General features: G+C 38.7%; 1 long non-coding RNA gene across 1 annotated transcript; it reads right to left on the bottom strand.

Annotated features, from left to right (window-relative positions):
- Window positions 1–14,982: 14,982 nt before the first annotated feature.
- LOC128104423 (uncharacterized) lies at window positions 14,983–47,555 on the bottom strand. The gene is made up of 5 exons (XR_008215997.1): window positions 47,458–47,555; window positions 44,498–45,031; window positions 39,192–39,338; window positions 16,787–16,902; window positions 14,983–15,443 (listed from the first exon to the last, which is right to left on the bottom strand). It is a non-coding gene; the product is annotated as an uncharacterized LOC128104423 (long non-coding RNA).
- Window positions 47,556–72,089: the final 24,534 nt, after the last annotated feature.

Raw genomic sequence — 72,089 nt, 5'->3', positions numbered from 1 at the left:
AATCCACACACCTATGAACATATAATTTTTGACAAAAAAGCCAAAAGTGTACAATGGAAAAAAGAAAGCATCTTCAACAAATGGTGCCAGCATAACTGGATATCAACGTGTAGAAGGCTGCAAATTGATCCATTTCTGTCACCGTGCACAAAACTTAAGTCCAAGTGGATCAAAGACCTCAACATAAATCCAGCTACTCTGAACCTGCTAGAAGAGAAATGAGGAAGTAGTCTTGAATGCATTGGCATAGGAGATCACTTCCTAAATATAACACCAGTAGCACAGACACTGAGAGAAACAATCAATCAATGGGACCTCTTGAAACTGAGAAGCTTTTGTAGAGCAAAGGATAAGGTCAACAAGGCAAAGCGACAGCCTACAGAATGGGAAAAGGTCTTCACCAACCCGACATCTGACAAAGGACTGATATCCAGAATATATAAGGAACTCAAGAAATTAGACATCAAAATGCCCAACAGTCCAATTAAGAAATAGGCTATAGAACTAAACAGAGAATTCTCAACAGAGGAAACTCAAATGGCTGAAAGACATTTAAGGAATTGCTCAACATCCCTAATTATCAGGGAAATGCAAATCAAAACAACTCTGAGAAACCTTTTGGAGTCTTGCAGGGTAGACAGAGACAGATGGCAGCCTGGACAGTCACCTAATGTTCCTTTGTAAAGTTGGGGCATCTGTCTTCAGCCCACAGGTCTAGAGTCTCTCAGTCATTTCTCTCTGAATATACAAATATTCAGCCTCCACTGACATATCTTGGACAACTGTTCTCTTCTTAGCATCACTTTATGCTTGGGACCCAAGTTCTTCTCTTCTACATCTTCATAAAGCATAACATAGATTTCTGTAAAATTGAGTCCCTCTAGTGTGCTACCAAACATTAGAACCTACCCATCCCTCCAATCTAGTTATGTTTTGCCCTGTTATCTAGCCCCCCCCCAACCTTACTGACCTCTAATAACCACTATCTACATTGAGATCACCTTTTTTCCATGCTGGGTATCCATTCCAAAGTCCTGTTCATGCTAGTCAAGTGCCCCACCACGAGCCACATCTCAAGCCTTTCAGATCAGCATTTAAACTGTGTGCTTTAACTATTGAAATGGGTTATTTTATAGGAAATACAAATCGCTTAGTATTTCCTCAAAATGGTTGATTACCAAATAAGCTGTAGCTTAAGGACACCCACCCATCCCTCCCTCTCCACTGTTACAGCCAAGGGCAAGACAGTGCTTATATATTCAGTACTGGGTCCTGCAATGGCATAGAGATCTAAACTCTGAAGACAAGAGTGAATGCCAGGACTAGAGTTTCCACTGTCATTTATTTGAAAAGTGTGGACATCATTTAATTTCTAACGCCTTAGCTTCTTCCACTATAACATGGAATCACTAATACTACTTAGTCCCCATTTTAGCATAATGATCTTAATGATCCTCAGCACAATTAAGGACAGTGTGGATGTTTATTAAGGGAAAATGCTTTGGGCAGCTTTAAGAATGTGTCCTCTCTGTTAAGGGTATGTTGTGTCTTCATGGACTAAAGCATTTACCTTAGCTGTACAACAACAATAAGAACATCACTACTCTGTATTTCACATTAGTCCAAATACATCTATTAAAATAATTAGCCAGGGATGCTAGATAACTTGCTCACCAGGTAAAGGTGTGTGTCATCAAGTCTAATGGCATGAGGTGGCCTTCAGGACCGACATGGTGGAAGGAAATAGACATTTACTTCTGTACTCTGGGAGACAATGCAATAGTGAGGTAATTCCTATTACTAGGAAGTCTTTTGCACTTTTTTTAAGCACTTTAGTGTTTAAAAAAATCCATGTTTTTAAAAGGTGTTTAAAAAATAATAAGCAGAAGTTGAACTTACCCATCAAACCTATTTTGTGATGTATTTTCTTTTCTTCTTACCTGCAGTTTAGAGTGCTCATTTTTGTTACTTGTTGGAAGAATGAAGTCATTATAATAAAAGAAAACATCCAACCTAATTTTATTTTTGTGCTAATTTATTAAATACCCTTCAGGTTGTATATGAAATATCCCAAGATAATTAAGTAAGTAATTTAAAAATCTAGCAACCACTCAAGATAATGTTAGTAATTCTAGATTAAGTGGTGTCTGGAATATGCTAAGTGTCATAGTAAAGCACTGTTGAAATTCCAGCACTATTGGAATAATCACAATGAGGAAGTTGGAATGTGGGAATCAGAGTCAATGTGATGAATTTGTCATGGATATGGGGGTCAGGCAATGAAATAACCTACAGCAGAGGGGCTAGGTCTCCCAAGGATGTGCATTTCCCAGAGAGATTGGAGAGAGTGAAGAGAAGTACTCATGTGGGCAGAAGCTACAACCCCAGAGAAAGATGGCCAGCCCATGGCTTCTGATCACAATGAGCCATCAACTAAGAGCTGTTGAGGACAGATTGCAACTAATTAGTCCTGGACAACACACTTAATCCTGATAAATGGTAACTTCCTATGTCAGAAGCAACAAGGAAAAGAAGTCTTCCAACTTTGAGGGACACAAGAAAATGTCCCACACAGAGGTATTATACAGCATTGAGTGACTGAGGACTCTTTTAGGCTAAAGTAGACATTGAGTCTGAGGAAGCCAATGCCTATAATACAGTCCAGTCAAGTTTCTTTCTCAAATGGAACTAAGGATACATTTTTGGAGAGCCTTTGCTCATTGTTTTTCAATGAATTCTCTGATGCTGGAGAACACCCATGCTTTAGGCAATGGAGAACCACACTTCCATTCTGCCTTTTGACTGACATATCTCCACAGATCTTTTCTATCCCACTCTAATCTGAATGTGGAAGATCAGGAAGCAAGCTGAGCAAGCAAGAGCAGAGTAGGGAGCACCTAAGGGAGTCTGAAGATGTGTCCTAGGCACAGCTTCATTTGTGTTTGTAGCAATGGAAAGGAATGGGAAGAGAGGAATGACAAGCTTCCAGTCAGACCTAGACATAGTAGAGCCTGAGTCCACACCATCCTGGATCAGATGCATTGATGCATCTCCTGCAATGTTTTCACGGCACTAGTAACTGCAGACAGACAGACAGACAGACAGACACACACACACACACACACACACACACACACACACACACACACACACACAGAGAGAGAGAGAGACAGAGAGACAAAGAGACAGAAGGACAGAGAGACAGAGAGAAACAGAGACAGAGACAGACACAGAGAGAGAGAGAGAGAGAGAGAGAGAGAGAGAGAGAGAGAGAGAGAGAGAGAGAGAGAGAGAGAGAGAAGAGACAGAGACAGACGAGAGATGGAGAAAAAGAAAAGAAAATTCAAAAATTTAAAATAGTCCCAATGGACGTGGACTTTTAATCTTTCCACTACAGGTAAACCAGATGGCCAACTTTAGGTTACAAGAAGGATGGTTATGACCTTGTAGCACACAGCTTCACTTGACTATTGGACCATTCTTACATCTTTCAAGTATGGACTCTAAGTATGTGTACACATAGAAATTATCTAGCCGCAGACTCAGTAAGTGATTTTGGTGTAGATAAATAACTATTGAATGTATTTCTGCATAGAAGATGATTATTTATTCATGTTTAAATAATTAAACAATTAAACACAGCAAGGTAGCACAGCTCCTCCTAATCAGAGAGGTATCCTGGGTATTCTGGATGACTTTGAGTTGCACCAGCTCAAGGATCAGATGGTAGGATAAATTTGATGTTCTGTAAGCTCAGCTCCAGCTCTACCACTGTGTAAGTAAAATATTTACATATCAGACAACTTGGGTGGGTACCAAAGTTTTGTACTGCACATCTGCTAGGATTATTATAAGAACAAACTTTTCTTAATTCAAGAACAAAATCACCAGTATCATCTTTGATCCCCTTAATATAGTAAATTAATTTATAAATCTAGCCAATTAGCAATGATAACGTTAAAGTTTTGTAGGATTACTCCAAAAACTTGAGTGAAATTCTGCAGAGCTGGCAGTCTTCCCTTTCATATAATCAGCTTTGGCAAAGATTATATACTTTATGATCCATTATAAACAACCCAATTAGAAGAAATACCTTGAGGTTTGACATTTGTATTTATGAACCTCAAGCAGGGGCTTTGAACTCAAAATGTGGTCTATGAAGAAGGAAGAACTAATAGAAACCTCTAAACAGAAACTGTTATCCACCAATAAGGTCTTAAATTTGACAATTAGGCCAGGGGGGTGCTTAACAGGCTGAACAGCCATAGTTAAGACAAAAGTTGGGAATTTTGGACAAATATTTAGATGCTATATTTAAATATTTGAAGGTGAGAGAAATGATATAATTAACTAGACATAAATGCCAAGTTGGTTTTTGTTTGAGCTAATTATTGACTTTTTAGTATATACTTATATGAATTTATATTTTGCACAATAGTCTTGGCATATTAGCAATTATAAAAATTAATTTGTAAATGTAACTTTTCTGTTCCTGTCAGCTATATTTTGTTACTCTGTAAAGGAAATAATCCCAGGACTTAGGATAAGTACTGATATTTCTAAGCGAAAAGCACAGAAAAAAGTGAATAAAAATAATCTGTTATTTATGATTATATTATTTTTAAAAATCATGTTTCAAAAGAAGCATTAGAATCAAAGAATTCCTATAAAAATCTTCAACCAATAGAGGGTAGAATGTTGTAGCTTGTGCCCCATGTTTCAAGACCAGGCAATACAGTTTCATATGAAATGGGGAATTTTCAGTCAGAAATACCAGTACTTAATGAATGAGCTATGCTATTTATTGTGAATTATACTTAATTCTCTAGGCCTTGTTTTCCACATCCATAAATGGCTTAGTATTTATAGAGTTGTTAGAAATGTATAAAACAATACATGAATGCACATGAAACACTCTGACACATACAGAAAGGAGCTCTGTGGAGAGAGAGGTGTCTTGATTAGAGGTGTCAACTATTAGTCTATACCAATAGGTTATCAGCGGTGAGTTACTTTTAATAAAAATATTTATTTGACATACTTTGAGAGGGAGGGAGCGAAGGAGGGAGGGAGGGAGGGAGGGAGAGAGAGAGAGAGAGAGAGAGAGAGAGAGAGAGAGAGAGAATAGGTATTTGTGTGCCACAGCCAGCATGTGGAGGCCTGAGAATACTATCTAGGAGTCAGTTTTTGCCTGTCCCATTGTTTTGGGGATCCCAACTCAGGTCCTCAAACTCTCGTGGCAAGGGTCTTTCCCACTGAGTCCGCTCTCTAGTCCCTGATGGTAAGTTTTATAGCAATGACTGGAAGCCGTTATTTATACTAGTTGAAAAGCATGCATAGATGTAGAATTAGATTTAATCTGTTTTATCTTACAATTAATTCTCCCCCCACCTCTCTTGTATGTGTGTGTTCTATGCACATGTGTTACTACTCATGCCATGCTTAGTGTCCAGGAAGGATGTGGAATGCCCTATCACTCTCTGCCTTATTCCCGTGAGAAAAAGTCCATCATTGAACCAGGATCTTAACATTTTGGCTAGACTGGCCAACAAGTCATTCTCCATAGCCCTCAGGCCTTCTTAAAATGTTTAACCCTTGGGCTTCATCTCCCTTGGTAGCTTTACACTCTTGTGTTTCACTGAACTTTGCACAGTCCTCCTAAAGTCAGCTCTGGACACATGGGAATCTTAGTTGTTGTTGTTTTGTTTTTATTTTTTATTTTTTTAACATAAAAGGTAATGATAGTAGTTTAGGAAGATAGTCACCAACAAATAGCACGGAAATGCTACTTTCCATTCCCTCTGAGAACATTCACAGTGCTTCTGCCAGAGATTTTTGAAATAAAATCCAGAATCCACTAAGTCAAAACCCTTCCATAGCAGTTCACATTACATATTCATCTTCTAGCAATGAACAAAAAGTCAATTTTGAGATTGGTAAAGCAGGTATGACTGTATCAAACAATTGACGAATGATTTATGAATGCACCCTTGCTTACTGGCTTTGTGGCTGCCTTGGTGCTTGTGTTATTTCAAGGTTTCTGACGTATGGTGTATGACCTGTGTGCACCAGTTACCTAAGATCATTGATAGCTTTCAGGCTGGTGCTTTCCATTGTGGAATGGGAACACACTCTCCTTCAGGCCAGCCATGCTAGAGTACGGAAGCTGCTTCGGGATGAGTCACATTCGACTTGTTGATAGGGTGTTGACAAGGCTGCTGGAGATGCACCCCACACACCTCATCAGTGTGCTCAGGGGTCCCCCTTCTTCTGTGCCTTTTCTTCTTCTTTCTTGTCAATTGCTGTGATCTGAAGCAAGGGTACATTTGGATTGCCGTGGGTTTTACAAGGGCAGACTGAAAAAACATATACTGCCTGGAAATAAGAGAAAGTTTCTTCTTAGGTGGGATTCATTCTCTGTTCTTTTTAAGTCAAAAATGAGTTAATGGAGGCCATAAAAGAAAGCCTTGGTCCTTGCTAAGGTTATAATTCCTCAGGGTGCAACTTTCAATTTTGATTAACAATAATGGCTCAAAAGTAAATGAGAGCAAAACCTAAAATGTTATGATGGAAGGAATATTTTTAATCTTTAAAAATTATAAGTTGTTGTTCCACTGAAAACACAATGCATCACATAAATTGTGGATGAAGAATAGGATTCAACCACTTTCCTAATATCTGCCTTTCTCTTTTCTGGCTTTAAACTGATGCCTTAAAATGGTTTACTTTTGACTTTGGTAATTAAACATCCTTGGTAATGAAGGGGCCATGGCCATTTTGAAAAACAGAAGGTAATACAAGAGGTATTACCTTTAGGAGTTTATGAGTCTAAAAGTCAGCATAATAAAACATCACAGTCTCCAAGGGAGCCCATGTAAATGTGTTACCTTAGCAGTTAAGTGGATAAATGACTTCCCTGCCTATATAGACTTCTGCACAGCTCCTACATACATCATGTAAATATATATTTACTAAAGAGACCTCAAAACTTTGCTTATTTAAAAAAACATATTAAATAAATTATCTTGGTTCAGAAAATTACATTGGCACTGCCAGATTAGCCTGTGGTATATTATTTAAATAGATAGTCTATGCTTCCATGAGGAATGAATGTGCTACTTCCATAATTTTAAAAAACGAGTAGGAAGAAAATAAAAATATCCGTGCCCCTAAATTATGCAAACAGGAACTCAGATGCCTTTATGTCATACTAAATGGTTCTCCCCACCACGTGCAAGCCTCCTTGTGGGGGAAGAGGCTACATTCTATTTTAAAAGAATTGTTTAAAAGGAAAATGAATTTATTTCCTCAATATGACCCAGGAAATTCTGCTTTAAAATCGTCTAAAAATATCTAAATCACTATCATAATGAGTTGTGGAAGACAGCACAGCCAATCACAAACCTCCTCTTCCATTTGCAGCATGGGTGGACAACATTCCCATTCCCACTTTAAAGTGAGGTGGAGTACCATGTCCTGCTCACCTGCACACTGTCTTCTCTTAGTTCCTTTAAACTCGAGGACAAACAGCAACTCGAAGGAGCTCAAGGAACCTGTGCGTAGAGGTGTACTCGAGTGTTAAGTTAACCCCCTTCATTCGGAGCGATGCGATCCGTTAATAGCCTTGAGTGTGTGAATGGGGAAGACAGAATGATGAGGTGAGGATCAGACCAAATTCATTCAGAATCAAATCTCGCAAATACACGAATTGCTTCGAAACCCGCCCTCTCCTCTTTCCTCTCCCTTCTGTTCCTGTGCTCACAAGTGACCCAGTTTACTAACATGTGAGCTGCTAGCCTCTGGTTTACGTTCCTCTTCAGCAAAGGGAGATCACAACGGCATCGGCACAGAGAAGCCGCTGTAATCAGTCAAGCTGGAAGCTGACACACTTCTTAGAGTTCTGCTTGCCAAAAATAGGATTTCATCTGTTCTGGATTTTTTTTTTTTTCCCCACCTGAACCAGTTAATGTAGTAAAATGCCAGGCTTTGAGAATTCTGGACTGGGGAACCTGAGGTTTCGGTAGGTGGCGCTTCAACACAGCCCACCTGCCTTGGCTTCCGCTGGACTCTGATTGCTAATACCTGTAGTGCATCAAAGAGGCTTGGCCCAGTTTGCCTGAACTGCAGCTAGGCCATGATCCCAGGCAAGAGATGTCAAATGCAGGGGGGGGGGGGAAAATCTATTCAGAAAAAGCAAAACAAAATAAAAAAATCCTCGTGTTTGGTCATTGTCTTTACACCTGTGCACATATGTGAACACACGTTCATACCAGTATTGGCTCTGCTTCTTAAGCTGAACGCCAGTGTAAATGGATTTTAAAATATCAATGATTTATAAGCTTTATTTTAAGGGGGGTAAATCTGTGAGGTTTCAGTAATTTTAGCTTCTGTTTTTTATCTTTGATTGGGTTTTAGAGTCATGTTATGTTTATTGTGTTATTTTCCCCCTTAAAAAGCCACCCTGAAATATTTTAATGCTTAGTAGGTTTTCTCCTTGGATATTTAACTATTTAGATAAATGACTGTGGGAAAGTGCCAGTATTTCTGTGTCTAAGAAATAAAAATCAGCAGAAGGGACTATCCCCAGCAATGTTCCCTAACACAGCTATAAGCTGACATAAGCCAGGATGATTAAGTGGACAATAAGCTACGTGTCATTGGCGAACAGGAATAGGGATGCCTGGAGAGAGAGACACTCTAAAGGGATTCACTGTGCTAGGAAAGATCCCTATGGTCCATTGACCTAAAGATATCTGCGAACTTCAGCCTGGAGAGGCTGTGAGGGGACGGGGAGCTGGCTGCAGCACCAAGAAGCCCCTGTGTGTCAGGAAGACCAGAGGCTGGCAGCAAGTCCTTTACCACCGACACCTTTTCCAGAAGTTCTACAGAGCCCTGTCTCTGCTACTTCTGACTACTGTGTAATGAAGTCATGCCATACCAATCACTTCTAAACGTACGATTTAGAAGGAGATTGTTTTTTCATTTGAAAATCCCGTGAAATGGGGAAACTCTCCGAGCCCTCTTTTTGATACAGTCTTTGCCTTTCAGTCTACTGCTTTGGATTAAGTTAATTTAAAATATATACTTTAAAGTTATTAGATAGAAAAAAACAAACAAATGGAAGTCACTTGCATGACTATTTTTTTGACACATTTGACTATATTGGTATGAACAGTTGTATATGAAAGTCTAGGTTTGTAACTGCTGAGAAAATAAAATCATCAAAAGTATAAATGAAAGAATTAAAGATGGGTTTGTTGCTTCTAGGTTATATGCTGTCTGTTTTGTAATTCATAGAACTTTAAAATGTTAGCAGAAAGGTACATTTGGGGTTATGTTCTATTTCTAAAAACTTTCAAAGAACGAAGCATAGTGAATTTTAGAATAATCAGTGATTCCAACATTGAACATGATTTTCCCTCTTGAACAGAATAATAACACAAAGAAACTAAATGTCAGCTGTATCCTCGCACTTCGTCTGGATTTCTTGTTAGAGTTATCACATATTTGAAATAAAGGGACTCATGTGATTTGTGAAACTTCTCTTTTGTCTGTGAGATGTTGCTTGGCTTTTCTCTCTGAGAAACCCGCCTTTCTTTGGCCCACGCCTCTTCTGCAGGTGTTAATGTTCCATTTCTCCTCTGGATGTTTTCGTGCGTCTTTCTTGTAAGAGAGAAGGAAAATGTGTCCCCAAATTTCACAACTCTGTTACTTGAATATATCGAACAGCCATTGCTTCGTTGACTTTTCATAACATTCTCGAGGTTAAAAGGCAGTCACAACCGGCAAGTCAGCTCTTTGCTGATCCCTCCTCTAAATTCTTTTTCTGCTTTCGGCTTCCCACGTCCCACCCCAAACAAATCCATTTTATTTTCAGCAGTAGTCAGGTTTAAAATGCATTTGAAGCCCTCAGGATTTTTGCTTCCTCCTTACCCTGAAGGTTTCGGGCCACAGAATGCCAGCAGAAAGGATGGGATGGCATGAGGCCCCTTTGGTGTCTGTCATCCAGGAGCTCCCATCCGGACCCCTGCTGCGCTCAGAGTCTGGCCTCCTCCCCAGCAAAGGGCCACACAGCTCGGGAGCCCAGACACGGGAGCATCTGATGCGAGACTGGCCTAATGAAAGTCCAGCATGGGGCTAAATGAGTTTCCACCAGTGCGGGGTGAGGGGCTAATGACGACGCGCTCCCTGGGCTGCACAGCGCTGGGTTCTTTGTCAGGGCATATGGCAGTTGGCCCTGTGCCTCGCTAAGTGGTTTCCTGTTAGATTTATGCCCAGAACGTTCTCTTCCTGGCCTCCCTCCTCTGCTCTTTTGGCCTCTCCTCTTCCCTTCCTCGGCAATCCAATGGTCTCTTGGTTGGATTCTTGCACCACCAATACTTAGTGCTGTGTCTTAAAATGTGGGCCCAAGGGCCGAGAAAGAGAAGAGAGAGCATTGGCAGTGAGACCCACTGGGGTTTTCTTTCACTTGCAGCTTCTAGCTAAAGCATACATTTCTCAGAACCAGGGGGCCATCACCTCGAAATTCGTTGAACACAGTAATGTGGACAAAAGTCTTCCTTTCTCCTGTGGCTTTCCTTCCCTCCATCTTCATAATTCCTTTGCTTACAAGTTTTAGATTAATTTAATTCTGATCTATACTCAAGTCCAAGGCAGAATAAGAATAACCTTGACTTTTTTTTTTTTAAAACTAGGCTTGTCTTCAGTGTATCATAAGTGACAACAAATTTGGAGAGATTCTCCTCTCTAGGCAAATTTGCAAGGACATGTGGTGGTATATTGTGTACCCTAATAAACTTGCCTGAGGATCAGACGACAGAGCCAGCCACTAAATTAGACACAGAGGTCAGGCAGTGGTGGCACACACCTTGAGATCTCATGCCCTTGCTTGGGAAGCACACAGGTCTTTAATCCCAGGAAGTGATATGGCAGGACAGAGGAAGGCATATAAGGGGTGAGGAAACAGGAACTCACTCTCTTTAGGGTGAGAATTTCATAGAGGTAAGAACTAGTGGCTGGCTGTTCTGCTTCTCTGATCTTTCAGCTTTCACTGTAATATCTGCTTTATTTATTATTATTATTATTATTATTATTATTATTATTATTATTATAAGACCATCTAAGATTCGAACAACAAGGACAAGTTTGGGTTTTGGGGAGCGAGCTTTGCTTTGATACAGGTAGCTGAACATCATTGTTTGAATTGTTCTCGGGGGGAAATTCCTACCATAAATATTATAGCAATATCCAAATCCTATATATGTTTCTTAAATATACATTTTACTTTTCTAAATTATATAAACTTACTAAATATAGATAAAACCAATGCCAGCTTGGGTATTTTAATATTGCCTACATGGACTAGTAGTTAAATGTGGTTTCTTTAAGTATGTAATGTGTTCCTACACCAATTTGTGTCCTGCTTGTTAAATTATAGAGGAGTTGAAGGCTAAAGAACATGATTATGAGAAGTCTGGTCGTGTGTTTCGCCCTCTACATTAGTAAAAGCTCACACATCTGAGAGCAATGGGATTAGGCAGAAGATCCTAAAGCTGAGAAATCTTGATACTTCAATATGATGGTTTAGTTCTAAGCTCTCCTCTCTCTCTCTCTCTCTCTCTCTCTCTCTCTCTCTCTCTCTCTCTCTCTCTCTCACTGTCATTAAACTTACACTTCTGACAGAAAACTTCAAGACTTAAATACAATGTGAAATATGCACAGCTGCAAGAAATTGCCCATTCTAACCCAAATACAAGTCGTCCTTTCATAAACTCACTCTGAAGGATTCTAAATGGAGTCTCTTAACAGTCACATGCTCTCCACTGAATGAACCCATTCGCTGCAAGGCTACAAGTTTCCACGGGCTCCAAGAGCTCCCCCGTGTCAGCCAGGAGGTCACTGATAGGATCTAGCTGAGATTGTTTTCTTGTAATTTGCATAGTGCAGAAATACCACTTCGTTCCATATGCCGTATGCCCCATTTTAATTTATTCCCATGACAGGAACTCCATTAATATAATTTTGGAACAAAGTGAGTGATAGGAATTTTCTGTGTCACTGAAAACTAAGCCCGCTTTCTTCTTAAGCAAATATTGCTTTAAATGTTCAGGAGAGGAGCTAGGAAATGGCTCAGTGGTAAAGGGCTTGCTGCACAGGCATGAGGAGCTGGGTTTGAATCCCCAGCACTCCAGTAAAGCCAGGAATTAGAAATACATGCCCATTCCTATTTTGGGGTAGAGAAGAGGTAGGTGGATCCAGGGGCATATTAGTCAGACTGTTTAGCATAAATGCCAAACTCCAAGTTCATTGAGACACCTTCTCAAAAGCAAGGTTAAGAGTGACAGAGAAAGATGCCTTTATATACATATAAAGGGGGAGTCCATCAGTAAGTGCACACACACACACACACACACACACACACACACACACACACACACACACACACACGAGAGAGAGAGAGAGAGAGAGAGAGAGAGAGAGAGAGAGAGTAAGAGAGAGAAAAATAAATTCTAGTTATATATTTACATTTATTCTCATTGCAAACTATTTACAAAGTATTTTTAATTCTGTGATATTAAAATAAATACTAATAATTTCCCTGTATTGTGTTTTTGTATAGTGTAAATATTTTTCTTAAAACTGTGTTCTTTTTTGTTTTCATATGATTTTGAGCCTTGGTTTACATCAAGAATATAACTTCTGGTGGCATGTGCCTTTAATCCCAGCGCTGAGGAGGAAGAAACAGATGGATCTCTGCGAGTTTGAGGCCATCCTGGTCTATATAGAGACTTCTAGGATCAGGGCTACATATAGAGACCCTGCCTCAAAAAACAAAAAGAACGAAGAAAGAAAGAAAGAAAGAAAGAAAGAAAGAAAGAAAGAAAGAAAGAAAGAAAGAAAGAAAAGAAAAGAAAGGCCGCCTTTCATTCTATTACTATTGTTCCTTTCAATTTTTTTTTAATTTCCAGAGAAGTGAGGTAATGCAGAATAACAAATATAAAATAAACTGAAAAGATGTTGAATCACCATGACGATAATGTCAAGTTTTGTCACCTCAAAGGAATACAGCATTATCCAAAATTCTAATAACCATCAGTTTTTGGTCTAGTTTGTGACAGACATGACTTTCCATCTTCTGTTTTCATTATCATAACGTTACTGATATTTACACAGTGCTGGGCACAGGTACGAAGCATCACGAAGAGGAAAGACACACAGACACGGAATCTTCTTGGCTTGGGATCCTGAGGTCTTTGGACTGTGCACTCATTCTGTCTTTGATGGCTAATCTCTCTGAACCACAGTTTTAGACTAGACAAATTTGGGGTCTGGAGAGGAAATTTTCTGTTTTATCTCAGGTGTTAGCACCTGGATCAACTATCATTTGCAGGGGTCACCTGGTTGACGGAAAGGCAGTGAGTGCTTCTGTCAGTAGGTAGATAATGTAAGTCACATGGGGCCAGGCCACCTACACAGCCCCTACCAGGATGGTCTTAGCGATTAACCATTAAATTAGCTAGCATTTTGGTTGTGTAATTTGGACCTCTTTAGCTACTGATACTCTTCCCAATTTTTGGATGATTAAGATCTTGTGATGGTTAATTCATATTGCTAACTTTATTGGATGTAGATTTACCTAGGAGGCCAAGACACATCTCTCTATGTGACTGTGAGGGTAACTCAGAGTGGATTAACTAAGAGAGAATGCCAGACTGGTCGTGGAAGGCAGTATCCCATGAGTTGGGGTTTGGATGGAATACAATATGGAATAAGATAGGTTTTTATCTTTCTGCTTCCTGATCCACCAAGATGTCAGCAAGCTTTCTGGAGCCACCTGCCACCAGTCCTTCCCGGGTATGACTGCATCTCCTCAAAGAATGATCCAAAACAAACCTTCATACACATTAATTCCTGCTGAGTGTCTGACAGCAACAGTGAGGAAAGTAATTGAAATTGTCGTCCAAGAAAAAAAGCAATGCAGAGCAAAGCCCAGTGTCCGCTAAGTCACACCTGCTTGCCATCTGACCACATATATACAAATCATTAGCATACTAAATGTAAAGAGCACTTATTCAATTATTATAGGAAAAGCAGATCTGTGGTTTTAAAAGTAAGCGGGAATTTTCTTTTTAGTGAAAGCATTTTTCTTCTCTGTGTGCACATGCGCATGAATGTGTACTTGTGGAGAACAGAGGTGGGCTTCAGGTGCCTTCCTTGATCACCTTTCTCTTCATTTTTTTTGATACACAGTCCCTCACTGAATCTGGAGCATGCTGTCTCATCTAGGCTGACTGGCTGTCAAGTCCTAGGGAATCTTCCTGTTTCTGTTCTTTATATGGGTGGTTGGGATCTGAAACCTGGTCTTCATATTTGTGTGGCAAGAACTTTACATACAGAACCATCTTCCTAGACCTTTAAAGCATATTCGCATGTAAGCCATGTAGTTTCTGAAGCTATCTGTAGGAAATCTGATAGACCATTTCTAGTTCATCTTTTTCTACCATAACCCACATGCCTAGTTACTTAGCACTCTATTAGCCAAGAGACCTAAAATGTGTGTTAGCATTCTCAATAGCTAGCATGAAAAAAACAAAAAAACAAAAAACAAAACGTTTATGCATATATACTGCCTCTTATTTGAAATTTATAGAAATACATATACTTAATAAACTTCTAATACTTTGAATAAGTAATACAATATGTCAGATTAATATCCTGGCAAAGTCTTTGTCCCTCAACTATATATGTAATATAATTATACATTAATATATAAAGATACATAACAAGAGTTGAAGTTGATTTTGTTTTTGAACTTTTGCTTTGTAGAGACATAATATTTACTCTAAAGTAAGCTCACATCCCATAGTATACTATAAATAAATATACAAATAAAACCTTTGAATATATTTATACATATATTTATATTGACTTCTATTTCTAAAGAAATAATACCTCAGTTATGATGACCTAGTGATTGTCCTTACACTAGGCTTAAATTCTTAACATTGATAACCCAATTAGAGAGGAATTATTACACATTTTGAAACTGTACTTTTAAGAACTTGATATATGATAATCAAGGAAACATGAATTTTAAAAAATTTATCTGTCTGAATGTCTATTTGTACCTGAGGTTTTTTTTTTAATTGAAATTAGATTCTTTCTCATATATATATTCTGATTATAGCTTCCCTTCACACCACTCCCCCTGGTTCCTCTCCACCTTCCCTCCTCTCTGGATCCACTCCTTTTCTGTTTCTCATTAGGAAAGAACAGGCTTCTAAGAGATAACAACCAAACATGACAAAATAAAATATTATAAGATGAAGTAAAATCTTTCATATTGAAGAGGTATTTTCATGTTAGTGGCCAGTTGCTTTAAATTCTCCAGCTCAGTCAAGTTGTAATCCTTTCTTCTCTATGAGAACAAACTCCTAGATGTCCTAAAAAAAAAAAATTCATATAATTGGAAGATCGTGAGCAATTCAAAATGCAGGAAAATTGTTGGCAAAACACAGGAGACAAAAACTGAGTCTGCACAAGTGGAGAAAGTGTGAAGAAAAGGTTGCTCTGTGCCCCGTAGCTGCTGATGGAAGCAAAACTCATTTTCCCTGTTGAAAATGCACAGGTGCTCACATCAAAGTACAGTTTTAATTGCTAGCAATATAGAAATACATTGATCTGCTACATGTGGATTTATAACAATTAATTTAAGATCGATAACACTAAGTGATATCAATAATTCATGCTAAAGTGATTTTAGACTAGTTACATGATTTGCTTCTCAGGTGACAGAAAACTCTTACCAATATAGTGTGCCAAGGCAGGTGGGAACAGGGAGAGACAGAGAAGGCATGGGAAATTCCCAAACCACAGTCATCGAACAAAGGACTCTGAGAGCACACTTCCATGGTGTGGAAATGTATCTGATGTTCATGCCTCAGAACTCCATATTTGGACTGAGGTATCTTTAATAACTAACTTTTATAAGGTACATTTTTCTTACTATTTTTATCTTCTGAAATTATGTTTTTTTGCTGCCCTGGCAGGTTGAGGTGATCTCATCCACTACAACACTACCATATATTAATTGCTGGTTACAAATTGCCTGTCCTTTAAGAATCTCTAAGAAAGATCTAAATGTGTCTTTTTTTAAGGTAAATTATTTTCTACCATTGACCATAATATTTACAAAGTTCATTTCAAGTTTTGTTTTTAAGCATGTTTTTCATATAGACCACACTTTTTTCCATGTAGGAAAATCCACATATTGCTTTATGAATGGAATACCATTATCTGCTTTCAGCCTGGAAGTTCTATATTTGGGATAAGCATAGCTGGTAGTAAATATCTTGTTAACCTGAGTCCTGGAAATATGACATTTGCTGTTTATAAGTTGAAAGATTACATAATTTATATGTATTGATGGAGGATATTTCATGGCAAAATATCCTGAGACTTCATTACCTCTCATCTGGGGCTTCTGTGTACTTGAAATATTAAAGTCATTCTCGTGACAGGTTTTATGCTCATGCGTTGAATGTAAGCATGTTGTAGTAGCACAAGTGCCATAACCCACATACCTATTGGTGAATTCTTTGAAAACAAGGCTAACATGGCCACATTACATCTCCATGCTCACAACTGTAGCATTCTGCCCGGGGGGCATGTGAATGAACACTATTATTCAAAACTATGAAGGACACCCTTGCTTTCATGTTCCAGGTATAACAGCAAACTTTTGACATTGACACGGCAGCTGAGTTTGGGTTTATGTAGTACTCACTGGCTTATATATAACATGTCTTTAGAAGCTGCATAATGTAGCCCCATCTCCCATTTTCTTGAAGAAGCAGCTCTGTCAGTATTCGGTTCCTGGGCTGTTTGCAGCTGGTATTCATTCTAAGACAGAGAGTTCAGTATTAGGGAAAGGCTTACAGAAATTATCAGTAAAGGAACAAGACACAAAATGTGCAGTAGTCTATGTTTAGGGAATTCATACTCTTCCCTGCTGTGACAGTTTGAATGGGGCTCTTCTCGTGGAATAGGTGCTTTTCTAAAGTGTGTTTGCTTTCTGTTCTCATTACTGCTGTCACTCATTGTTCAACAGCAAAAAATTGTTAAGCATAAAAATAAAGTCTGAGACCAAGAAAATGCTCCTGAAGAACTCCAGAGTCAAAGTCACTTCTCTACTAGATTACAGTTTAATTTACTGATTTCACCCTGTGGGAGCTGGCTTGTTTTCCCAGTCTAAAGCGCTGCTTTTGTAACATGTTTTCAGTTTTCTGAGACTGTCGAAATGAGCACACAGGACAGGATTGTTTCATGTTGTGGAGAAAACTCACTCCAAATGAGCTGTGCAGTGTACTACAGAGATGCAGACACTCTGTATGGGTAGGTCTCAGCTCAGATGCAGAACACATTCTCCTGTTGTTTCTTTTTAGTATTTACACAAGTTTAGTCCAGATATTAAGATGGCAATGTGATCTAGATTCTCCATGACTCCAGACTCTGACCATGTCCTCAGTCAAGCATGAGACTGACACAAAATCTGTTTTATTTATTTATTTAAAACAAGAAAACCAAACTTTGGCTAACCATAGGCGGTTCTTCTTTTTTAATTCATTCAATTAAATTTGCTTTCTTCTATGAGCCCGATGGAACAGGTTCAGGATACATATAGAGTAAACAGCAGTCATGACTGTGTGATGGTTAACTTTCATGGTCAACTTGACTGGATGCAGAATCATTATGGAAACAAACCTTTGGTATATCTAAGAAGAAGTTTCCTGAAAGACTATCAAAAACAACAGGGAAAAAAAAAGGAAGCCCCATCATGAATGTGAGCAGCACATTTTCTTTTGGCGCAGGTCTTTCAGTAACTTGGAGAAAGTGAGCTGAGCACCAACCACAGTATTTCTCTGTAATCCCTGACTAAAGACATGGTGTGACTGGTTGCCTCATGTGACTGGCTGCCTTGCATTCCTGCAGTGTGGTGCCTTCCCTACCATGACATATCATCTAACTGTGAGCCACGATTAATCCTTCATGCCCTAATTTGCTTCCGTGGGGTGTTTTGTCACAATATGAGGAAGTAACTGTTACTAGGGGTTTAACACCCTCAATTTAAGATTAGACAATATGTTGTGACAAGTAAAATGCTGATGAGGACTTAAAGATAATTTTACAAGTTTTATGCACACTGAAAAGACTGTTAAAGTCTCAGCTGAGTAGTAAGGTGCATTTTGAGAATCAGGTTTTTGTATCTCATAGAATTTTATTTAGAACTTATAGTTATCCACTTTTATGAATAGAGAGAGGGTATCAAATACAGAATGTGTGACTTCATTGCATCATTTTAGTGCAAGCATAAATATTCTAGAAAATTGATTTTCATTTAAAAGAAATCAAAGCTGAATGATTTTCTGATTTATAAAGAATTACAAATCAAGCTGGAGTGGCTGGTCTAGAGGGCAAGTTCCAGGACTCATGACTACACAGGGCAGCCTGGTCTAAAGGGCAAGTTCCAGGACTCATGACAACACAGGGCAGCCTGGTCTAAAGGGCAAGTTCCAGGACTCATGACAATACAGGGCAGCCTGGTCTAAAGGGCAAGTTCCAGGACTCATGACGACAAAGGGCAGCCTGGTCTAAAAGGCAAGTTCCAGGACTCATGATGACACAGGGCAGCCTGGTCTAAAGGGCAAGTTCCAGGACTCATGACTACACAGGGCAGCCTGGTCTAAAGGGCAAGTTCCAGGACTCATGACAACACAGGGCAGCCTGGTCTAAAGGGCAAGTTCCAGGACTCATGACTACACAGGGCAGCCTGGTCTAAAGGGCAAGTTCCAGGACTCATGACTACACAGGGCAGCCTGGTCTAAAGGGTAAGTTCCAGTACTCATGACTCCACATGGCAGCCTGGTCTAAAGGGCAAGTTCCAGGACTCATGACTACACAGGGCAACCTGGTCTAAAGGGCAAGTTCCAGGACTCATGACTACACAGGGCAGCCTGGTCTAAAGGGCAAGTTCCAGGACTCATGACTATACAGAGAAACCCTGTTTCAGGGTAAAAAAAAATAATAGTCAATAACTTTGATAAATATAGATCAAATCTTTGACACAGTATCAGATAAAAAAATTCCACACCAAAGTGAAAAATATACAACATTAATAAGTAGGATTTATTCCTGACATGCAAGGACAGCTCAACATAGGCAAGAATAAAGATTCTGTGTCATCCAAGTGAAAGGTAAATTTATAACAGAGTCTCAATAGATGCAAATAATTGATGAAATTCAACATCTTTTCATGAAGAAAACATATCAATAAACTTAATGAAGGAATGTCCCTCAGCATAATAAAAACCAAAGGTGCCTCACACTCATCTTCTCAAGAACATCACTAATTGAACTCAGGGAGGTTTCAACAACAAAAAATGGGGACATGAAGTTGAGAGAGACAGATAGGCGGAGAGGCACAAAAGTGTGTTGGAAGGAGTTGGTGGTAGATGGACATGATCAAAATACATTGTTTAAACACATATAATTTTCAAAGGATAAATATAAAATATAATTTAAAAATACTAATAAAAGAAATTGAAGAAGATCCAAACAATAGAAATAGATGCAAGTTCATAAAGCTGATGAATTATTTTTGCTAAAATGTGAACACTGCCCAAAGCAATCGGATTCAGTGACACAGCTATCAAAATTCCCATGTCACTTTTCTAGCATAGGGTCTTTAAATCTGTGTGAAATGTGCAAACAAACAAAAAACAAATACGAATAACTAAAATGATTGTAAGCAAAGCAAAAAAAACACAAGAAAAACAATCTAATGCTGGGGGTATTAGACAACCTGGTTTAAAAATATATCACAAAGTCACAGTCATCAAATATGCATGGTGTTAACACAAAAGCAACCTACAGAGTTCACTACAGAGTGAACAGAACAGAAAGCAGAAATAAGTTCACTTGCTATTTGACAGAGGTACCAAGAACACAGAAAGGGGAAGGGTCTTTTTAATAAATTGCATTGGCAAGACTAGATATCTGTGTGTAGTAGAATTAAATTGGAAATTTACCTCACACCATATATAAAAATCAATTCAAAATGGATAAAAGACTACAGAAACTCTAACAAGAAAAAAACAAAACTTCAAGCCCTAGGGCTTGATGATAACTTTGGTGATAATACTTCAGGAGTATAGTCAACTGAAGCAACAGGAAGTGAAAAAATGCATAAAACAACAATCCAACAAAGACAACCACAGTGGAAAGGATACATTGAGGATGAGAGTAAAGGTTGAGACATCTGTAAAGGGCTTGTCTGATAGGGGATGAATAACCACAATATGTAAGCAAGAACTTAATAGGTCAACAAACAAAGACAAAGTGTGTAAAAATATTTAATTTCAGCTCTCCCCCATACATGTATCTCTCTCTCTCTCTCTCTCTCTCTCTCTCTCTCTCTCTCTCTCTCTCTCTCTCTCTCTCTCTCTGTGTGTGTGTGTGTGTGTATGTGTGTGTGTGCATGTTTTGTTAAGTTTTGTTTTGTTATGCTTGGTTTTTGTTGTACATAGTTCTGTTTTGCTTGAGATTTAGTCTACTATGTATCTCAGAATGGTTTCAAGCTTGAAGGGCTCCTGCACCTGCCTCCTGAGTGCAGGAATTACACACACGCAGTGACACACCTCACCTAATAGGTATTTCTCAAAACAAAACACGCATTGGCAAATACATGTTTGAGTTGTTCCCATGGTGTTAATCACTAGAGAAATGCAACTTCAAACCAAAACCAGAGGTGTTGCTTATTTGTCTCCTTGTTATTACAAATCTGACAGGAGCAACTTCAGGAAGTGACTGTTTACTTTTCCTCCCAGTTTGAGAATACAGTTCATCATGACAGGAAAGTCATATGACCGGGATTATGAGGATGCTAAACTCCTGTATCCACATGCAGGAAGTAGAGGGATATGAATGTGAATGCTCAGGTGCTTTGTCCTTTTTATTTAGTCTAGTGCTTCAGTTGACAGAATGATACCATCCAAGTTAAGGTAGGATTTCCCACCTCAGCTATCCTAATCTGCATTATCCCTCATGAGTGTGCCTGGAGCCTTGTCTGCTAGGTGGTTTTAGATCTTATCATTGTGACGATCAACATTAACCCACTTGAAATATCACTTCTCATCCATTGAAATATCTATTAGCAAAAAAATAATAACAATGTTAGTGAAGATGTGGAGAAAAGGGAACCCTTCCTTGTACTCTGATGGCAGAGATAAAGCTAATAGAGCCATTCTGGAAAAGGTATGAATAATCTTCAAAGATTAAAAAAGGATCTACTGTGTAATATAAGCAGCCTCACTCCTTTATACAAAAGAAATGAAATCAGTATGTCAAGAGATATCTACAATCCCCAGGTACATTATAGAAATACAATAGATTAAAAAAGAGAGAGAAAGAATCAAATTAAGTTGACTGGTAAATCCATTAAAAACGTAAAAAGAAAAAGGTCCATCTACACAAAGTAATACTTTACATGCCTTGAAGAGAGATATTTTGTCATCTGAGACAAACTAGATGAATCCAAGGGCTTCAGAAAAGGCCCAGTGGTTAAGAGTGCTTTCTGCAGTTTACAGAACACGTATAGATGGCTCACAACTGACTGTAACTCCAGCTGTAGGGGATCTGACACCCTCTTTCTGACCTTCCTGGGTGTTCACACAGGTGTGCATACTCATGCACAGACACACATACTGTCTTAGTTATTTTTCTATTGCTGTGATAAAACACTATGACCAACTTATAAAGGAAAACATTTAGTTTGGGGCTTATGGCTTCAGAGGGTTAGTGTCCATGGTGGTAGAGCAAAGAAATGGTGGCAGGAGCCGCTGAGACACACCAGGAATTGTGATGATCTTTTGAAACCTCAGAGTGTGCCTATAGTGACACATACATAACTGTTTTACTAGGTTAAAGTTAAAATCTTCCTTTTGTTTAGAAATAAATGGGGAAGTGATGCAGGAATGTCTCTGTGTGTTGTGAAAATATGTTTCTCTGATTGGTTGATAAATAAAACTGTTTGGCCTATGGCAAGGCAACTTAGATATAGGTGGAAAATCCAAACAGAGAGAGAGGAAGGAGAAAGGCAGAACAGAGGAGACACTGCCCAGCTGCTGCCATGAGAAGCAAGATGTAAGCCACGAGTCATATGGCAAAGTATAGATTTATAGAAATGGGTTAATTTAAGATATAAGAACTAGATAACAAGAAACCTGCCATGGCCATAGTTTAAAAATAGTATAAGCCTCTGTGGGTTTACTTGGGTCCAAGTGGCTGAGGGATGGTGGGTGAGAGAGATTAGTCCTGACCATGAGTCAGCGGGACACAGAAAAATGTTCAGCTACACACACACACACACACACACCCCTCCTCCAGCAAGGTCACACCTTCTAATCCTTCCACTAGATTTCTACCACCTAGGACCAAGTAGTGGAACATATGGACCCCTGAGGGCCATTCTCATTCAAGCCACTACACACCAGAGAACCTCACACTAAGGGACATAACAGCCTCAGAAAGGAAAGTGCTGTGCAACCTCACTTTATATGTAGAATCTACAGGGAAAGAGGGAGATGAGGAAACAGTGAGACACTGCTCAGAGGTTGTAACGTTTTATTCAGACAAGAAAAATGAATTATGCAGATCTATGTGGAGGGCAGTGACTATAGTAAATAATAATATATTGTGTACTTAAAAGCTACTCAGTGTAGGTCTTACGTGTCTTCTATACATACACATGCATGTGCATGTACATGCATACTGTACATATACATGCACATAAATGTACACACATGCTGTGAGATATTCTGTAACACATTTGATGGCAAATGTGTTAATAAAACACTGATTGGCCACTAGCCAGACAGGAAGTATAGGCAAGACTAACAGAGAGGAGAATTGAAGGAACAGGAAGGGAAGGGGAGATTGCCTGCAGCCGCCACCAGGACAAAGAAGATGTAAGGTACCAGTAAGCCACAAGCCATGTGGCAAAGTATAGATTAATAGAAATGGGCTGAATATAAGAGTAAAAGCTAGACAATGATAGGCCTGAGCTAATGGCCAAGCAGTTTAAATTATATAAGCATCTGTATGTTTATTTTATAAGTGGGCTAAGGGACTGCCGGGAATTGGCAGAACATGGAGAGAAAACTCTCCAGCTGCACACACATGTTAACAAGAACATACACATAAACACTCAAATATAGCAGACACACATGCACATATATGTGCACATACCACACAGATAAGAAATGTTGATTTGATTGCTTATGGTATTCATTTAATAATATATACTTATACAAAAATGTCACATTAGATAACATGTTTCTAAACTTGGGCACAGTGGCTGTGCCTTCATCTACTACTATCTCAACCAGCAATTGCAACTCTACAGTTACTGGCTTGCTTCTAAGCAGCAGCCTGCCTGCTCAGGGCGTGTAGTCTGGCAAGAATTCTGCTCCTATAGGCACTGTCCCTGTCACTACCATTAAAGTTACCTCTAACTAAATCTCTATTGTTCTAATTATGAATAAAAGACTTGAGATCCAAAGGCTAAGGTGAAACCCTGTGAGCTCAGAGGGTCTGAATAGCAAGTAGCTAACTCTCTCTTCTTGCTGACATACACAGAAGACCCATACCTCCTCAGCTTTGTCAAATCAGAAATACCTGTGCTACTCTAAACCCCACCCTACTCTTCCTGGGTCTCTTCTCTACCTCTCCTGGATGCCCTCTGAGGCTATGATAACTTTCTGTCAACTAGTTGCTAATGCAGCCTCCTGACTCAAGGTTTATTTTATTTAATTAGCGCAAATGCAAACTCAGGGTTCACAGTGTGATCGAATACCCCCCAACATTAACATATAATTTTAGTTTTGAATCAATTCTATATCAGTAAAACTGGAGAGAAGTTTATAATATAACACATTTACCCTGTAACTTACATGAGTATTCAAACTTTGCTTCCATTTTAAGTGGAATACATTACATTTTGTAGCACCTGAACACCAGCAGAGTTGAGCTGGCATTCAGCAAGAACTGCATATACATGTTAAATTTTATGGCGTCTTTCTTTGGACAGAGTATCATTTCTGCATGTGGATCACACTTCACTCTGACTTCATCTCTAGTCCTGCTTTCAGTTCATGTCCCCCTTCATCCTAGAAAAGCTACAGTTTGGGAAATATTCTAATGTGTCAAGAACTGTGATTAAGGGATATCAAATCCATCACTTTGTCAGTTCCACAAGTACAGGATGTAGTAGTTATCATGTCCACTTCAGAAAGATGGAGCTATGAAAACAGTAACTGCTCCACTTACCGTCATGTTTAAGAAGCAGGAGATCCCATTTGATCTTAAATTAAATAGAAAAATGTATGCTTTAACCATTACTTTGTTCTTAGTTAAACTTGTCTTGGTAAATTTTAATCTGAAGACAAGGTTAGGGCTGGGGATATAGCTCAGTGGAAGATTGCTTGCCTAGGCCTTTGTACTATGCCCTATACTTATACATGCACACATACGTTAACAAGAACATACACATAAACACTCAAATATAGACCAGACACATATGCACATAAATGTGCACATACTACACACACACACACACACACACACACACACACACACACACACACACACGAGGAGGGGGTTAAAAATACAGCTAAGGGGTTAAAACTAGATTCTTAACTAATTTTAAAAATGCAAATAAGCAATCCTGGAATAGTGGCATATGCTTTTAGTCTCAGAACTGAAGGGGCAAAGGCAGGTACAGAGCGAGTTCCAGGACAGCCAGGACTAGACAGAGAGACTCTATCTCAAAACAAAACAAAACAAAACAAAACAAAACAAAGGCAAATAACCACACAAGAACTTGTGAGTCTGAGCACATTATTAGGAATGTTCTGGCACCTGTTAAGCAAATGATTGTCAAACTTAAAATCCATTACAAAAGCTTTTAATTGCTTATTCAGTGAATGCTGATGTTTGCCCATGAAAATTATGAATGAGGAAGACAGAGGAGAAATATTTTCTTAATACTGCATTTTGGAAAAGGTCAAATAATCCAGTGTCCTCAGGTTGATTTTAAATTATGAGTAGTTCTACAGAGAATATGTGGCAGACATTCTGTATGAAGTGTTCTGATTCAACTGAGACTAAGTATGTGCCGGCTGGTACTGTAAGGACAGGGATCCTAGACAGAGAACATAAATGCTGTGTTTTACATTTAATAGTCACACAAATTTGACATCCAAGTTTCTTTCAAAGTAATGTTTTATGATCAAAATTATTTAAAATATTACTCTTCACATGCCTGCTCTCCAGTGCTTGGGAGGTAGAGGCAAGAGGATCAGGAATTCAAAGACATCCTTGTCTACATTGCAAGTATTATGACAGCCTGGGCTACAGAAGAATGTCTCTCAAAAACAAAACAAATTAGTAAAATTCCCCTGTTAGATATTGGATAATTACTGATGACTCAGCAAGCTAAACATCCTTATTCTGTGGAAACTAGCATGCCTCCTTATGCTGTGAGAAAGAAAATACCTTCAGAAGGTATTGTCAAACCCGGGTACAGCCAGGAGTAAGCATCTACTCTTCTATAAAAATCATGTTTAGAAAGTCACAGGTTTTATTTGAATAGGAATAGATGTGTTTTTTTTTTCTTTTTTCATCACAGTAGCAAAATACACAAGGTAATCCAGTTAAAAAGTAAGAAAGAATTATTTTGGTTTGGGAGGTTTCAGCTTTAGTCCAACAGGAGGCAAACACATTCTGATGTGGAGTAGACGGCAGAGCAATGCTGCCTACCTCATGGTGTTCAGGAAGTGAAGAGAAAGGAAGAGTCCAGTATCCATGATTCCCTTCAAGGTCACTTCCAGTGACCCAGCTTCCTCCCACTGGGTCCCCTTCCCTAAGGGACCCCCTTCTCAAAGGTCCCTCTACATTCCAAGAGCACCAAAGCTTATGGACCCTTCAATTCATGCGCCTTCAGGGGACATTTTCAATTCAAACCATAGTGATGGGTTTATTCATTTGCTTGCAAGATGTTCATAACTAAGACTAATCCATTCTTGAATTGATAAAATATTCTTGATTTCCAAAGAAATAGGAATATATGACTCATCTGCCTGTTGAAATCTGTGGTTGTGTCACATTTGATGACGATGGCTTTGCTGATACTCTTTCAAGTTTGGAAGAAAACAAGCAAGCTTTTAAAATATAAATATAAGATCACATATTCACAAGCTACACAGAGCACTGACAGATGGGTTCCCTTTGTCACTATGGTACAGATACACTTAGCAGGCCTGTCATACTCAAGGCACTGTGGATGCTGGGGTTATGCGAATTGGTACCTCTGCCATGTAAATGAAGGCTGTGCAGCTATGCACATTTTTTTCAGCACCAGTGCCTTATCCCCAGGTGTGTGAATTTTCAGAGTTGCAACACTTTTTTCACACGGTATTGCTGTTGATGGTCTATTTTCTTCCAAGAAAAAGCTTCCCAGGCAGCTGCCTCTCTTGCAGACCATCTTTGTTGATTTCCTTTGGCCTCTCCCTGTGATTACTTGCAGCTGGGCTCCATTGCAGCAACATTTTTATATCGTGTACAAGATTAGAGCAAACAAATACTCTGACTACAGTATTCTCCAATTACATTAATTTTATCCACTGATGTCTTTATTTCCTTCCTTTCCAATTTAGATCTGTAATGTGAAAATTGGCCCTATTTTTGTGCCTATTATGATGCTCTGAATCCTCTCTTTCTTCCCACATGGTGCTCATTGCAAAAGAAGACTTCACAGGCAGATTCTTCTAATAGGAACAAGAGGATTGTTCTGTTTTGCTGAAGAATCCCAGAGTCCCACAAGAAACCTTCCAAATTTTGAACTGGAGGGGACTTCTCCAAGTGCCCACCAGGAAGATATGTAGCAGCTATATCACCTCTGCCCCCTAAATCTTCTTTTACCTCAGGACAGAATCATGGTGGTTGGATCTGATTAAATAGAGGAAGCTAGAGAGAGATTCAGGGCATGCAGCAAGCCAACAATGACTGGAGATTTCAAAAAGGAGGAAAAGACAAAAGAGATAAGAGGGATAAAAGCAAACAGTTCTGAATAAAACAAGCATGATGTTGCATGTTGTGTACATAATGAGGATGGTCCAGTCTGTCATCTAATCTCTCTTTTTATAATTGAATTAATTAATTAATGTGTGTGTGTGTGTGTGTGTGTGTGTGTGTGTGTGTGTGTGTGTGTGAACACAAGTGCAAGTGTGCCCAGCCATGTGTGTGGAGCTCAGACAATATCGCTGGAGTGAATATTCTCCTTTTCCCTAGGGTTCTAATGAACCAACTCAGGTCATTGGCCTTGGAGACAAGTATATTCCTTGGCTGAGGCAGCAAACCTGCCCTGTCATCTCTTACATTGTGACTTGTGACTGAGCAGTCAAGATTTCTCCTGAGGAAGTGATGAGAAAATACTAACCATACACACTCATGGCTGAAAAACAAACAAACAAACAAACAAACAAACAAACACCTTAAAGTCTATTAAAGTTGGATCCATTTTTAAAAAGAGATCTTTTTATTATGAGTATGAATGTGTATGGGAGCATGTACGTCCATGAGTGTAGTTGCCTCTGGAGACCAAAACGAAGGTCATCAAACACCCCAGAGCTGGAGTTATATATGACTGTGAGTTGCCTGATATGGATGCCAGGAGCTGAACTGTGGTCCTCTGCAGGGACCTGATGTTCTCTCAAGTGCTGAGCCACCTCCTCGGTCCTGAAATCATATTTTAAGGTTAAAGAAATAGCTGTGTACAGTGGAACACACCTAAAGTTTCAACGTTTGGACTTGGGAGGCAGCAACAGGAGGACTGTGGCAGTTTGAGGCTAATCTGGAATACAGAGTGAGGCTCTGTCTCAAAAAACCAAGAAATAAATAACATTCAAGAAAAAAATATTCGAATATGTGCTAACACCTATAATGTAGGACTCATGCATACATATGCAATTTTTAATTTAGTAATTGCCAAAGAGTTTAAGTTTCTTAACTATAGAACAGTAATTTTATGGTGAACTGTTACGTAATAAGAACTATATAAGCATTCCAGATAATTTGATGTGAAAATGTCACCTAATTCTGTGTGATAAACATTTAGAAAATAGAAAAGACTGATATTTTGCTTACATTAAGGACATGTTCACAGGAGCAGTCACCATGAACCTAAAGAGAAGAGACTCAAAGTTGTTTGTAAGAACTGTCTGCCATTTGTGGGTGATTCTAATATTCCTACTGTAAGGGTGTGTGGGGGTCTCCTCAAAGTCAGTACAGAACACACCAGATACCAAATTTTCAGCACAAAGGAGACTTATTACCCCAGAGGAGTAAGTAGGGTGGAGGTGGAAGGTGACTGCCTCTGGATTGGGTAAAGGCAGACAGCAGGCAGCGGTGGCTGGCGTATTTTGCAAGAGTTGGGTTTTTAAGGAGAAAAAGGAAGAGTCTGTGCTGTGGTAAGTTGGTAAGTCCTGATTGGACATATTAGCCAAATAATGAATGTTGATTGTAGGACCTTGGTGTTTTGTCTCAGGAACGAGTCAGTGGCCACATAAGGGAATGGACCTTGGGGGCTAGCTTTAGGAATGTAATCTAATGGTCTTTTAGCAAGGGGGAGGAAAGGGTAAAGGATGAAACCTGTCCTCTTCATGCTTGCCATGCTGGGCCTGTTGGAGAGTGCTTCACCTATTTTCTAGGGAAAGATCCATGAATCTCGGAAAGTGGACACTTGTAATCTCCTTGACAATATACAAGTTGTTGCTATATGACTGTGGCATGCTTAGCATTATAATCCTTATAAGGTGAATATTAAAATTGTAACTATGTAAGTAGCATGGTAAAATAAAAGACAGGGAGCCACTCTCTGGATATTAATAGTTTATACTAAAAGTGAATTGTTTTCTTTACTTGACTTTCCTGGTAAGGTAACATTTCCTAACACTATTCTTTTTATTCATGGAGCAATAAAAACAAATCATGACAGAGATCCTGTGAGAACATGCCCAACCTTTAACTCCCTGCGCCAAGGTGAAAACCAGTTGTAACAATTCTTATAATGTCTTTTCCAAAGCTCCCAGATGGTGACTGAGTCTTCTATTTATATATTTTAATGAGCTCAGGCAACCTGGTCTCATAAATTAAAAGAATGGTCATTGCAGTTTCACAAACAAGACTGTCTTTGATTTGGTTTAGGTTCCATTATATACACAAACTGTACTCAATACACAAAATCAATAATGTAGTCATTGCCAAACTTTAGACTCACTCCACCCACATTCAGGTCTGTTCTTGCCTGGATTCTAGACCTGTCTGATCCACAAATGGTTTGATTCCCATCTCAGCCTTCACTCATTCTGGTCTGAACTTAGCTGTGAAGTTTCTCTTTGGATTTTACTTTTTAAACAGAATGTTTTGTACTGACCAGTAAATACATGACATTCATGTCCGTGAACAGATTCCTAGCTCTCAAAGCTTACATGTCATCTATTCCACGTGTGCCACAGATATCATCAGGGTTTGGGATTTACCAATGAGTACACTGGAGTACTAAACTCTGAAGTTTGATTATCCCTTGTTTTCTAGTCCCTCCAACAAACATAAATCACACAAATGCAGACGGCATTGAACGTAAAGTACTAACTCAAAGACCCTGCCCCACTTCTAGCTGAGAAACTGTAGTTTTTCTTTAATTCTCTGTAAACTCCTGAGGTTTGGGTAACATTATTTCCAAAGACCTTCTGCTATTGGTTAAAATATTAAGGCAACTCCATGTAGTTAAAAGGGAGCTTTATTTTGTGGGGTAACTTACAAGTGGAGGAATAGGTTACAGGGTCTGGGAAAGGTGTAGCACAGTCCAGCAGTGTTCTCTGGAGAGCTCTGCTTGGTCTACCTCCAGCGTCCAGGGTCCAGGAACCAAGAGAGTTCCCTCATCTGGATCTTGGGTCTTTAGGGGTCCTCTCTGGGCTCCGCCTTGTAGGCGTGACAGTTACCGAAGCCTCAAAGGGGGTGATATTTCCAGGTCAAAGCTGAAACGGCTACCCACTACATTCTGCCATACTTTTTGATTTTCCTTAATCTCTTAATCCACGTTATTTGACCCTTTAACCCTATATTTTACTTTTTTACTTGTTTATTTGTTTGTTTTTATGTCTATGGGAGTTCTTCTCTGCATATATGTCTGGGCACCATATACAGTCCTGGTACCTGAAGAGGCCAGAAACCTGCAGACCACAGAGGGCCCTGAGACTGCAGTTACAGGTGGTAGAGAACCACCATGTAAATGCTGGGAACTGAACCCAAGTCATCTGGAGGAACAGACCCTACTCTTAATCACTGAGCCATTGCTCCAGCCCCTGACCCTACAAATTTTATGCATCATACAAAATGTTCTATTTAACTCCATAAATTTATAGCATATTGTTCCTTCAACAATAATATTTCCAGGGATTATTAACAATGGCCATTTCAGTAATTGCAGCAATTGATGTGATCCACAGCTATAAGTGTGTTCTGTATGCATGCATCTTGCTGTTGTTGTCTGACTGCATTCACATCAGCCAGTCTCTCTTAAGATGATAGTTCATTGTGAAACTCTTTCAAAACTTCTATTGTAACTTTGTCCTGTTATTAATAATGAGGATGCTCACACATGCTGAGTGAAAGATACGGTTAAACTGCCTCTAACCATCAACATTTGGGTAATTATAGATTATAGAATAATAGCTTATTCCTTACTTTTCATATATTCTGGTACTTAGGTTATTTTCCTATTTTCTTTTATTTACATGTATAATAGCATTAAATTAGTTCTCTGTACTTAGATATTTATTCGAAGACTTCATGGTGAGTAGAAATGATGTTATTTATCTAAGGAAGCATGAAGCTCCCATATCTAACTTTGGAACTGGAATCTGAAGCCAGCATTAAATAAATTTTCTATCAGAGAGACTTTAATATCAGTAATGGAAACAGAAAACAGCCCAAAACTTAAGAGAGTTTTAGAAAGAGCTAATAGGAGATGTGGTTCCAAGAGAAACCCATTGGACAACAATAGAATTTAAGAGAATTTAGAGGTAATTAAAAGGGATGAGGGACATAGCTTAGAATCAGGCTTGAAAACCTTACGCAAAAATAGGGATGTTACAATTGAGAATATTCTTTATCAAAAATGTGGAAATGCTTTGAAAGGAGAGAGTTACTTATTTTCCTCTCTATGACAAGTATTATATCCACTCTCCCATAGCTAGCTCTCAGTAAATGCAGTGAATCAGAGGACAACAGCCTCCAAAGCCTGGGCTCATTCACACGATTCACACTTGTGTTTGGTTACATGTTCAGTTAAGAGTTTAGACCCAGTGGTGAGGCTTTGATTTCCTCTCATCTAAATGAAGCATCTGTCTTCCAATGTCAGCACCTTTGTTAACTCATGGAGCTTCTGGGTGCTCTACAGAAAATGTCTCCTATGAAACTTAATGTAAACACAGGGCAAACACATCTTCATGGTAAAGTAGGTTCTAGAAAACTATGGATGTTGAACATATTTAGCTAACAACAGTAGTATTTTCACTGTGTAAAACAATATCTGAAGAAGTTAAATTGGGAAGTGTGGGCACATCATTTTGATTTGTTATACCTACTCTATGAGGCTAAAACAGTTACAAGGGGATTTAACTGGGATTTTATTCAACATGTTAGAATGCACCATGGCTTTGGAATCAATTATGTCCTGGGTTTATGTATAAGAGCTGCTAATTGATTACACTAGCTCACTGAGACTAATTACCATCTGAAATCTACTTGCCCCACTTACAAATACCAGAGTAAGGTTTTCTATTTGAGGATAATTTATATTTATTATATATTTAAATTTAAAATTTTAATGATGCTTTTTCAAGACAAACTAGTGTTTCAAACAGGATGTAGACTCCCTATATCAAATAAATCCCAAACTTATTAAAATCAACACAAAGCAGCAATGGGGTACTAGAAATAGCCTAGAAGGAAAAGTGAGTCATAATTCACACACACACACACACACACAAAAAAAAAAAAAAAAAAACAATCACCATTAAATCATTGAACAATCACCATAAGAGAAGGGAAAGAATGATTATCTAGGGAAGATTTTATATAAAATAATGAACTCAGATCAGGGACATGATCAGCAAGCAACCATATCTTACCTGCCATGGATTGGAAAAAGATATTGTTGTCAGAGTTGGATGTTGGGCTGACTGTATTTAGTGTCTCTAATGAAATCTAAGCCCCCTAAGTGACTGTGAAGACACAAGAGCTAATTGCAGAATCCCAAGTCAAGGACACTCAGTTTTGCAAAAACTGACTTCAAAGAAAATGAGCAGACCTCTATAAAAGGCCCAAATCATTTCTTAGAAATCAAACAGCCTTAGCTCAAGAACTGTTTGATGTGTTAAGTGTAAATAAATCAGAAGCATATGGGTTAAAGTTTGCTTGAAAAACAGTGAGAAAAGTGGTGTTTGGCAAAGTCTTCTTTTTGTGTTTCTTGAATCAAAAATCTTTGGAAAATTGTTCAAGATGTTTAAATGACTGCCCCCAATGCATTTGCACATACTCTGGCCTGTTATAAGTATCCTGAAGCCTTTAATTCCCTTTTCCTATCATCTCTGGATAAAGTTCAATTCAATTTTCTACCAGCTGTTGACTATTCTATCTAGTGCATTGACTTTTTGCTATTGCTGTTTTGCTAAGTATGTTTACTGGTTTTACACATTTTAGAAAAAAAATGACTAAAAAGATTCAACTGCTAAATATTTTAAAATATTTGTCATTACTATTTAAATATCTTACTCCCTAAATTGTCTTTGTTTGTCAGATTGTTTGAAGTAGAGTGAAATTCAGATAAGATCAAATTGAGAAGGAAAGTTGATAAAATAGAGCAGGATAGAAATAATATTCCATGGGAAGTTCAATATTTGATACAAAACACTGGATTAAATATTCAATAGAGAGAATGGGAATATAAAAATAAAGTGTTAAAGAGAAACTGTCATTTAAATATCAGATTGCATAGTGCAATAATAGAAGCTGAAAATTATGTAAGCCTTTAGAATTTTAATTCATATGTGAATGTGCTTTCTTGACTTGCTTAACTCTGAATTTTCATCTCCCTAGATACCTATTTTCTTATACATTTAAGGGTATAGAGAGTATATGAAATGATAGCCAGTTAACTTCTCATCAATGAGTATTTCCCAAAGGCCACAGCTCATGACATAGGTTCTTATAATATAAATGGAGACTCGGGCACATTTGGATAGTAAACTTAATACCAATTTAAATATTGTAATGTGCTGGCTTTTAACAATATGTTAACCAGTGCAATGAGAACAACCTGGTTCATTTTGGATTCACAAGATGTGTCTTCTGTGGTTTAGATCATGAGTGTTCAGGGTGGGCACATGGAGTGCAGGACAGATTAGGCTGCCAGTAGGCTGGCAGATCAGGCAGGAAAAGCTTGTGCTCTCTGCTTAGAGATGATCTGGAATCCTGTGAGTTGGAACAGTGTTTTAGTCTGCCTAGGCATCCATAACAAAGCACCATTTGCACAGAAGCTTAAAAAGCTGATTGTATTTCTCATGTCATAGAGGTAGAAAGTCTAACATGGGCATGCTGCAACAGTGGGGGGTTTGGGGAGGGTTCTTTTGTCACTGATAAGAGCCTCACCCTTAGGACTACACCTGAACTCAGTTATTATCTTCAAAAGGCCCCACCACTGAATACCATCACATTGCTGGTTCAGGCTTCAACATACAAACTTTTGAGGGCAGAAAATGACACAATTCTATCTATAACATTTTCTTCTTGGTTTCCAAAATTTATCTCCTTGAATGAAAAATATATCCATTTAATCCCACTAGTCCTAAAATTTTAATGCATTCTAACTCTAAACTCTATGTTTCCATCCAAATGTCATAGGAATATATACACCAGGTGTCTAAAGCATATAGATGATACTTAAGGTATAGTTTGTCTTGAGGCATAAATCCTCACTAGTGATGACCCTGTGAAATCAGACAAGGTACATGCTTTGATGTAATGATGGATCAGATTTGGACTCTCTCACTCCAGCCTTCGGGATTCCATTCCTTTCTAAATAATGTCCTTATGCTAACAGTAGACACCCTTTAAGGCTGAGTTCAACTTAACTTGTACTTTGTCCAATCACTGACATTGGCTAGTTAGTACGGTGGATGAATGTCAGCAGTCTTAACCTGCAGAGACAAGCAAGGGATACCTGGAAGCTTTCAGAACGTATCTATGGTATTTGAGTGGAGAGTGGAAATCCATGAGTTTACATTCTTTCTCCACTTTATCTAGAGAAAATGGAGTTTGGCAACTAATCTCACAGTATTAAATTTGCCAAACATGTTTTTAAAACAACACATTTCATCAGTTTCCTGAATGTTTCTTTCTCTTGAGTAGTTAATTCAGAGTATCTAATAATGTTTGTGGGTGTATCTCAGTGCGAGAACCCCTGTCTTACATGTTTTATCCCAGGCAATGGGGAAGAGAGAAGTATTCAGTATACATATTTGTAAGATTATGCTCTAGACTCTAAGTGTTTCATGCCTAGGAAAAGGCTCATTATTATAACTGGGTAAATCCAGTTTAAAAACCAATTCAGGAAATTTCACAGTAATCTTGGAAAACAACCTGCAAGCTCGTCCTTCATCTAGGACAACTGCTGGTAGCAAAATCTGTATTAGTTAGGGTTCCCCTGAAAGAAATAGAAGCAACAGAATACAGGATAGGCAGACTGATAGCCGCATTATATAAACTGATTAGGAAGCTGAGAAGTCCCCAAATCTGCAGTTAGCCAGCTAATCAAGGAGGCCAGTGGCTTGAAAGCTGGCAGACTCCACTTTTCAAAAGGACTGAGGCTTCATTTCAAGTCTGGGGGTCAGAAGAGGCCAATGCTTTGACTCAAAAGAGGGCCAGCCCTAGTGATGAGCTGATAAGAACTGGAGAAGCAGTCTGTTTTACTGTTTGTGGGTGGAATGTTAATTTCATCTAAAAACAAGCTCACTGACACACCCAAACTAATGCTGCATCAAGCATGCAGGTGGCCTATGGCCTAGTAAGCTGACACATAAAATTAACTGCCGTGATCTATCATGAATCATTCAATTACTCACTGAACTCAAAGACGGAAAGGATGAATTCAAACAAGTTTTGACAGAATAAAATCATGGTTGGTCTCTGTCTATAAGGATTTTCCTGCCCACAGATACTAATCTTGCTTTGCTTCTTATCCTTATCTTTCAAACAGACAGACATCAAACTATCTCCACCTTAATGGTTCCCTTAGAATCTTCTTATGCATGTAATTATTGTTCATTTTAGCCTTTTTTCTTTTCTTTTCTTTCTTCCCTCTGTCCCTCCCTCATTTCCTTCCTTCCTTCCTTCCTTTTTTCCTTTCTTTCTTTCTTTCTTTCTTTCTTTCTTTCTTTCTTTCTTTCTTTCTTTCTTTCTTTCCTTCTTTCTTTCTCTCTTTCCTTTCCTTTCCTTCCTTTCTTTTTAAGGCAGGGTCTCACTTTCAATCTTTGGCTAGCCTAGAACTCACTATATAGACCGGACTGGTCTTTACCTCACAGAGATCCACCTGGCTCTGTTTCCCTAATGTTGGGATTAAAGGCATGTAACACCAGGCCTAAATGATCATTGTAGTCTTAAAAAAAGGTATCTTCAGTTATTGTTGAATTCATTCATGAGCTCAAAAATATTAATTTGGAACAATAGAAAGGAAAATAATACAAAATAAAATACCACATGAACAATGCAGCCTTACCAATGTAATTTAGCAAAAAGTAGCTTAATTGATGCATTTTTAACCCAGTACAAAGCAATGCAGCTTATAGGAGCAACAATATATCAGAGAAACTGGATATATATGTATTTGTATGTTTTATCAACTTTTAATCAGCTTTAGAGATAGTTTAGAGAGAAAAGAAAAAAGTGATAGATAGTTTCATAGTTAACTGTGTTAGTCAGGGTAGCAATTATTTTAGTATTTAGTACTAAATACTAAATGGAAAAAATACATTGGTTCAAAATAAGCAAAGAGGTTAGTTAAACTAAAAGTTTCAATCACACTGTATGTTGCTCAACATTCCTTAGTTTTAAAATAGTCTTTTTCAGTCAAACTGGAGACTGATAATCTAGCAAGGAAGGAATAGGTCTTACCATTTGCAACTAATTAATAATAGAAAAATTATCCTAATATCAGAGAGGATGGAGTTGCTATGATGGAATGAATCTAGATTGTCAGAATATACTTTGGTATTTGTGAAAACCAACTGAGACCACATCCACCATCCATCTAAATTTTTTCTTGTTCACTAACTTCTCATATACAGAATTTCAAGCCAAACCCTATAATGTCAAATGCAAATATTTCCACAAACAAACAAAAATCCCTTTGCTGTCTGTAGATCCCTGTTTACCAGGAGAGGGTGGATGCATTTACTAGAACATTCATCGAGAGGGGATGGGAGTGGCACCGAATTCTATCAGGAGTAGGATAGTTGCAGGAAATGCCTCAGTTGTCACGAAACTTAAGTGATGAGTGCATGCCTCTCTGGTGCATGGAGAGGAAAGAGGCATTACAGGTGGAGAGGGTTGGGCCCACCCACCCGCAGATACAAGGAACAGCATCATCTTGGGAAGAGCAAACAAAAATGCAACTGGAACCAACTTTATAGGGCTCAGATTCTGTCTCATAATCACAGTGATGCAGAGACTGCTGAGTGGCCATGTTTCTGTTTCATCCCTCATGCGTTCCCTCTCTTTCTACTGCTTTGGTCTTTGTTTCAGGGAAAAATATTTTCAGATTTGTCTCCAGCTCAGTTCTAGATTCTTTAGCTAAAATCAGGCAACTGTAGAAGACCGAAGTACCTTGCCCACTGTCTCCAGGCCCAAGAGTAGCACATCTTCCTGTCAGTTTTGGGACTTGTTCTAACTCTTATTGGCTCTTCAGCTCCTTCATCATCTCTGCAGATGTCAACATGGAATGTGCAATGCTTTTCATGTGCAGGGTGGTTTATAATATTATTGAATGGGTCACATAAATTTCAAATGAAGCTCAGAGATTGTTGGGCATACATGACCCTGGGTTCTATTTGAGTCTCTCTGTCTCTGTCTCTCTCTCTCCCCCTTTCACACACACACACACACACACACACACACACACACACACACACACACACATACACACACACACACACACACACATACACACACACACACACACACACACACACACACACACAAAATTAAAATTTTCAAATGCTTAGCAATTTGTTTCTGTTATCTACAAAAAGAAAAGACAAATGACATGATCAAAATAATCTGAACATTTTGTCAGTCTTGGCCATCAGGGTTTGGGTACCATGAGCCTTGAATATAAAAGTTAGAATCCTCTTGGCTCCTTTTATTTTACATTGACATGAGCAACACAGATGAACCGAGTTGCATGCTTACCTTAACAATATGTCATGAAATAGTATATAATGTCAACATTTTAGCTTCTCAGCCTGCTCAGCCCAAGTGGCCACCTCATCAAATATACCACTATTTTTCCACACCAGAGAGAAATACCCAAACTGGAGAGATTTGGTTTAGATGGTGTGAAGGGCATCAATCACCTAAACATATTGAAAGGTTTTATAAATCAATACAACTGCCATGCCACTGTTCCTGAGTTCTTATCAGTTACTGCCCAATGCCTCATGGATTTTTTTGTTTTTTATTACAAGGCTTGATTTGCTGATAATGTAATGCATTCTTTACTCATGAATTAATTTTAAATTAATTCTATTTTCTTATAATCCCATCCTTTTCATTTAGTATAGAACATTAAAAGTGATCATTGGCCCTAATCGACATGTGTGTAGGATCTAATGTTGCAGATGCACTGAGGTGGCTGTGCCTCAGTATGGACTCCTAAGATTTTATTTTGAAGAAGTAAAACCAAGGCACTGGCACTCCAATCACCAGCTTGGTGGCTGATAAATGTTAGCCCTGTGCTAAGCACAAATGAGTGAGTGGATCAACTGGACGAGTCATGCAACTTTTAGACTTCTAGGTCAGCTGACCAGTATTGGGAGCTTCGAGTCTTCCAGCCCTCAAGAGGGACAGAGAGATCCTTGAGAAGGGCAACTAAGATGCTGGCTTTCTGTAGCAACTTGAACCTCAGAAGGAACGTATGCCAGCCCATATGTTGTGCCATAAATAAAGTGGATAAGGGAAGATGGTAAGACTAGGAATTGGAACCCATTAAGTTCCCTCTGGGAAGATTCAGTCCTGAGAAACCCAGAAACAATGTATTCCTACATGCTAATGACACTTCTTGATAACCCTCATTACCACTCAAGAGAAATGTACTTTTCTTAATTTCCTTTTAGACTTGTAAAGTCAAGCACATTGTGTTTGCTTAACTCTCACAAGGCAAAGCATCTCATAAGTAGTAAGTCCAGGGCTCTCAATCCAGAAACCCAGCTCTGGTTTGTAAACTTCAGACATACACAACATTGTTGCAGGATATTTGTACACTGTGTAAAGAGTGTTGTGATTGGCTTAATAAAAAGCTGAACAGCCAATAGCTAGACAGGAGAGATTAAGCAGAACTTCCAGGCAAAGAGAGAGAAACTCAGGGGATGAATCTAGGTGAACAGGATTCACCAGCAAGACACATAGGAAGTCAGACATGCATTATGGAGGACAGGTAACAGCCATGTGACAGGAAGCAGATTAATATAAATGGATTAATTTAAGTTATAAGAGCTAGTTGGGAATGACCCTAAGCTAAGGCCAAGATTTCATAATGAATAACGTTTCCATGTCATTATTTGGGTGCTAGTAGTCCAAAGAAAGTTCAGCAAGAAAGTCCAACTACACAACACACTATCTTCATTTTATTACATGGGCCACAACAGAATTCTTCTTCATGGGCAAGGTAAAGTTTCAGTAGCAAATAACAGATAAAGCACTCATACATGAATTAAATATGTCTACAAGTGGTTATATACCTTTCAAAATGTGTGGTCATAGGTTGAAGACATAACTCCATGGTTCAAATTGCTGATTTGTTCCCAGCATCCATGATGGTTAGCTGACAACTGCCAGCAATTGGAGCTACAGGGGATCTGATGTCCTCTTCCAACCTCTATAGTTACCTGTACATACACACACATAGACAATTAGAAATAATTGTTTCTTATTTGGGGAGCAATGGAGAAACCTATTTATATCAGAAAACAGTGTGTGACATTTGATTTAAGCAGAAAAAAAAATACCATATTGATAGAAAGTTAGATTTGTAATTCTTATTTGGGATAGAGTCTGTAAAGGACAGTGATGATCTATAAATTCTGAAGATGTTCTGAATGGGTCAAATCAGTGACTCTGAAGCACCCTGAGACCCATAAGCAAAAGCTAGTGGAACTAAAGCTGATTTATGGAAGCCAGAGTCTATGAGCTCAGTCTTGTGCTGCCAATTAGGACATTTGTAGGAAGGAGTATGCCAAGCATTTTGGCATTGGCATTTGAAGACATTCAGAGTGATGATGGGTAGAGTTTTCCAAAACTGAAGAAAGATTTGAATACTCAGATGAAAATAGCATTTTGAACATTAAAAGTTTGGATGAAATCTAACCTTCTTCTAGAGAGCTGAACTTTCAATAGTATAAAACACAGAAGAAAGCAATATTAAATGTTAATAAACAGTAAAAAAAACTTTAGATAAAAATAAATTCATTTTAGCATATACTTCACTAGAAAAAAATTCAATATGACAATGAAATAGTTGTATAACAAGGAATCATTCTAAGTCAAGAACAAGATACTCAGGCAATTTTGCAAGGCTGAGTGTAAAATGAAGACACTTTCAAATCTTATAAGGCTGAATAATTTGCATAAGATATTCCTTAATATGAATAAACTAATAGGCATGAGATTCTAGCAAGAACAGGGAGTGAGCTCTTAAAACAATAACATCTCAACAGTTCAAAGTCATAAATATGTTCATATAAGTGTTGCGTTAAATACAGTTAATGCCTTTACCTAAGTAACATGCCCCTCTGTTCTTCCTTGCCATGGATTAGGAGGAAATGAAAACCTTCAACAGATTCATGAAGATATTTTTATGCTCTCTGAATACGGAAGGAATTATTCTTAGAGCCTGGGCCTTATAATTTTAAAGTATTTTTTATTGTATACATCCTGACATGTTTATTCGGGTTTCAGTAAGATGTATGAATCATCTATAATTACATAAAATTTTCTATTATGCTTTCATGACTTTGCCTTATTTGGTGAACATTGTACTATGTTTAATATATTTAGTCTCAAGGTCTACTCTGTTAACCAATGGTGAATATATTGTAGATGAAATGAGAATCACATTACATACTGCTACTACAAAAATCTGTGTCACCCTTATTTTAAGACATTTTTATAATATTAACACCATAATAAATGAAACAATTGAAACTGACCTTAACTTTATTTCACTGTAGTTAATATTTGACATTTTATTTTTTCTTCTCCACTGTAAAAATACATAATAGGTAATATATTTAATTGAAGTTTTGCTTTGGCATGTTGAGGTCATTAATACAGAAAAATAAAGTTAAATTATCATTTTTTTGTTGCATTTGAAGAAAAGAAATTTATTTTTTAAGATTTATTCTCATTTGTAATTATGCTACATCCATATTACGTGTGTGTGTGTGTGTGTGTGTATTAAGATGTCTATCATGACCAGAAGAGGGTGTCAGATCCCCTGGAGCTCAAATTAGAAATAACTGTTTTTTCTAGGCAGTTGTATATTGCCTAATCCAGGTGGTAGGAATCGAACTCAGGTTCTCTGCAAGAGTATGGAGTAGTCTTAACCACTGAGTAACCTCTCCCAGACCCAGAGATGAAATTTTTAATGCTGTCTGAATTATGATGTTAAAAGCATACATTTTTGAAAGTCACTGTGAACTCCTACAGATTCTTGCTATCCTGTTGTAGAGATGGATACAAGAATGTTTTTGTCAAGCACAGATTATCAAATTTGAGAACATGGTGATAGACAACATGAGTGTATATTTTATTGACTTAGTAAGTTACTAATATTTAAAAGAGAAATAGCCCCAGATTTTTGGAAGACAAAAACATCATTACTATGTTGCCAAGCTTGCTGGAAAATTTAAGAACTACTATTAAAGAATAAAAACATTTTTGTTATTCAATACTTTTATAATTAACAGAGATATTCTTTTCATTGGAATTTCCTTGATAAGTTACTATTTGTGTTTTTACATAATCAAGGTGGTATCTGTCAGGATCTTTAAAGTTTTTTGTCACAAAACATATCTTACCAATTTGATTGTAAGCTGCTCTTAAGTCAAATCCATTTCTCATTTTCTTCTCAAAAATTGCAATTGACATATATTAACTGTCAATATTTATGGCATACAGATATTAACTCTATGTATGTGTACAACCTGTAATGACTTAAATTGAATATTTAGCATCACTATCTCAAGCATTTAGTCTTACTGTGAGGTGGAATTTTCAATATCATCATTTTCTTTGGTTCTTTATAAGGTGTGGAATAACTTGTCATAACTGCATATCCCCCTATAGGGCTGTGTTATTTTTGAACATCTGTGTCTTCCTTCTCTTCAGAGTCTTTAATGCTCAGCAGGATGTGGATATGGTGGTTCTTGGCCCAGAACCATTTCTTATGGATTCTGTTATTCTGAATAAATCATGACCTAATGCATGCTGTAGGAACTTCATGGCTAACATACAAGTGGTACTGCCTGCCCAATCTGTTACACTTACTGCTGTCAAAGAGAGCAAAGCCGTGATTGTCACCAACTGCGCCCATCCAAAAACATGTGAACAATTCTGTATAACATGGGTATCTATACCAAAACTCCCCCAAATGAAGGGCTGCTGTCCTTTCCTTTTCTTAGCTTCATCTATAAAATGGAGCTTAGGGAATTCAATTATATCGCCAATATCACTGTCAATCCTACTTAATGTGAATACATGCAGCTGCAGTTTATATTTGAGCACAGAACTGTGAAATGCTATTAATCAAAGTTACATTACTCAATATTTTCCTAAGAAACTTTACTCATACAATGAACGCCCAAACACACCTCTAAAACTGTATTGCTCTCCCATGAAGTTTCATCAGTGTGGCTGCCTAAACAAGACTGTAACAAGGACCATACCAATAGACATGCTAACTTGAAAAGAGGAAATCTCATTGGGCCTCAGCCCTAGACAAACAATGACAGGCAACTAAGGAATGCGGAGAGTGGAAAAATAGTATTCCCCAGGGAAAATCCCCAAATTGGTTATCTAATACTAAATGCTCAGCCTTGAAATAATACACATACAAGTAACTTTATTTGGACCGAGTGGGTTGCACTTAAATATTTAGAAATATACATGCATATTTGCATATATACTTACATATGCAATTAAAGAAATAGAGAATAGAGGTCACAAAATTTGAAAGAGATAGTAAGGGAGTGACTGGGAAGGAAGGGGAAAACAATGGAATTATACTTTAATTTAAAAAACTAAAAGAATATTTTACAAAAGACTATATTACTCTATCAACAATTTTCCATTTATTAATTCTTTGAGGTTTCTTTCTAATAAAGACATAGAATTAAGACTATGAAGTAAAATATAAGTTTTAAATTTGTTAAAGACTTTCAACAATGTCTGATCTTTTTATAGGTGATGAAATTGGAGGTTACTGGGTTGTAGTCACTCATGCCCTATATATGCTTTTCAATGATTTTTTAAATTTTTTTCTGCTTTTATCAAACTCTCAATTTTAGGCTACATGATGAAAAATTATCTTAAGTGAAAATAAGGAAGAAGCTCTTCCATATCTATATTACACATCAGGTTTTCTATACAGAGAACTGCAGGAAAAGGGTCAAGACTCATTGCTGCATCCCAGCGAGCAGCTTCTGGAAATGCTTCTCCCCTGTGCTGACAACACATTGTTGGTCTTCTCCGTCACTCAGCTAAGGATCAGTATGTGAAAAATCACTGGTATCAGAAATGTAAAAATAATTCTGCCCACCTTGGTCTTTCCTATTTAATAATTTGGGCCATTGAATAGTAACCTTTGTTTTGCCTACTGTGCAGACATAAATTACTTTTATAGATCAAGGAAACTTGAACTTTCAAAAGTGCTGTTTTAGCTTAAAATGCTATAATTTAGATATTCTATTAATGTAAGAGGAAACTAGTGTCCGAAACAATAAGCACTTTTAAAAATTCCCTCATTTAAAGTATTGCCCCAGCATTGGGTTCATACTCTCAAAATAGCAGAACAAGTTTTGAAGACTGCTTGACTACATATTAAATAATCACGAAAGATGTCAGGACTCTCAATGTGACATACGCAGTTTACAATCTCATCATCTCACACCTTTGGTCATCTAACAAGCTCTCACCTCAGGATACTGTTTTTAGATTCCTTAAATCATATTCAGCACTTTGCTATGATATCTGTCAAGCTAAATAACCATAGTGCTTTCCATTCCATGGGAAAAGGTTAGCACACTGTCAAAGATCCTCTTAAAGGTGACCTGAGATAAGCATTCCAGATTATAACTTTTCTAGGTCATTAGCCTATGGGAAAAAAAATGAAAGCCTATGGAAAGAATGTCTGTCACTTAAAACACTATTCATACCTGTAGTTTTATTGTTTGCTATTTAATAATGTAATATAATAATTGTTTAACTTAGCCTGCTTTGAGTGTGGCTGGCTTTAATATGTGATAATGATTCAGTGTCACAAAACCATGTCTGAATTTAAAAGCAACTTTATGTGCTAGATATTTAAGCCATTTTCAGACTGTTCCAATTAAAATGACTAAGATGCGCCGGGCGGTGGTGGCGCACGCCTTTAATCCCAGCACTCGGGAGGCAGAGCCAGGTGGATCTCTGTGAGTTCGAGGCCAGCCTGGGCTACCAAGTGAGTTCCAGGACAGGCGCAAAGCTACACAGAGAAACCCTGTCTCGAAAAACCAAAAAAAAAAAAAAAAATGACTAAGATGCAAAGGATAAATCTGAAAATTTCTTGTTTTGATTTTATCAATTTATATAAATGTGATATAATTTTTCAGAACATTTAAAAATATCCTCAAAATAGCTAGATTCTATGTTGTTCATTTAACACAATAATAGTATTGCATTCTCTTCTAGGACCTATGACCCACCTAGGCACAGGTTCTTGCCCTGTTAACAGTGCCAGGTATGGGTGGAATACACCTTAGAGCAAATCAGAAAGTTTCTGGATACTCACCTAACATTCATGCCACTGTTGTGCCATTGGACATATTTGTTCAGGCAATTGCAATTGCAGCTCTTAGGATTCACAGCTGAGTAAAATTGATGATAACTTCTCCATTAGCATGTGTCCATCAGTGCATCTCTCAGTTCTCCCCAGGGAAGCTTCAACTCGCAGTAGATGGCAATTCACACAAATACTCTCAACTGGTCAACATATGGAGAATAAGAAACTGTGGCATTCTCAACCCCAGATGGAATGCTCCTATCACACTCTTTCCCACAAGTCTCCAGGATCTTCACAGAAAGGCTGTAGGAGCCAGAGCTTGTGGATGGCTTCAAAGAAACTGTTCTAGATACAACAGGCATCTTTCCAGAAACTCCCAGTGATTGTGACAGCATGCACAAAGCCTGCACAAAGTCAAGCAGGATGAACATTCCAACATTTAGGGGGAGAAGGAAAGTCAGATTTCCCTCGATGTGATTCATGACAGGTCAATCACAGCCTGAATCGTCTTCTCCCAGGGGTAGCTGGGCAACAAGAACTGTACTGAATGGGAGGGAAAAACAAACTTGAAGTTGGGTGAGTAGAGAGGTAAGAGAGGAGAGAATGGGAATTAGAGGAGAGGAAGTGATTATGATCAAAATACATCACGGAAAATTCTCAAAATATAATATATTATCAAAATAATTAAAGCCATTTTCTGCAAAGCCTCACAAATATTCCTGCAAAGCAAGTAAGTTCTGCATTTTGCTGATTTTATTTTGCTAGGAGGGAAACAACATTGACACAGGTCAAGGGACTTTTGTCAATAATTAATCATAAAGTGTGTAAAAATAATTTAAGAAAGTCAATCACCTGAAAAGAATTCTCTCTCTTTCTCTCTCTCTCTCTCTCTCTCTCTCTCTCTCTCTCTCTCTCTCTCTCTCTCTCTCTCTCTCTCTCACACACACACACACACACACACACACACACACACACTCAAGACTGACAAATTTTGTGTCTTCTGGAAGAAACAGTCATGAAAGCCATGTGATCGTTGATGAGAACAGCAAGCCTGTTTTTCTGTAGCCCATAGCATGCTGTGTGTCTCTGTCTCTTTGAGGAGGCTTAGAAGTCACTGTGCTCCTGTTTCTACCTCCCTAGTGTTGGGATTACAACACATACCTCTGCATTCCACTTGGTATTTATTTACTTATTTTTAGTAAATGATAAATAATTGGGGAATCACCAGATGTAAGAAAATAAAGGAAGGGAAGAAGAAAGAAGGAAGGAAGGAAGGAAGAAAGGAAGGAAGGAAGGAAGGAAGGGAGGGAGGGAGGGAGGGAGGGAGGAAGGAAGGAAGATGAGTGAGAAGGTCATCTGCATGTATCATCTTTATTCTATGAGCTCAGAAAGATTCTCAAATGTTGCATTTTTAAATTGTGATGGACAATTTTATTTCCAAAACAGAGTAGGTTAAAGGATTCCCAGAGGTCAGACAAAACTTGGGTTTTGTCCTTAATAATGTTGGATAGAAAGACTAAGTGAGGAAGATCATATCACTGGGATGACCAGACTTTTCTAATCTGCTTAAGAGCTTGGGTAGAATGAAAAGGTAGAGAAAGCTGACTTTACCTGCCCCCCACTACACCCATACTCTCTCTTTGTCCCAGAGCCATTATACTGACAACTCCAGTTCTCTCTGTGTCCCCTCCACTCTTACTGAAAGAACCTCTTCTTTAGGTTGGTGTTTCCCACATTGGTGGCCCTGGTTCTCAAGACTAAGAATTTAGACACACTTTGGGACATACCACTACTTTCCTAAGTGTTGTCTTAACATACTGCATAGTGTCAGACTTATTAATCTTCATATTCTTTGAGCCATTAGCTTATATATGAAGTATACTATTTCCTTTCATTGTTTCTGCTTCCGTGAAGAACCCTGAACAAGACAGAATCTGCAAAATTATATCCTTGGGTATCCCTATTCTTTCTAACTCAAGGCCTGCTGGATGACCCTGTCTCAAACAGGCAGGAATACACAGCATGACCAAAACGACAGAAAAACGAAAAACGTGGTTGTTTTCATCATCAAAGATTCTCCTGCTTTCTTAAGATGGTTCTTCCAGAAGACATTGAATTGGACTGTATCATGGTATGTGTGTGGTGTGTGTGTGTGTGTGTGTGTGTGTGTGTGTGTGTGTGTGTGTGTGAAAGATAGTGATGAAACACAAATCAGCAGTATTCTTGCCAGAAGACTGGCTTTCTTAAATCATATTTTACACACTTCATGATTAATTATTGACAAAAATAATTTGATTTGACCTATGTCAATGCCTTCTCTCCTAGCAAAATAAAATTCTTTCTAATTACATGACAAAGAACCATGCTTCAGAGAGGAATGGCAAAACTATTCTTTAAGTCACCTCTGCTAGTCCTGCCTATGGGAGTGTGGGAAACTTCAGTCAGGGACTGACTGATAGCTCAGCTGGTAAACATGTTCATGTTTGATGCTCAAGTTCAACAGCCTGAGTCTGGAACCCAAGGTAGAAGGAATAAAGTCAACTCCTAAAGTTTCCCTCTGAGCTCCACGTGAGCTCAGATGCCCCCCAACACACACACCTGCACTCAAATTTCTCAGTAAGAATAGTAATAATATTAACAATAACAACAACAATGATAATAATCTAAAGAAAATCTCCCATTTGGGCCACTTTGAATTCTGAGATATAGACACCAGAAAACCTTCACAGAAATCTGTGGAGTTTGGAGAGTTGACCCCAATTTCATTACCCCGCACAAAATGTGGGGGAATCTATGTTGCTTACAATACTACATTCTTTGAAAAAATGGCTGATGAGAAATGGCATACGCAAAAGCAAGATTCCCAAAACAATCTCTCTGATAACAAAGGTCTTCACCACCCCCAGAATAACACAGGTGTTAAGAGTACAACAGCATCCAAGAAATAAAAGTTTTCTGACTTTTCTTACATGTTGACGTCTTGGTAGCTCTTGGTTTTCTGTCTCTGATTTTGTGGTGAAAGAGGTCTGGGCATTGGCCAACAGCAGCATCCCTAACTGAGATCTTGCAACACAGTTTCCTTGGGAAATAGTATTTGTTGATGGAGGACTTGCTTGCTCTGTTGGGTTCAGTGCAATGGAAACAAAAACATTTTTGTTCACTAATATGTTTGCAATTCTATTTTGGTCCACAGTTCCAAGAAATATATCTGAGCTGTCTGTGAATATAGTAGCTATTATGCTAAGAGTTTGTGCTTCATCTAATTCAAAGCACTCTTTTCACAAAATGTTTTATGTCTGCCACATACCACTTCTGGTCACCTTAACTTTCCAATTTTCATTCATATTTACTTACAACATATCAGAAGTCTGACAAAATCTATTTATTTGTTTCATGCCTTGTTGTTTTACAGGACTGGGAGGGTTGGCAAGATGTCATTGGCAGAGTGCATTCTGGGATATCATATCAGATGGGAAAATGAAGATCTAAGCTCTAATTGAGAGAATCTGAAAACAAAACCTGTGTGCTAAGCTTGCAACCTTTATCTGGGCATGAAATTCAGTGGATTTTCTACACAACCTGGCTGTGCTTTCTGGGTCCTGACTTCCAGCAAATACTGTCCTGCTCTCGACAAGATCAACTGAATGAGTTTTACCTACCTTTAGGAATCTAGAACAGTTTTTATATTTCCCCTTATTTTTAGAGTGAATAATGATTTCCAGGAGCTTTCTAGCATGCATAGATCCCACATCATTAGGATTTCTAAGAGAGAACTTCTTTCATTTCTTTATTTGTTTTTTAAAACAAAGCCTTACCTTGCAACCCCAGTCTAGCCTAGAATTCACAATCTTCCTGCCTCTACTTCATACTATTGGGAATACACATGTGATTCTCTATAATGGGTTAAAATTCTATTTTGAGCCAGCCTTTTTAAAGATAGTTGCAGTGGTACAAAAGCCCCTCCTACAGAATAGGGAAGTCACTTTCTGGAGAGGCCAGGATACATTCAGATCTTGGATATTAGAGCAATCATATCTATTTGTTTATACAGCACGAGAGAAAGTCCAGTTACTCTAGTTCATTTTCAGTGTAGGAAGCAACATTGACTCTCAGAAAACAGGAGTGCTCAGGCTTTCACAGGTGGCCAGTGTCCCTTGTTTTACCACTTGCTAATTCATTATATAATTATTAGCCTTGGGATGGGGAGATGACTCAACTGGTAAAGTGCTTGTCATGTAAGTTCAGGGACCTAGGCTCAGCTTCCAAGCACCCAGGCAAAAAATGTCGGCCTGGTGACACATACCTGTAATGCCAGCCTTTGGGTAGTGGAGACAAGAAAAAACCTGGGACTCTCTGGTTGCCTGTCTAGCTAAATTGGTGAACTCCAGGTTCAATGAGAGACACTGTCTCAAAAAATAAGGTGGAGAGCAGTAGACAAAAACACCCAACCTGACCTCTGACTTCATGTACACACACACACACACACACACACACACACACACACACACACACACACACACACACGCATGAATACCTGTACACACATGCATGTGCACACAGCAAACACATACACATGCATATGCATTCACAAAGCAGAAGAGATTACTTCTCTGTATGTTTGGCCACTGTGACATCTGTTCTCTGTGGTATTGTGTTCTCCAAAATATTGTGCATGCTAATAAATTTATCTGGGGTCAGAGACAGAACAATCACAATATTAAACATGAGGATAGGCAGTGGTAGCACACGCCTTTAATCCTAGCATTTCAGAGGCAGAAATCCATGTGTTTAAGGATACAGCCAATCATGGTGACTCACCCCTTTAATCCCAGAAAGCGAGCCTTACCCTCCCAGGGAGTGATGGCAGATAGCAGAAAGGTATATAAGGCATGAGGACCAGAAACTAGCAGCATTTGGCTGGTTAAGCATTAGGCTGGTTAAGCATTCAGGCTTTCAAGCAGCAGTTCAGCTGAGACCCATTCTGGATGAGGACTCAGAGGCATCCAGTCTGAGGAAACAAGACCAGCTGAGGATCCTGCCAGGTGAGGTTGGCTGTGGCTTGTTCTGTATCTCTGATCTTCCAGCTTCACCCCAATACTTGGCTCTGGGTTTGTTTTATTAATAAGACTCTCTAATTACAGTTCTCCCACATTTGTGTAACGGAGTTTGTAAGCACAGCCACAGGTCAGCTAACAACCAATCCATGAGCCTTTGGGCTCTTTGCCTAGGGACACAATAATGGGGACCTCTGCAGTCAGTACCATTCCCACATCTAATGCAGTGTGGGTAGGATTGATTCTGGTCACAGACCACTCTTGGCAGTCTGTCCTAGTGGGATGAATTCTGCATGTCTGATGGATGGGTGTAAATCTGTAAGAGGAAAGTAGAAGCTGGGCATATGTGGAATAGCAAGGAAATCTGCGCAAATCCCAGAGCACACAGCACCTCAGTGATTGAAGCGTAGATGGATCTCTTTAGATACATAAAATTCCTGTTTTATTTTTCTGTCCTTGGAAGAGTATTTAAAGATGTTTCCCCTTAGTGTCCCTCTGGGTCTGACTCAGCAATCACTCCATGTCAGGAAACTTCATAGGAGATTGTTTCTACTGTTCTTTAATGCAACGTTTCGGTTTATTTTTCAGGAGTATTTAATACTTTATATACTTTCCAAAGTGTACTTAAGCCAAGACTGCAATAAACCCCAGACTCACAGCCAAGGGTTTGAATTTGCACTGTCTTCTGAAGCCCATGTGTTTTCATGTCAACTGGGATTGGATGGGCGTGATGACCTCACTGTGTCCCCAGATCATTTTAAGACATTAAAACTTACTGCACTCAACTCATGCATTGGAAGTTTTTCCAACTTTAGCTTGAAATTGCTCAACTGGGAAAATGAGGAACAAATGGAGTATTTTTCAGGTTAAGTCAGGTGAATCTGTCTTGTCAAAGATGACAGGCACCAAGCATGGCATTCCATGATTCAGTTCCACATAATCCTGTTGTTAGACTAACTCAACCCTACCCAAACTGCACTGTACTTAACATACTGATGCCCTTGCTGTGTGAAAAGAATCCTATGAGTAATTCTGGAAGAATATAAGCAACCAAGGCATAGTCAAAGAGAAGCATGCTAAACCCCTGAACGCAACCAAATGAAGCAGGTTTGTTTTCTGCATATTTCCTCTATGGTTTTGATGGAGTTTTCCTCTATTGTGACTCTGTAATGAGTGTGTGTGGCTTGTGGATGATCCAGGAGAAGTACTCCAAATTTACTTGGCATAAGAACTTGTTTCTAAGAGATAGAGATACACTGTTTTGCATAATGATACCGGAAAAGTCTAAACTCATTTATTGTACCACAACTCCACAATCCAACATTCTTAACTCCACTGTTCAAGTCATACACACACACACATATACAAACATGCGCACATGCACATTATATGTATGTGTGTATATATATATATATATATATATAGTACTAACCATGAGCATCTGACATCAACTTTATCACACATTGGAAGTTATATATAATGATCATTATTTCATAATCTTGATTGATGTTTTGAGACAGGGTCTTCTGTAGCCCACATTGACCCTGAACTTACTATGTAGGTGAATATAACCTTGAGCAGCACATTCTTCTGCCTCTTCCTCCTAAATTCTGGGATTATAGGTGTGTGGTACCATGCTGGAATACTGTTTTAGAATTCTAGATGGTATAAATTACGGGCAAACTCTATCTGTAATTGAAAAATTGTCCCTGAAACCTAACTTATACTAGCAGAATTTGCTGGGTTACAAATAAAGCCATGGGCTATTTGTCATTTCCCCCCAGGTCAGTATTTGCATTTGATAATGTTTCATTCTACCAGGAAACAGTGTGTTGTGTCCACATGAATGTTCATGCTGCACTTTTGCAGAGCTTCAGGAATACTGTCCACAATATTCTAATCAACACCTGCCTGGGAAAGCACACAGTTATCCATCAGAGAATTAGAGTGGACTGACTTCCCTGGTATAATGTGTCTCGAGAAAATTGCCCATGCTTGCCCTCCAAAATTGTGCTTCTCAGTGACTAGTTTAGAAGAGCTCAAGCTCTCACGACAGATCAAGGAATCATTTGTTTTCTGTTATTTGTGAGATGTTTTGGTCTCTTGAGATGGCAGTCCTCTGGGTGTGGCCTCTAGCAATTGCTGCAGATGCCTCTACCATCTGCTTCTTCTTTAAAGACCAGACCTGCAGTCTGTAATGTAGCCCATCTAAACTAAAGGAAAACTATGCCATGAATTTTCACTAGAGGTAGCAGATAGACAAGGTCATGCTGATAATGAAGCCTCAAATGCAATGGTTACAAATTCATGGTTTATTGAAAAGCAAGGACATGAGATCATTGTGACAGTCAGCAAGATAAAAGCAGAAAGCTCTCATTGCCTTCCTCTGGAAGGGCCTTCCAGGAGCATTGCTTACTCTTCTCTGTCTCTCTAAGTGCATGTGTGTGTAGTGAACATGTGTACAGGCACTTTCACTTGTGTTAAAGCACATATGTATGGATTCACACTGTGGATGTGCATGTGGAGCCAGACATTGACATTAAATGTCATTCTCTTGTCCCTTTAATCACTGAAGCAGCACCTCTCACTGGACATAGAGAATATGGATTGGGCTAGGCTAGCTAGCAAGCTTACCTGGGAATGCCCTGTCTCTACCTCCCAAGAGCTGGGATTATAGGTGGACTGACAACAACACTCACATTTTACTTGTCTGTTGAGGATTCACCTCCAGTTCCCACAATGTACAGCAGGTACTTTATCCAATGAACCATCTCCTCAGCCTGGAGATTTCCCTCTTGCACAATTGATTCCCCATACATGGAGTTTTTAAAATAGTAGAGTGAACTTCAGTAGACATGTCAACAACTTGCTGGTTACATATGCATGTTCTTCCTATGTAACTAGCCCAACAGCAAAGCTTCAAGAGGCCTTTGAGTACAGACTCTCACAAGTGATGCTCATGGGGTTTCCCTCCTTGAGCCTCAGAGTAAGGTTGCATCTTGATATGTCTTTTTTAAAAAAATATTTTTATTTTATAATTAATTTAATTTTACATATCAGCCACGGATCCCCTGTCCTCCCTCCTCCCACCCCCCAGCCTTCTTCCCCAATCCACCCCCCATCCCTACCTCCTCCAAGGCAAGATCTTTCCTGGGGAGTCAGTCCAGCCTGATAGATTCAGTTGAGGCAGGTCCAGTCCCCTCCTCCCTACACCAAGGCTGAGCAAAGTGTCTCAGCATAGGGCCTAGGTTCCAAAAAGTCAGCTCATGCACCAAGGACAGGTCCTGGTCCCACTGCCTGGGGGCCTCCTAAACAGTTCAAGCTAATCAACTGTCTCACTTATCCAGAGGGCCTGATCCAGTTCCATAGGGGCTCCTCAGCTATTGGTTCACAGTTCATGTGTTTCCACTAGTTTGGCTATTTGCCCCTGTACTTTTTCCAATCATGGTCTCAATATCTCTTGCTCATATAATCCCTCCTCTCTCTCGCCAGTTGGACTCCTGGAGCTCCACCTGGTGCTTGGCTGTGGATCTCTGCATCTGCTTCCATCAGTCACTGGATGAGAGTTCTATCATGACAGTTAGGGTGTTTGGCCATCCTATCACCAGAGTAGGTCAGTTCGGGCTTTCTCTTGACCATTGACAGTAGTATATCGTAGAGGTATCTTTGTGGATTTCTGGGGACCTCTCTAGCACTCTGCTTCTTCCTATTCCCATGGGATCTTCATTTATCATGGTATCTCTTTCCTTGTTCTCCCACTCTGTTCCTGATCCAGCTGGGACCTCCCACTCCCCTTAGCTCTCTTTCCCCTGACCCTTGCCCTCCATTACCCCTCCACTCCCAGATTGCTCATGTAGATCTCATCCATTTCTCTGTCATTGGGTGATCCCTGTGTCTTTCTTAGGGTCCTCTTTACTAGGTAGCCTCCCTGGAGTTGTGAGTTGCAGTCTGGTTATCCTTTGCTTTACACCTAGTATCCTCCTATGAGTGAGTACATACCGTGCTTGTCTTTCTGGGTCTGGGTTACTTCACTCAGGATGATATTTTCTAGTTCCATCCATTTGCCTGCAAACCTCATGATGTCATTGTCTTTCTCTGCTGAGTAGTACTCCATTGTGTATATGTACCACATTTTATTTATCCATTCTTCAGTTGAAGGGCATCTAGGTTGTTTCCACATTCTGGCTATTACAAATAATGCTGCCATGAACATAGTTGAGCATGTGTTCTTGTGGTATGATTGAGCATTCTTTGGGTGTATGCCCAAGAGTGGTATAGCTGGGTCTTGAGGGAGGTTGATTCCCAATTTTCTAAGAAAGCACCATATTGATTTCCAAAGTGGCTGTACAAGTTTGCATTCCCACCAAGAGTGTAGGAGGGTCCCCATTGTTCCACATCCTCTCCAACATAAGCTGTCGTCAGTGTTTTTGGTCTTAGCCATTCTGACAGGTGTAAGATGGTATCTCAGAGTCGTTTTGATTTGCATTTCCCTGATGACTAAGGATGTTGAGCAATTCCTTAAATGTCTTTCAGCCATTTGAGCTTCTTCTGTTGAGAATTCTTACAGCAAGCCAACAGCTAACATCAAAGTAAATGGAGAGAAACTCAAAGCAATTCCACTAAAATCAGAAACAAGACAAGGCTGTCTGCTCTCCCCATACTTATTCAAAAGTTCTAGCCAGAGCAATAAGACAACATAAGGGGATACAAATTGGAAAGGAAGAAGTCAAGCTTTCACTATTTGCAGATGACATGATAGTATACATAAGTGACCCCAAAAATTCGACCAAGGAATTCATACAGCTTATCAACACCTTCAGCAATGTATCAGGATACAAGATTAACTCAAAAAAAATCAGTAGCCCTCCTATATACAAATGACAAATGGGTTGATACCTCTTGTTCTGAGGCTTACAGCTTCTCGGATGAGCAGCTCCCAGTTTCCCTTGCTACATAACCTGCATAAGCCATTGCAGCACTTTCCAGCCTCTAGTACTCTGAGCCAGTCTAATGAGCTCCCTGTAATATAAACACTCCGTTGATTCTTCTAGAGAACCCCAACTAACTCAATTGATTCAGCACTTGCAATACACCAACCACTACTGTACAGTTGTTCTACATATATCATTTGTTACTCTCAGCATCTAGTCTAAGAAGTGTAATCATAATTAGAAGACTGTGATGAAGATTGCAAACATACAATAATACTGAAAGTGAGAGTCATCATATTCACAGCAAGCATATACAACTGATTTTATTATGGATGTGTCCATTATCCATTTCCCCCATTGAGAGCTTACTGTCCTTTTAAAAATTCAGTGTGGAAATCATTGGAGCTCAATGTTTGTCTACCATCCTCACTTTCTGCTATGAAATCTACTACAGAAGAGACTAGCACTGCTAAGCTCTCACTCACTGACTCCAGTCCTATCAGTAAATCCAGTGCCCGATCTCCGTTGCTCATTTCATGTACCCATGTCAACACTGGTCTGAATTTTCATAGCATTGGACTTCTTTGCTTATTTCATAACCATATGCAATAGATATGATAGTATGCATGTGTGTTAATACCATTAATGTAAAGTTTCTTTAATTTGGCACAATATTTTCAAGACTTCTATATGTTTTCAGGTATTAGCAGTTGATTGTTTTTACCCCAAAATAGTATTTCACTGTAGGAGTCTGTTTATTCACTTTAACCTTTCTCTGTCATGCATAAAGCCAAGAGAATAGTCATTTACAATGTTGCAATAATCATATATATATATATGATTTATATAACCATATGTATATAATTCTATGATTGTATGGCTGTGTTATATGATTGGTTTACATTAACTTTTAAAATTGCCAAGCAAACTGAAAACAAAACTGTTCTATTTTATTTTTTATCAACAATATACTAGAACACTTGTTGTTCCATTTGCTTGCCTACTTGTTTTATTGTCTTTTTAATTTTAGCCACATTAGATGACATGACCTGCATCTCTTGCTGTGATTATAACTCAGATTTCAATGTGAACTAGACTCCCTCAGTTTTCGTGTAGTTATGGGTCATTCATTTAAATATCCATACAAGCACTTCCATGCTTTCAGCTTTTATCATTGAACTTTAAAGTTAAATGTGCATCTGTAAAACTAATCTTATCTATTAAGCCTTCTAAGTGAATTATTTATCTATTTTCTCATCAGTGTCATTGAAGATCTGACACTGCCTTACTTCTGACTAAATATAATTTATTTTTTTTCTTCAAGCTTTTCTTCCTTTGAACTGTCTTAGAAGTATTTGCTTTTTTCAAGTTATTGTTTTCCCAAGTTTCCCAACTATTATTTTACATATTTCTCTAAAAAGATACAGTTTCAAAAATGATGTTTAATGATTTACTTCAGATTAGTATTTCTGTATGATGTCAGTTAGAGATTAAAGTTTAGTTTTTAGGACAATCTGTGGAAAAGATTAACTTCTATCCATTATGTTCTGTTGGTCACTTTGTAGAAAATAAATACGCATGAGTATCTATTTCTAGATTCTTGATTCTCATAGGTTAACTGAGTCTTTGATCCTTGAGACTTTTCTACAGTGTCCTGTGCAGGAAGTCCTGAAGTGGTTTTTCAAGACAGTCTAAGTTTGCATTTTTATAGCAATTTTCAAATTAATTTGGATTCTGTACATTCCTTATGCGAGCAACAGAAGAGTTAAGTATAAAAAAAATATTTTTCTAACTTTCACTGAAAACTTCATATGTTGCTGTATAGAGTCCTGTTTTCTAATCTTCACATTATTACAAGCATCATTTTCTAAATATATGTGGAAATATGTATCCAAGTAGCTTTATTCTTTAACCTCATACTGTTGAGAGATGCTAAATTCATTAGCCACTTAGAAGATTTCTGAGCATTCTCCACTTAAATAAGCATGCCTTCTTCAAATAGAGAGTTGTGTTTCTTCCTGGGCCATCGTCCCACCAGCGGCTTGCTAATACTTAGCTGTAACAGGTCTAGAATATTTACTGCAATATTGCACAAAAATAACAAAAGCTTACTTTTCTTTGTTTCCAGTGTTTGAGGAATTCTGCATAATGGATAACTATGTTACCTACACTACTTATCTTTTATTAAATTGAAGAGATCCACTCTTGTTGCTACCTTCTGAATAACTTTAATATGATTGACAGTGTTTTGTTCCATATTTTCATGCACTTATTGAAGTGCTCATATGATTATTTTCCTTATTCTGATAATATGAAAAACTGCATTAAGTTTGAACATTAAAATGACCTTTAATTTCTGAAATAAACTCCATTTGTTCATGATTTACTATCAGGAATAGATTCAATTTCTGAACACTTCGTAAAGTCTACATTCCTAAGAGTGCCAACTTGTGATTTTCTACTTGTAAAATAATTTTTTATTTTTAGTAGAATTATTTCTTTTTTACAAAACAGTTAAGATGTTATTAACATTTTGCAATCTTCTGAGTTTATTTAAGATTAGTACCCACTAAAAGTTTAATGGAATTCACCAATGAATATATAAGGATATCTGTGTACATAGATGTTTGTGCATATGTGTGCGTATATGTGTGTATTTGTGTATGTACGTGTTGTGTGTTAGGATGTTTGTTGGGCAATGTGTATGTGTTAGTGTATGTTAGGTTGTGTGCATGGAAATGTATGTACTAGTTTGTGTGTTATGTGTATTGTATTGAGGTGTGTGTATATTGAGCTGTATGTGTGAGTGTGAGTATGCGTTGTCATACCTGTGTTGATGTGCATGAAAGTGGTACTATAGATTTAAATAAGTTTCTTTTTTTTTTTGTTTTTTTGTTTTTTTGAGACAGGGTTTCTCTGTGTAGCTTTGGTGCCTGTCCTGGAACTCACTCTGTAGACCAGGCTGGCCTTGAACTCACAGAGACACACCCCCCACACCCCCCCCGCCTCTGCCTCCTCCTGCGTGCTGGAATTAGAGGTGTGCACCACCTGGCTCAATAAATTTATTGTCATGTTATTTTATAATTTTTTAATGTCTATGGGACTTTCACTTCTGATGCTGGTCATTAGCCTTTGTTTTGTTTTTGTTTTTTCTTAATTCTTCAACAGTATCTTAGGGATTTGTCCAATTTTTTTGTTGATATTTTCTAAAGACTAATTTTGGTTTTTGTCGGTTTTCTTTCTTATTTAGTTTTTTTCCAGTTCAATATTTATTCATGTTGCTTAGGATTTGCTCTGCTCGTATCTCCTCCAGCTGTTAAAATGAACCAGAATGGGTGGATTTTAGGCATCTCTTCTTGCTATAGGAGTTGAAAACCACAGATCATTTTCTGTACATTAGGATCCTGAATATCTCCCAAATGTGGTAAGGGCAGGGTTCCCAGCAGTCTACACTGGAGTGTTAACTGGTATTGTCATTATGCTGGTCTTATTCAGGCAAATGCATTGTTGAGATTTCATGTATACAGATTCCCTGTCCTATACAGAAGACACAGCAAACATCCAGCTTTTCTGGCTCTTACAGTCTCAGAAAATACGTGCCATGGGATTTCTATCATATTGAGAGTATTCAGGGCTAGTTGATAAACTAACATATGATCTCCCAATGGATATATATGAACATTTGAAAAGTCAAAGGTGTTGTTCTTTATTGGTCTTTTCTTTTGTCTAGTTCAGTGGTTCTCAATCTTCCTAATGCTGTGACTCTTTAATACATTTGCTCATTATTTCATTTCCACTTCATAACTGTAATTTTGCTACTGTTATGATCATAATGTAAATATCTGATTTGTAGTATATCTTATATCTGACCCCTGTAAAGGATCATTTGACCCCCCAAAGGGGTCATGACCCACAGAGTAAGAACCACAGGTCTAGTTATTGTGTCAAAGGTGAGAAAGAGGTGTTAACTTTCTCATCTGTAACTGAGCAGTTGCCTACAGATCTCATGAATTGTGACTCTGTTTTATGAATTTAAAAGTTCTTATTAACACTGGATTAAATCCTTTTCCATTTATGTCTACAGATCACACATCAGACATTATGGCCACTAAATAGTTAATGAGTAGATCATTAAACCTGCTACATTCTATGCACTTTCTGATTTCAAAACATGAAAAATGATTACTGAAAGTACTGTTGTTAGAAATATTCAGGCCTATATTAAAAGTTTAAACATAATTTTTAAGTGTAAAATGTGAATAGAACATTGATTTTCCTTTTCACAGCTTGTATGATCTTGTGAAATATTATTGTCAGGAATCATCTGAAAGTCAAAACAAGCATATGTGATGTGATGTTCACATTTTAATGGATCTAAATTTTTGAAATAATAAATAACATCAGCATCTCCCTCACACGTACCATTATGTTGAGTGAACTAGATATTTAAAAAAAAATTAGCAATAACAATATGACCACCACATCTTTTCTTTCAGAGTGTTTGAGTCATTTGACTTTTGAGTAGGCAGGGACATTGTCTACTAGAGACAGAGGAAGTTGCACATCTTAGTAAGTCATCTACAAATCTTGACACATTTTTGGTGTCAGTAGAGTAGGAGAAATACAAAGAGTAATTCTGATGTGTGTGGCTCATGAGAATCCTAGTTTCAATTATTCATTTATTCAAGAAATATGTATTAATTATCTAGCATGACAGACAATGATAACCAAAATCAAGTCGTTATTTGCCTCAACCTTGTACTCCAGTTGTGAGGGACTGGGGAAGTCAAAAGTCATAAGGAGAGTTGACCACATGAGTCAGAGAGTAAAGGCTCTTGCAGCCCAGGCTGATGACCTGAGCTCTATTTCTGGCTACAACATGGTGAGAAGAGAGAGTCAACTGCATGCATGGCACATGCATGGTCACACACAAATGAATAAATGTAAAAAAAATTAAATAATTAAAAAACCATCTTGCTGAGTTTGCTTCTTTGATACATATGCAGTATAAAATGGCAAAATATGTTCAGAGCCTTTCCAGAAGTTGTTGGAACTCCTATCCTAATCCAAAGTCAAACTTCATTTTCTGTTTTTTATGAAACTCAAGTCAGCAACTCCAACAGCAATTTTTAAAATGAAACATTCTAACAAATGTAATCTAATATAGGCCAATTCGATACATACTGAGGAAAGACTAAGGAAATATTAAACATCTTTGTTTTCTGCAATTATGACATTTCTACATGAGCAGAAAACTCCACATAGACAGTAAAACCAGTGCAATTTGTAACCTGTGTGGAGTGTTCTGACAGCATTTGTTGGTTTGTGTGGCTTACCAGCATGCACAATGCAAAGTGCATGTTTGAAGTCCCACAATGCAACACAAGTGAGCATTGCCAGAAACATCAGGGATTTGACAGCTATTTAATTTCAATTAATTTTTGGTCACCACTAATTCTGAAAACTTTTGTTGTTGCTAATGTTATGTTCCTGCTCCTTTTAAATATGGTCCTTCTACAGAGTCATGTCCCATGTCCCACAGTCTAAGAAGCTGGAGTTTTGAGGAAACTGTAGGCATGTATTTCACTGATTGAAAATTTGCTCACCACTTCCTGGTATCTGTCTCCTCCCTGATACCCATTTCCATCATTCATGCTTTCTTGAGGACACTTTTCAGAACTATACTGCAGGCTGGGATTGCCAGAGGACCTTGAAAAACAACTGATCCCTGGTTCAATCTCTCCCATCTACTAAATCCTGGGAGATGCTGCAAGATTTGGAAGTCCCCCAAGCAATTTCTTGGTTCAGCAAAGTTGGAATTTGGAAAGAAATATGATTCCCAGTGTCTTCCAACTTGAGATTCAGGGAAGAGAAAAATAAAACAACAACAAAACAAAACAAACAAACAAAAAATAATAGAGGATACAAAATGCCAAAAAAGTAAGTTATGAAATCATAAGGAGCAAAATTCCTAGGAAGATTCCTAGCTTTTTTAAAAGAGAAACTTTTGACAGTTAATGTAATCTATCTGAGAAGCCCTGTAGGAAATGTTTTCAATTTAAATATTTAAAAAAATGCAAAATTAAAAAAATTATATCACACATTCCAACAGCACCCATTTCACCTGGGTCTTACTAAAATGTCTTTTTTTTAAAAAAGAAAATAAGCTTACTATTCAACTCATTACTTTTCACAATAAAAATTGCACTTAGAGGAGCCTCCTGCGTAGTTTTCAAACTTTTATACTCTCTCTACTAGTTTCAGTAAAATTACTCTGAAGTGTCCTGGTTAAGGAATGGGACCCACATGTAATTGATATCCTGTCACCAAGGGAACTGCCTGCTAAGCATTTAGTTATCCTGCAATTCAGTGCCTAATCATAACTACCATTTCTGGATGCCCCTCATCACTCCATCTGCTAAGGTGAGAGGAGGTCCCTGAAATAATAGGTATGGTTGGTCTTTACAGATGGGGAATTTACAATCTCAATCTCTGGGGGCTGGAGAGACGGCTCACTGGTGCTGCTCTTGAAGAGGACACAGATTTGGTTTCAGCACACAAATGGCAGTTCACTGCTATCTTTATCTCTAGTTCCAGGGAATCTGATGCCCTCTTCTGTTCTTGGGCACCAGGCATCTCTGTGGTACACATATATACAGGCAAGCAAAACATGGGGACACATAACAATAAGTAATCTTTTAAAATAAAATCTCATGATTATGTATTCACTTATATGCTACCTAGTTGCAAAAAGATTGTTGAGCTGTGTGTAATTGGGATAAGTCAATTTATATCCATCCCAAGAAGTATCTAATTTAAAGATTTTTTGCCATTTTATCTTTTTGGAAAAAAAATAAGATTGTATCTGAGTGCCTCTATGACAAAGTGGGAATACCTAAAGTTTACTGTTTGACTAAATGATTCATGAATCATTGTATAAATTTGGGTATATTTAATTGCTAATGTTATCATATATATATATATATATATATATATATATATATAGAGAGAGAGAGAGAGAGAGAGAGAGAGAGAGAGAGGGGGGGGGGGGAGGGGGCAGTTGAGAGAAGGAAATTGTGATTTCAAATTTCACTGGTCAGAAAATTATTTTGTAGAATGGTTTAAATTATTTCCCTTTTATTAGGCAATGGAAAAAGTATATGAGTTCTCACCATGTAGCTTTGCATGCATCTTTTTTTCTTCAGTGTGGGGCCATGCTATGAGCATTTTTATTTTTCTTCCTTCTCTTTTTGGGAAGCATTTCAGACACACAAATAAACAAACCATCGTTCATTTTAACCTAATTACTTTAGATAAGTTTGTTTCCACAATTTTGCCACAGTGAACACTGTAATAAATGTCTTTGCCCGGAATCCTTTGTCTGTATCATTCATCATTTCATTAGTAGAGCTGCCTCAGCTGAGAGGGATGCTGGGGACAGTGGGGACAATCAAGGCTGCCATTGTCTGAAGGTCTCAAAGTCTGGTACAGTGCTTTGCAGAAAAGTTGTATGAACTCAACTGCTCTCTAGCGGGGCCTGAGTGTGTCCACCATACTGCCCATGCTAACACAGAATAGTTAACATAGGATACTATTAATTACATCTTCTTTACATTCCAACTATGTTTTATCACCTCTCTCATTAATTATTTGTGATTCATCATAAATAAAACTAATTTTATAACTACATGTACATTTATAAAAGACAGGTGACAGTAGACTGCTCCGTTACTTCTTTGAATTCCAAGGACTGAATATAATTTTTTCAATTAAGAAATACAAATGAAAATCTTTTCTGTCGTGTGATGGCCCTTTTCAAAGTGGAAGAGAAGGAAAGTGACATCTGTGGATGTTTGCTCTGTATTCTTTGTCATTTGAGAGTTTTGTTGTTTTATTGACAAGAAAATGGATTTCAGAAACTTTAAGGATTTCCATGACTGTTGGCAACAGTGTGATTCAACTGTAACTTTGCCTTGAAAATCTTGTTACAGAATTATAAATAAAAAATTCTATTCTTATTTTGGTAATAAGAGATGGAAATTGTGGAGGTGATTGCCTTCTCAAAACATCATCTTCTTAGAAATACGATAATGAAAAGAGAATGTAGTGATGAATTCATTTCTTGAACTTTACCTAAAGTATTTGAGAATTTCATACATTTGTATCATTTCTGTACCTCCCTCTCATCCTCCAGCTTCTCCTGTGCTTCCCCAACCCTGAGCTTCAGGTCCTGTTGGTCAACAATTATTTTAGAGTTGAGGGGATAATATTTGGGAATTTGGGATATCATCACTGAAAAACTGCCTTTCTATCCCTCAGCAGCCATTAACTGGTTGTAGCTCTTCAATTGTGGACCCTTGATCTGAATCCTTATGTCTGAGCATAAAGCTTAGAGTAAACTTAGAAGCCAGAGAAGTAGGAAGGGATCTTTGGAGGAGGTATGTAGAAGGAACTCTAGAGAGTGGGACAGCAGGACACAGGGTATTTGAAGGAGAAATGGGAAAGTGTATATGTGTGGGGGTACTTCCCTGGGAAGAGGGAAGGAGGGAGGGTAAAACAGAGAGAGCAAGTGTGAAGGGGGGATAAATAACACTAAGAATGTTTGGAGAAAACCATAGGGAAACCCATCAATTTATAAACTTACTCAAAAATGCACACATACACACACACACACACACACACATAATGCTGCTTTCATGTTCAGCTCTTCAAATTATTATGAGTAGACACTAAAATAAATGGGCAATATTCAAAACCATTTGCAAAACTTCTCCGTCAAGCCAGCCAGGGCATTATTTTAAGCTAGAACTCAGCAGAGGTCAGGACCCCCTTCTCTTGGCTGGTCCTGAACACTGGGGTGATCCTTCTACATTGGAGTTATGCTTGCTAATGCCAGGTTGTTCCTGCCTTGCTGATCTTAACCAGCCAAGATCCACACTGTTCTTATAAGACAAAGCCTTTCTTTTGTAGTTCGCTAAGTCAGTGTTACAAAATGTGTCTGCTAACACTCAGAAGCCCTACACCTGTCTATGTACATAGCTTAGAATGCAGGATAGAAGATTAAAAAACAAAAACTCTTTTTCTTCAGCTAAACTGTTACCAGTAACAGATCCAAAATTACTACTTTACCCAATTTCTTGGATGTCTTTGCCCCCCAGGCTAAAAGAATTCATTAAAGCACAGACCGAGGAACCCCAAAGAAGTGCTAAATTCAAGGTCCTGTGCTTGAAGAGAAGAGCTGTCTACTTAACTAAGGTGTCACTGCCTGGACTGCCAGGTGTTCCTTAGAAGTCACCTATATGAGTATTGATCCATCTAAGCCTCATGCAACTTGACAAGATAATGTGGCCATAGCAGCTCCAGGCAAAAAGATGTCTGAGGACTTGTTTATGCTTCAGCCAAGCCCAGGGTGCGGGCTTTGTTCCTAGAGCGGGGAGGACCCAGGGTACAAGTTGTTACTTGTGGGACATTTATCTTGTGGTTAGTTGTTGTTAATTATTTAGATATACGGATCAGAAATGTGTTGAAGCTACCAGAGATTTTCAAGCTCTCTTCACTCCCAAAACACAGGTTAAAATATTTAGATGCAATAGGATGGCCTTCAGAACTGGAGGCCTAATGTTCAGTGGTCTCTTCACATTTGTTCTTTAATTATAAAGACACATGGATATACAAACCTATCTAAGCTGGAGATAAAAGCATAGCCACACATACATTTGTGCATTTAAATAGTTTTCCGCTGGGATCTATAAATGGATTAGTGTTGTTACTGAATAGGAATGGTGGTTTTTCTTCCTGTTGGAAGAAAACACAGTGAGAAACACAGCATATAATATGACTTACCACTGTCTTAAAATTCCCCTATCTTACAAACGCAAAAGAATAAAAATGATTTCACAACTGAGACAAAAGTGAGAGACAGGTCTGATGATTGGATTTTGCTATTTAAAAAAACATAAAGGTGTAGCCAGCACATTCCATTTCTCAAGAGAAGCCTGGCAAGCCCTCAACGCAGCAGATAGAATGCCCTTGGTGCACACCACACAGGAAAGACGTACAGAGTCACTACTTTGCTATGAAATCAGAACAGACTGAATGTTTGCTCTCAAAAGCCTGGTGAAAAGACTTCAAATAAAACAAAAATAGAGTAATTTCACGTTTCACAACAAGAGGTGGACACATGCTGACAGAAGCTGTCAGGAGCCTCTGGATTGACTGGTAGCCAAAGCCCAGGAGAAATCCAAACATCTGATGGCCCGGGTCTGAGAAAGACACTGGAAATGCACAGGATTTTGAGTAATTAGCAGGATTTAATACAGAGCAAAGAAAGTGGCTAAAACAATTATAATTTCAGCATCTTGTGTGATTCTCTGCGTTATCATTGATGTTTTTTTGCAGTGCTCTTGCCCCAAAGGAAAAGTCATGACACATGACAGAATCCACTAACAAGAGTTTTATCAAGACAAAGAGAAAGGGATAGATGTGATCAGGCCTGAGGAAGGACACATGTGAGAAAGAGACCGGGGAACATGGGACCTTCTTATAAGGGCCAGGACGCGCCTGTGCACACAGGCCGATGTGGCTATTCCACGCACGCACACAGATCTCGTGGTCACATCCGCCCGGCTATGTGAGCACGGTAACCATGGGGCATGGGTCACGCAGGATGTATGACCCGGAAATTACTAAGCAGAGATGACTAAGTGTCCTGCTGGGCATGCACGACCATGGGGGCATGGTTGGAATTCCTGTCAGTCATGGCTTGGGGGGTGGATTTGTTCTCATGAGGTAACTTGATAGATCCAAATCCATGATGACTTTTTAGGGTTACTGAGCAGTTGAACTTGAAGATTTGAGAAGTCCTCATAAGTCTAAGCCCTCCATGTCATTTGGGCTCTCAAAAGCAATAACTAGTTTCCAATAAAGGGCATTCTAGTAACTAGGGATTTCTCAATCCTCTGGGGTTATTTGCTTGCTAACATTCATATTCATAGAATAAGCAAAGGAAGGCATTGATTCTCTGGGCAGACACAATAATAATTGTATCTGAGATTTCTCTTTATGCTAGTCTCAGAAGCAGGACAGGGCAAGAAGGGACAGAAAACTAGCAAAAAAAAATATACCCTATGCTTGTCTGTAGCTTCCTAGGGGTCCCATGGAGACTGAAGCTAAAACTCATCTAGAGTTGGTCCAACTGTAAGGAACACTGGGCACATATCACTTATCACAAGCCCATCAGTTGCCAGCTGAGATCTGTTCCAGGCAGAAAAGGAGTGTTAGGGGTGGGTGGGGCTTCTGGAGACATAATTCAGTGTAATTCTTCAGAGAAAGGGGCCACTTTGAGTTACTAACAGGCAGCCCTCAAAGATGAACCTAAGGAACAGAATTTCTAGGGAAAGGGTTTGGAAAAAGGAAGGGGTAAGGAAGCTTCCTGAAGAATGGTAACAGATAAACTGCACACTCAGTAATATCCTTGTCAAATAAAGCCACGTGGCAAAGACATGGTTCCCTGACAAAACCTTATGGAAAGCTATCTCATGATGTGTTTATTCCTCAAGTACTAACCTGTGATATTGTCTAGTCTAGAGCAATACAAAGTTTTATGTTTTGATATTTTCAATTCTGTCCTGTCTTAGGTAATGCAAATCATATACATCAATGATCCTCCCAAAAATGAACATTCAATTAATTATGTGGTAGAGTCATCAAATTGAAAAAATGATTTCAGAAAGTTGATAAAAAATATAACCACTAGGAGGGAGTAAAAATAAATGCACTTTTCAAAAATCTGATAATGATCCATCTCAAGTCAGGTTCATATTGTACAAAGTGAGGAAATCTTTCTAAAATGAAGCTCTAATAATAAAATTCGGCATTTTAATTGATCTAAGTGTACACATTGTAAGTGATGCCAATCCATGTATTCTGGTATCCACCTTTAATTCTGAACTACAATTCAAGATTGCCAAGATCTATATAAATCACATTGACTGTGGCAATGACTTCACTTTAGCTTCACCCAAAGATCAAGAGCAACATAACCTTGAACCAGGAGTCAGCTACATTCTTTCTCAGATATTCCATTCATTTGATAGGAACAGTCTTCACAGGCTACAAATTTCCATGTTTTTTTTTTTTCTTGTGCAAAATCAACCCCCTTGTGCTTCATTTCGGTCTATGACACTTGGCCAGTGATCTAGTTCATAAATATGTAATCAGTATAGTATGCAAACAAGGATATTGAAAAAAAAAACAATCTCATGCTTTCCAACGACTATGGCTGAATTTAATAAAATGATTGAAATATACAGATCTATTTGTTTATGTAAATTTACAAACATATAGACAAGTTTGTGATGATGAGTGTATTTTGACATTATTAAGCACTAAAGCTGTTTGGATTTTGTTTTTTCTTTCATTTTCTCATCTCTGGATTAAACTCTCATCATGCCCCCGTGCTGTGGGTCTCTAGAACCCACTTTGACTAGAATGTCTTTAGCTACAAATGTTGTTTTCTCTAGAGAATGCCACCACGTGATTATTTATTTAGATAATCATATTGGTGACTGTCTTAGTTAGGGTTTCTATTTCTGTGAAGAGACACCATGACCATGGCAACTCTTATATAAAAAAAAAGACATTTAATTGTGGTGGCTCACAGTTTCAGAGTTTTTGTCCACTATCATCATGGTAGGACATGGCAGCATGTAGGCAGATGTGGTGCTGGAGAAGGAACTGAGAGTTAGTACATCTTGACACACAGAAAGTAGTCACACTGAGCAAAGCTCAAGCTAAGGAGACCTCCAAGCCTAAACCTGTCTCCACAGTGACACTCTTCCTCCAACAAAGCCACACCTACTCCAACAAAGCCACACTTCCTAATGGTACCACTCCCTTTGGGGGCCATTTTCTTTCAAACCACCACAGTAACTATTTTGTTCACTAAAGAAACTTCACCATCAGTCAAATTCAGTTTTCAGATAGATACCTGGCTATCAACTTTAAGGAAAGATGGATACAAAGGAAAATGAGAAACAACCTGATAATATGGTCAATTGGATTATTTGAGAACAGTGCAATTCTCAATATTTCTTTCCAATGTTCTGTGTATTATTATCTTTCTACTTAAGGATCTTAAAACATTTTTGTTCCAGACATCCACTGTGAAATCAAAATTAAATATAAATCTTCAGTTAACTGTGATTCCATTAGCATTGTGAAATGTACAATATTTCCAGAGTGAATTTTTGTTCTGTCTTTCCATGAAGCTGATTAAAGCTTCCCACCCCTCTCCAGGTGTAGCAGAAGGTGTGTAATGACAAGAAAATGGACTCTTGGATGCCAATAACCTGTAGGTGTACATGGAACAAAGCATACTATCACTAGGAAACTTGTGTTTATCTCTATAGCAGTGAGTAGAGCTCAAGGTCCGGCTCAAGGCCTCTGGTTTCTGGTACACCATCTTCACTGGGTCCTCATTGAAACTCCTCTTGGATATTCTGTTGTTGCACTGAGTCATGGAGATCCTGTACTCCCTTCGCACACTCCAGCAGGTCAAAAATGGGCAACTTTTAGCCTGGTTCAACCCAAGGCCCAGGTTGTCGGTCTTGGTGGTAGTTGAGCTGGTCGGTGTGGGCCATTAGGACCACACCCTCAGGTGAGGAGCAGAGCCAGCTCTCATAGGCTCATGCCATTAGGACCAGCTCTCCCATGCCTGTGGTGAGTGGTTGAGCCATCTTTCCTGAACATTGGGGTCAGCTCTCAGCAGCACCAGCTCCCCTGCTGCACTACCCAGCAAAGGGCAGGGCCAGCTATCTTGGGGCCAGTAAGAGACAGAACTGGCTCAGCATGGCTCTCAGATTTCAACATGCATAGTTCCTATGATCCCTGTAGTAGCACAAGACATAGACATCAGTCTGGATCCTCACTGTTGTTGGGCTATGCACCCAGACATGACCCACAGCAGCATCCTGGGTCTGGCCCCATGTGACTGTGTAGGCCACTTGGAATGGCATGGTCTGTAGCTAGAGTTTTCTCCAGTCCTGCATGGCCCACGGTCTGGACAAATCTCTCTCACCTGCCAGTCCCGCAGCTGCTTAGACCCAACCAAATAAGCACACAGAGACTCATATTGCTTACAAACTGTATGGCCACAGCAGGCTTCTTGTTATCTAGTTCTTATATTTTAAATTAACCCATTTCTATTAGTTTATAAGTTGCCATGTGGCTCGTGGCTTACCAGTACCTTACATCTTGCTTGTTATGGCAGCAGCTGGCAGCGTCTCTCTGACTCAGCCTTCCTGTTTCCAGAATTCTCCTCTCTCCTTGTCCCGCCTATACTTCCTGCCTGGCTACAAGCCAATCAGCATTTTGTTTATACAGAGAGATAAACATAGCAATGGTTCCTGTGGCAGTGAGGTTCTTGGACACCAACATGGCCACAGGTGGTACCCCAGAACCCTGGCACTGGCACTGCTTTTAATGGTATCAGAAGCCATAGACATCAACACAGACCTTGGCTGCAGTAGGGCCACAGATCCAGACATGTCCCACAGCAGCATCCCTGGCCTAGATAACACCTTGGCCCCAGTGACAGCACAGCTCTCAGCACCAGAGTGGCCAAAGAATGCAGCCTAGAGCCTAAGTACACATGTGGCCTTTGTTGGTACCACAGGCCATAAGTCTCATTTCTGAGTTGCTTCTAGTCAAGTGACACAGTCACTCAGTGTCCTCCTCTCCTATCATTATTGACACTAAGGAGCATACTTCTTCCAGGAATTTTTTATAAATATCTATTTATTTGTTCATTTAGTGTGCCTTTGTGAGTGTGTGTGTGTGTGTGTGTGTGTGTGTGTGTGTGTATGTGTGTGTGTACTGTGCCAGGGCAGGGCTTTAAAGGTGAGAGGATAATTTCATATAGATTCTAGAAATCAACCTCAGATCACCAGACTTGGCAGCAGGTGGGGTTACCTGCTGTGCCATTTTCCTGGCCCAGCACTGATGGTTTTAAAATCGAAACATCAATATATCCTGAAAAACTTTGAAGATGAACTACATCTTGCAGTATCTAATATTCAGCCAAGATGCCATTTGTGTGTGTAAAGATGAGCAAGCACACCCATGTCATTAACATGCCCATTTTGTCTTTAACAAATTATAAAAATACACATATACCAAAGAACTGGTTTAAAGTAAATTTCTTTATGATTTAATGCCAGCAACCGTTTAATTGTGTCCATTTCATATACCATATGTCTCAGGTCATATTAAAATGCCTTGGATGGAAAGGACTGAATGGAAAAAGTTTAAACAGCCCCACTCTAGATCAGGTACTGGTTGATCACAGTTGTTCAGTGAAAGGCCAGAAGGAAAGGGCATCCCCACTGCTGAGAAGAACACACTCTACTCCACCTGCAGACCTTTCCAGGTGCCTCCTTTGGTACTTTTCACTGTCTTTTCTACAGAAAATTGTGAACCAATTCTTTGTTTCCTCATCTCTACAAAGATGTCTGCATCTTTCCCAACTATGTAAATTGACTTTTAAATTACTCTAGCTCCTGAGATAGAGTTTTCTTGTGATTATTATCAATAGGTAAATATAAAGACAGCTAATTGTCCCTCAGTACGTGCAAAAGAAAACATACCTGGTGTAGCTCTACTGTAGCCTGTGTGATTTGTGACTTCTGTGTGGTGATATTTTATCTGTGTACCCCAATAAAGCTTATCTGAGGATCAGAGGAAAAAGCCAGCCACTATAGTAAACATAGAGGTCAGGCAGTGGTAGCACATGCCTTTAACCCTAGCATTCGGGAGGCAGAGATCCATCTGGATCTCTGTGAGTTCAAGGTCACACTGGGAACAGAGCCAGGTGTGGTGGCACATGCCTTTAATTCTAACACTAGTTAACCATAAAGGTCTGGAGGTCTTTACAGACAGACAAGAAGTGACAGAGCTGGGCAGGAAGAGAAAGTGATGTAACTGGGTGGAGAGAGGAAGTGAGACAGCAGAACGGAAAGACATATAGGCGTGATATACAGGAAGTAGGTCTCTCTGGAGGCTGAGGAGTCTGTAAGGTGAGGTTGGCTGTGGCTGGTCCTATTCCTCTGATCTCTCGGTTTTCATCCCAATATCTGGCTCCCAGTTTTTTTTACTAAATAAGACTGTTTAGCAATTTGTTTTACACTTCTGGCAACTTCTCTTTTTTCTGTTCTCTTCCTTCTTCTTTTTTAATGAGACAGCTTTATTGAAACATAACTCATACTCTATAACAGTTATACATTTGGAGTATATAGTATGTAAAATATGAGCATTATGCCTTAGTATATTCAGTATATGTTAATACAGTCACAGATACAGAAGTCACTGCAGATAATTATAGAGCATTTCATCATGTCAGGAAATCCCTCTCCTGTCCCTTATCCAATCCATTTTTCTTAGGTAACTGTGATTAAAAACTTTACTTGTCTGGATATTTCATATTCATGGGTCTATATGATATTTGTCTTGTTTTGTTCAGCATGTTGTCTTTGAAAGTGATCTATGGCCGGGCGGTGGTGGCGCACGCCTTTAATCCCAGTACTCGGGAGGCAGAGGCAGGTGGATCTCTGTGAGTTCGAGGCCAGCCTGGTCTACAAAGTGAGTTCCAGGAAAGGTGCAAAGCTACACAGAGAAACCCTGTCTCGAAAAACAAAAACAAAAAAAACAAAAAAAAAAAGAAAAAGAAAGAAAGTGATCCATGTTGTGATATGTGTTAGCACTGTGTTCTTTGACTGAGTAGTGTCTCATTGTATGGTTGTACAGCACTTCGCTTATCCGATTATCCTCTTGTGGCTATTTAGTTCGTTGAGTCTTGTAGCTACTGTAATGCTGCTAGGAAGACTCTTGTATTCCTTATTGCGCATTAACTTGTCTTGCCATGCCTTTTGACTATATGCTTGGGGGTGGAGTTCCCAGGTAGGTGATGAAGAACTGCTTGTCTTCTGGAGCAGCTGCTCTGGCAAGTCCACCTTTGCCAATCATTCCTAGTGCCTTTGGCTCCTTTCATCTAAATGGTGAGCCTGGAAGACAGGAACGGTGGAGGGAGAGCCAAGGCTTCCAGCTTTCCGATGAGCATGAAGTGAAGTCAGTGGGATTTCCACAGGGAGACTGGCACTGCCCAAATGCAGATTCAACAGCGTGTCAGCGTCATTGACACAATGGGAAAGTTCACACATGAATCTATGAGCACAAGTTTTATGGCCAGCTCTCTGTTCCTATTGGTAAGTAAAGTAGAAGAAGGTTCTATTTAGGACAGACATCCTAAATGAAGGATGGGGGTAGACTCAAGCAGTGGAGACCTCACTAATAATTAAAAAAAGGCCATAGTAGGATTATATTTCTGAAAGGGAGAGAGAGGGGGAAGTAGGGGGAGAAAAGGGGGAGGGAAAGGGAAGGGAGCAAAGGAAAGGGAAGAGGGAGGGAGGGAGGGAGAGAGAGAGAGCTTCTTCAGGACAAAGCATACTGTGGAAGCCTTTAAGCTCTTGCGCACAGCCCAATTTTCTTATTTTCCAAATATATTTCTGTGTGAAAGCAAAGGATGCCATGGTTGAATCTTACCTTAGTTGCCATTTGCTTAAA

This window comes from Peromyscus californicus, unplaced genomic scaffold (genome assembly GCF_007827085.1).
Source record: "Peromyscus californicus insignis strain IS unplaced genomic scaffold, ASM782708v3 Scaffold_8__1_contigs__length_139910024, whole genome shotgun sequence".
Lineage (NCBI taxonomy): Eukaryota > Metazoa > Chordata > Mammalia > Rodentia > Cricetidae > Peromyscus > Peromyscus californicus.
This window is presented reverse-complemented; position numbering and strand designations above follow the sequence as displayed.